This window comes from Glandiceps talaboti, chromosome 6 (assembly GCF_964340395.1).
Source record: "Glandiceps talaboti chromosome 6, keGlaTala1.1, whole genome shotgun sequence".
Taxonomy (NCBI): domain Eukaryota; kingdom Metazoa; phylum Hemichordata; class Enteropneusta; family Spengelidae; genus Glandiceps; species Glandiceps talaboti.
In genome coordinates, this window is record NC_135554.1 from 13,058,251 (window position 1) to 13,128,250 (window position 70,000).

Sequence of the window (70,000 nt, forward strand, 5' to 3'; positions counted from 1 at the left end):
ATTCTTAGTATAATAGTTTTAATCAAATCTGGACAACATCTTGATGAACGATAGAATAAACAGATATATGTAAGGTTCTATCAAGTGATCAATGCATGCAGAACAATCTCCATGTCTCCGTGTCACTTGTAATTTGTTACTCACAAAACAGCTTTACATATAGACCCAATTTAGAGCTTGGAAGCCATTATCACTAAGATAAATTGTACCTTAACGTTATCTTTTCATGCTTTTATCCTCTTAGACATTTGATTCCGGAGACAAAAAAGTCAATGAAAATGTATGTTCTCTTTTATCACTATTCAAGAAAGTGCAAAACAATAAAGGCTGATCCCTACGTATTAAGCAGCAATGGATGCATTTATCCAATACTCTTTACGGAGACAACGTATTATTAGAGACAGCAGGAATATGAAGATAAATTATGTCTTACATACTTTTCAAAGTTATATTCAAAACATGGTAATGTTTTTTTCGGTATTCGATAAAACGTATAGTCACATATATTTGCAAATTTGTGACCTTTCTTCAAGGCAATTAATGTCTTGTATACCTAGATAAGATCAGAGTACTTTCTTTGTGCATACGAAATATTGGTTGTATAATATCAACAAGTGGTGTGTTTCTCTTCTCTATGTATGTATGTATGTATGTATGTATGTATGTATGTATGTATGTATGCATGCATGCGTGTATACATACATACATACATACATACATACATACATACATACATACATACATACATACATAGAATATATGTATAATAAATTATGATCTATACAGTTGTATATACATATATTCTCTGTAGACATTGGTAAGGAAAGGTGTTTGTTTTAGTGATTTCATACGCCCCTAGATTTGAAATCTTTGGCAGATAGTTCAACAAGACATTCTCGAAACGATGCTTCCCATCCTTCATAATGCCTGTCGCATGTATATTATTGGTTTACTGTCAAGCGCAATCTTTTTTATAGACACTAATACATTTACGACATTGAAATATAACAAGGGGAATATACAAACATTATCCCCGGGGTACCTTTAATTCCAAGGGTTCCTTTTGAGATAAGTAATTGAAAGCTATACATTATGTTACGAGGTATAACGTGGTAACATGGCGTAACTTCTATTTCCAAGTTTGCACTAGGTGGCCGTGGGACGAACCTTTAATTTTTTTTCTGACAGATGCTCAAGAATGTATTATTAAAGTAAAGCTGAATTGATATGACTCGAGTATCGGTCGTGAAGTTGTCAGCAGACAATATAGAGGTTTAGATACACGTTAGAAGGCGTATATTTGCGGCAGGATCATCGTGCATGCGTACACGTATTTGACGTGTACAATGTTGTGTCTAGTTACGCGTTCAGAACACAAACGTCAAACGTGAAAGACACTTGAATGTGCACGCACGCGTTGAGATCGTCTGTCTAGAAGGCCAAACACATGACATTGTTTTCGGTATTTGTCGGTCATTTTTCCTGCAACTACCAAAACGAAAAACCGAACAAATAGTTTACAGGTATACGTTGATGTAAGAAATATGACATTTTAATAACAGAAGAAAAGTGACAAAAACTTAACACATTTGTACAGCTACGTGTAAACCGCCATTTTGACGTAGCATCGTCTGAATGATTATATTGATATCGTACGCCTGGGTTGATTCGAATCTCATGACTGTGACGATACGCTTATAGTACACATGTAAATACGCGCATCTAAACTTGTCTACTGTACGGCACTGTTACAGATACGTCCTTTCAATATATGCGTAAAGTATAGGGACCAAATTACGACTGACAGTGACTATATTGTACAGTCACATGAAAGATATACCGGAGTTTTCCGAAAACTAGCCCTGGGCTATTCGGAAAATCAGCAAATTCGGAACCACAACAGAGGAACTAAATAGAAGCTCAGGGCGATTATTTGGCAGTCAACACTCAACAGCCATGTGGCTATATCATTGCTAATGGGGACATACCAGTTTAGGGACACAACAATTAGGAAGACAAGAATAATAATTTCATTTTATAATAATTCAAATATATCAAATGAAACATTTCATTTGCTATCATTCTATCAGCATTGATTGTATTGTTGCGTCGATGCCTCAAAAATAACCATTACAAATAGAATAGAATTGTCAATTGACTGAAACCAAGCATGTCAACTTTATATTTATCATCATAAAGTGGATATTGTTCAACTAAAAATAGTGTACGTCTGAATATACAGATTCAAAGGCATGATTCAATGTTTCACATTAGCGGGACTTGGGACCACAAATTCTTTTAGCAGGACCACTGCATTTTTTTCATCACTGGTCCGGGGACCACCAGTTCACAAAATGATTTGTTCACCCTGGATAAACTTTACATTAGCTTTGTAACGATCGTTAAATCTCCATGAACTCATTTATACATGACATTACACATTACTTCAACTCTCACTCGATGTAATTCACTTTGTGTGCACACTCACCATGAAAATTACCCTGACCTATTTTTAGACCCAGTGTGTCGCATTGACAGTGACGTCTGCGGGTCTCCATGAGTCATCTGCCGACTTGTTGATCGATCTCAGCAGAAAGGTGTATGTACCTACCTTCACGATCACATTCTCCTCGTGTAAAAAAACATCCATTTTTTATTGGCACTCTAAGTTTATGATTTTTTTTTCAACGGAACATTCGAACTAAATAAAAACTAACGTTACCAATATAACAAGGCAAAATTCTTGCCGTAGTGAATCTGAAAAACCCATAAGACGCCCACCCGCCAAATGATCGCCAATGGGCAACTTTTCGGATGTGCTTGTTTTCGGAAAACTCCGGTATAACTATATTGTCCTAGGTGTCCATAGGGGTACCATTAGTTCATTATATATGTCAAGGCCTGGGGATATCCAGCAAGGTCAGATCTGCCAAGGTACATCCGTACATTAGGTCGGAAGAAATTGATTTCAACAACTCCAAGAAACGACAATGACCGATGTCCCTCTAGAATTTCAAAACAGGAAAGAATTTGCTATTGAAAAGCAAACACTATTTGATTGTATACAATATTGAATATTCTCTGATTATCACAGAGCAATATTTTTTTATTTTTTTAACATAAAATATATTTCAGAGAATATATATATATATATATATATATATATATATATATATATATATATATATATCATCTGAGGATTAATGAAGTAATTAAAAAATTAAAACATCGCAATCATGTACGGTACAGTGCCACTGATGCACGCATGGGCCGTTATGTCTGCTTGAAACAGTAACTTGAAGACGCAATGCTTTTACGTTCGAATATTCCACACTATTTACAGTAAGTGATGGCACATTTTGGTCAATACAACTTGCGATGTAGATACGTCATAGTCGATAACGTTCTTAGCACATACCTTTTTCATCTTTAGCGATAAATAACACTTATAATCAGGAAGTGACAGATTTTAACTGGTCGGTTTTTATATAACATTTGTGAATTATTTTAAATGAGTCGGTTTTTATGATTAGTGTTGGTTATGTTTTTCCTGTGTTTGTGTGTTGTTATTTTCTTTCCTTATTTATTTACTTTTGTAGTTTTTAACTTCAATCTGTAGAATGCGCTGAGACGGACGTGTATCTCATTTTTCACAACAAATAAATAACAATAATAAATAACTAATCATGGCCAATCAAAAGCTATGGTGCACCTTTGTGCTCAGAAAGGATTACTCCAGGGTGGCTCATAGACCGCATATCTTCCAGGGTTGAACACATGTTGTTGGTTTCATTTATTGCTGTCCCCGTTTTTCCCCATCCGTCTAATGCGTATTAAGTATTCATGCGTCATATGGCCAATCCGTCACATTTAGCCATACAGAATAGCCATTCATTTGTAAACGTCTGTTGTCATGCTTATATTGGTGTTTGATAAGTGTATTGTTTACAATGAAAGCTTGTTTGACTCTCGCTTTGTCACATGTAAAGCTTTTAACACACGTAGAGCTTTGATCTTACCGAATGCAATATGCTTACGATATTGTACATCAGTTGTATAAATTGTCATATCAACTTATGCAGCTAATAGATTCATCCCCTGATCACACACGTACCATACTCACCACAAGTAATACAGGAAGCTTCATAAGAAATGTTCGACACTATCTAAACGTTCCCTGATGTAGAAAAATGCGCGGCAAATATATTGGTCTTACCCTGTTTACGTGCTATTTTGTGAGATTTGGTGCATTTAGTTACCTGTTGGTCGCAAAATTTCGAGCTATCTGCTACACGACAAATTATATGCATACAATTTGACGCTGACATAAAAACCCTTGAGTGTATATTAATGAACGGGTGAGGCAAAACATGATGAAATATTCAAATTAATTTCCAGTTTGGTTTGGTTTGGGATCATTTGCATTTCATAAGTAATGGCTGACTTGAGATGATTTATACTCTGTGTATAGTATTGCCATTAGTTCTGCATGATCAAGAATATTGTAGTAATAGAGGTCTCACTGTCTGAACAATATACAACATTGGGAAAAGAAGACTTGGTTTAATTCACATTATATTCACTTTTACGAAACAAACAAATAAGGAATAGGAACAAAGGCGACTGAGAAAATTTGGATATGAAGATCAACATATTGAATAATGAATTCTTTGTTACGGTTGGTTGGTACTTTTGCCGGTTGGTTGATTAGATGGCTAGTAGATAGATTGTTAGGTAGGTTGGTTGGTTGGTTGGTTGGTTGGTTAGTTGGTCGGTCGGTTATTTGTTTGTGTGGTTTGTTGGTTTGTTGGTTGGTTAGCTGGTTCGTTCGTTGGTTGGTTGATTTTGTTTGTTTGTTTGCTTGATTGATTGATTGATTGATTGATTGATTGATTGATTGATTGATTGATTGATTGATTGATTGATTGATTGATTGATTGATTGATTGCTTGCTTGCTTGCTTGCTTGCTTGTTTGCTTGGTTGGTTGGTTGGTTGGTTGGTTGGTTGGTTGATTGATTGATTGATTGATTGATTGATTGATTGATTGATTGATTGATTGATTGATTGATTGATTGATTGATTGATTGATTGATTGATTGATTGATTGATTGATTGATTGATTGATTGATTGATTGATTGATTGATTGATTGATTGATTGATTGATCGATTGATCGATCGATCGATTAGAACTTTGGTCGATGGGTTGGTTGGTTAGTGGTTGGTTTCTTGATTGGAACGTTGGTGATTGGTTAGTCAGTGTGGTAGGTAATTTGTTTAAAGGTGATTCAAAATGCTCACATTCACTATTGCTAATTTGCTAGACGACATGTTTGTGAAATACATTCTGGTTTTAAAACTTTTCAAAAGCGTCTGCAAACACCTTAAAATGACCTTTTTTCAGTCACTTCCCTTCGGATTTACTTCGAGAGTTTTCGGGTATTTCCGGTCCCACCTAGACCACGGGATTTTATGACGTATAAAGGGAAAAAAGGGAACTTGGTAACATGGGAGAAATGCGTTCCCAAAGATAATTGCAGGGTTGATGGACAGATGGCCATAAGATATAGTCACTGTACATGTACGGTATGTGTCAATGTAACATTTATTAAAACTATAGAAACAATTATGACTAATCGAAAATGGGTTTACTGTTTTTTTTTGTCCCTTGTGTTTGACAATATAATCGTACAATATGATATGTGGTTACTTTGAAACGTAAAAGTTGTATGAAAAATGTAGAGGCATGCATGTGTTATGCGAGGTTACAATTATACGTTGTCGGCACCAAGATCACAACTTAACAGCATTCGTGAAAAATATACACATTCAACAGTCGTCATCTTGAGTCGTATCCGGTACAGAGCGTGGTTGTTAGTTTTAACTCACTGAAGACGAGTAGACAAATGCCATGTCCCATAGGGGTAATGCCAGAATGATAACCTCCCCTTGTAAATAGATATAGACGTGCGTCACTCACGTGGCATTAACCATGTAACGGTGTTAATGCATTCTATATCTCTTTATCAGAGAAAGGCATTTATGTATATATGTCTTATGACTTGGGCGTTTATTAACCAGCCGCTTTAAGCGCCTTATTACCCAGTTTAATCGCTCCTGTATAATTGTTATCAATTTATTCTAATTAGTCTATCATCATTTATAAATAACTTTTTTTTTCTTTCATTGTAGTAATAGGTTCTCTGTAGATACCATCCACTAAATAATAAACACCAGATGTACATTGCATTTGTGTGTTATTGATGTTGAAGGTCAATTGATTATTCCCAACCATTCGCCATGGTCAAGAGTGTTGACACCGATACGAAAGGTCATACATCACGGATAACATTGCTCTGGCCTGGGAGGAGAGGAATTGCTGAAGTTGTTTTGGCATATCATTGAATTATTAAAGTTATTTTTTCAATCGCTCATAACGTAGTCAGTCTTAGTGGATACTGTTGCGGTCAAGGAACTTTAGCTAAGTTCTGTTGGCTATGAAGTACTAGACCATGTTGGTTGATATCGATGTATCTATACAGTATAGATTTTTCTATGGGTTGCCGTGTATGCCATTGCTTACGTAGGTTTGGTATAACGTGTAATCGTTTATTAGTTAAATATGTAGAACGCAGCTCGAATCTTCGACTAAGTTTATATTTAAGCGAGCTGGTTTTTTTAACAGACAAAAACTGTATTATATCAGAAGTTATTAGCAACTTCCACATTACCAGGTTGTGTGTTTCAACGTACGACTGAATACAGATTGTCCGTGGCATTAACCATGTAACGGTGTTAATGCATTCTATATCTCTTTATCAGAGAAAGGAATTTATGTATATATGTCTTATGACTTGGGCGTTTATTAACCAGCCGTTTAATATTAAGCGTCTTATTACCCAGTTTAATCGACAGATGTGTAACAACACAATATCGCTCCTGTATAATTGTTATCAACTTATTCTAATTAGTCTATCATCATTTATAAATAACTTTTTTTTCTTTCATTGTAGTAATAGGTTCTCTGTAGATACCATCCACTAAATAATAAACACCAGATGTACATTGCATTTGTGTGTTATTGATGTTGAAGGTCAATTGATTATTCCCAACCATTCGTCATGGTCAAGAGTATTGACACCGATACGAAAGGTCATACATCACGGATAACATTGCTCTGGCCTGGGAGGAGAGGAATTGCTAAAGTTGTTTTGGCATATCATTGAATTATTAAAGTTATTTTTTTCAATCGCTCATAACGTAGTCAGTCTTAGTGGATACTGCTGCGGTCAACGAACTTTAGCGAAGTTCTGTTGGCTATGAAATTCAAAGTACTAGACCATGTTGATCGATATCGATGTATCCATAGTATATATTTTTCTATGGATTGCCGTGTATGCCATTGCTTACGTAGGTTTTATATTGATTATCTCTAAAACGTGTAATCGTTTATTAGTTAAATATGTAGAACGCAGCTCGAATCTTCGACTAGGTTTATATTTAAGCGAGCGGGGTTTTTTTTAACAGACAAAAATTGTGTTATATCAGAAGTCATTATCAACTTCCACATTACCAGGCTCTGGGTTTCAACGTACGACTGAATACAGATTGTCCGATTTAATAACTATGGTAAGATGTTAAACATTTTCTTTTTACGATATAAGTACATGTTGTCGGCCGTTGACATGAGCCTCACGGCAATGTTTCCATGTTGTATTATACAAATGTGTATTATACAAACGCCTCAAATTTTTTTTGTATGAATAACACTTCTTGTTTTGAGGATTTCTATCGCCTACACTGACTTTCACAAACATATTAGCTTTCATCCGCAAAGGAGGGCTGTTGCAACTATTCAACCAGATCACGAACAGCAGGATGTGGAAAGCAGGACTTGTATGCCAGGAACTCAACTGTGTATGTTGTTCAACTCGAAGACAACGGCCCCTAAGTGATTGCGTTAATATAATGATATATGTAGGATATGATGTCTGCGTTCTTTAAATTGTTTCCTCAAATTTTCTTTTTCTTCTCCTCGACACACACGGACAGCTTTACTCTAACCTAAAGGTTAATGTTTCGATGACGAAGTATGTTAAAAGCATTTTTGTATGACTGACGCGCCGAACACATTGATTATGCATTAAGCTATTCATATCAAACTGCTTTCAGCTAGTTTTTTTTTTTTAAATTTTGCAAATATAACTATTTCTAAACTGTACGATTTGTATTTTATGATTGATCAGGGTTTGGAAATGGGGATGAGCGTCTAGGGAAGCAAGGTACATGCATTAGGCTATTCCAATCAAACTGCTTTCAGCCATTTCTAGTTTGTTTAAATTTTGCAAATATAGCTATTTCTAAACTGTACGATTTGTATTTTATGATTGAGTTTGGAAATGGAGATTAGCGTCTAGGGAAGCAAGGTATCTGACGTTGCCAGTGGACCGCTCCTACTACGAAATATTAATGTGAGCAATTAAAAATAAACATTCCCCAATGGGAAACTTTTTAAATTCAAGTCTCGAATGGTGCGTATATGTATTTATACAATATACAATTTATATTTCTGTAATATTGAATGTAATTGCATTGAATAGATTCAATGCTATTTTAACTGGATTTATATATATATATATATATATATATATATATATATATATATATATATATATATATATATATATATATATATATATATATATATATAGTTTTGGTAGTACTGGAACTCTTTCTTGGGTGTAGTTTATAGTTTATTCCATGGCTGTAGTTTTTAAAAAAAACACTAGGTAGGTAGGTAGGTAGGTAGGTAGGTAGGTAGGTAGATACATATAAAGGTGAAAATGACAAATCACGACATACATACATACATACATACATACATACATACATACGAAAAAGTGCTTATTCATACTAGTAGAAGCATATCTGGCTGAAAACAGGCTTAATATTAAGGTCGATGAAAGTCGTATATACATTTGAGAGGGTAAGCTTTGGCGTACATTTAAGATTCCCTTAGGTTTCTAACCGTGAGAAAAAAAGCGTAAAGCGCAATGCGTATTCTCATTTATGTAATCAGACCACCCAAACTGACAAATGTCAGGCTTTGCATTTCTTAACACCATTCGAATGTGCTGATCATTGAACCTCAAAGAAAGAAGTATTTTATGTCAGAATTATTTTGTGGAAATAGCCATTACATATGCAGGATACCGTAAAAGTATGATGTCACTTGTATGATGTTATACGTCGGCTCATTTTTCACATCCTTAACAAATACCCAATCTAGCTGCACAATCTTACAGCGAGAAAGTCAAATAACTTAAACAAGATAAAATGTACCAACATTATTAGTCAACACATATTTTCTATATTTGTCATGAAGTTTTGACCCTGGTTAAATTAAAAAATGATTCAAGAACAACTTCGACAATTTGTACTTGAAGTTGTCATCATCATTATTATCATTATTGGGAAAGCCTTCATATCACCCTTAATGACGGTTACTGTAACTCTATGTAATTACATCCTAGTAGGGTATCGGGCTTTGAAGGGTTAATCCATATCCGATGTCAAATATTCTTTCCAAGACATCAATTTTTGATAAAACACTCGTAGAAGCCATCAGTCAGTAGAATGTGGCATTTATATATGTTTGAAAGGTCGCTACAACACAATTTAATGAAAAATTAATTGAAAAAAATATAAATATATTCAAGCGGAAGATACGATTAACACTTTGGTGTAATCTTTGTGTGTTGTTCAAGTCATATGATGTGTGCTTTATCTGCACAGATTTTATCACACGAAAGGTTATGCTTGGTGGATTGTTAGCTGAGGTCCCCTTTTATCAAGAAAACTTGTTAACCATTTGGACTCAAGGCGATATACTGCTACTGGCGGTACATATATATTCTAGGATTAAATTGGTGCAGATTTGCAATATTCATGTTATAGCGTATAGTTGCATCCGTAGAGGAAAGTCCATACGGATGACTTCACAACGAGGTTTTCGAAATATTAATTCGTTTCATTGAATTGTCTTATCATTTCGGTTAATTTCGTTTATCGTTATTATACTGTTCTACTTCACTGTTCATAATTTGTCTCGCCTGTAAATCCCATCATTCACATTGTAGAAAGCAAGCCTGGATGATTTCCCCACAATGCATCGCTCATCGTTCGACTCGAAGGTTGGTATAGTTAGGTTGGTAGCGTGACAATTCATTGACCGAATCACTTCGCCCAGTTTAACTCCCTCATCGGCAGTGTTTCGGGGAAAGAAGACATCGTCCACCCGTAGATACAACGGAAAGCATCGCTTCTAAAACCACATCAGATTTGTTTTACACGCCTTGTATTGTATATATGTGAAGATGGGGTTTATAGAATCGTCAAATACGACTCTGATAGCATCAGCATCTGTGGATCAGGTTTTTGACAATTCCACTAATCCGAACAATGACACATCTATTGAAGCACCACCCGTGCAGACTTGGTTACCTGTTGTGCTCGCTTACAGCATTACGTTCGTTGTAGGACTTGTTGGGAACGTCCTTGTAATATATTCCATACAGAAATGTAGGCGACTCCAGAACGTAACAAACACCTTCCTCGCAAGCCTAGCTGCTGCAGATCTCATTATAATCGCCATCGTTATACCGATTCAAACGCCGGCCTATTTTAGCCGCAAATGGATAATGGGCGAATTCCTGTGTAAACTGCTGCCATACCTTACCCTTCTCTCGAGCTCGTGTTCAGTTTTCATGTTGACTGCCCTGAGTGTTGAACGGTAGGTTTGCGTTAATTTTCCATATTGCCCACATTCTCTAGACAGTGCATACACTGTACAGTGTTTTACCTATGCGGTCGTTAATGCCACTTATAATGACATGATTTCTGTATTTGCCATGCCCTGATAACTTGCGTTTTAATTGCATACTTATGATACACTAGACACAAAAATGAAAAGAAACCAAAGTTTGATTTAAATCGCTTTACCTCGTATCTGTGGTGTACAAACAGATAAAATTATATATATATATATATATATATATATATATATATATATATATATATATATATATATATATACAATACAAGGAGTCAGTTGTCTGACGATCGCACTATGCGTGAGACTCCGTGTTACAACCAAGAAAGAGTTCCAGAACCACCAAAACTATTGCGCTCTACCACTGCGGTATAGAGCACTGTCTTAGCAGATTGATACTCACCGAGTTATATATATATATATATATATATATATATATATATATATATATATATATATATATATATATATATATATATCAATTAGACATGCTTCCATACAAACTTCGTTCATGTGACGGCGTTGCCGATACGTCAAAAATTTGATAGCGCCTTCAGGATAATCTTTTTAGTAGAGTTCGAAACAAGGATTAATCCACCACAGGCATAGAAGATTTACAACTAGGCCTAGCGTAAGCAATAAATCCCACCAGTTTGCATCTGACGCACGATTCGAAACATGATATGAACGTCGGTAAAACCTTTATGTGACGTTCTATGTCGTTAACAAAGCATTTAATTATCTGAGAATAATTAGCAATTTCAAAAAAAAGACTCAAAAAATAACTAAGGGTTTTACACTGGTACTTTTGTTTTAAAGAGATGCCTACGATATATAACTCTTACAAATTGGTGTGTAATTCAATCAACTAAAGACGGTACAAACATATATGAAATTGAGAATTTAAGGTTCACGGCGAAGTGACCTCCGTTGTGTCTTCTCTGTGCATGTCTGTCATCAATTTTACAACTCTAATCTACTTTGGGATTAACTGGTCTGTAACTTCCGTAATTTCTTATTCATTACATAGAAATAGCTACAGTGTTGATAAATTCTTAGGCTAGTATATTCAGGAGAGATCAAATACGACAACGTGATGAAACAAAAGTCAATTAATTTTCGAAAAGTGGAGGTAATCTTGATTCAATTACTGACAATGTTTAGGTATAAGATGTTGATGTGGAGGTTCATGTTTCGGCTTGATACTGTCCGATTGGCCTTTTGTCGGCGACGTGACTCTAACGCCTGTAGGACTAATAAAATGATCTCTTGGAATGTATTAAGGAAATTGCGTGTGGACTGATCGGAAATGAGCACGAGATACAAACCGACTTTGTGACTTAGTGCCATGTGAAGACTTATTGGTACGACATTTTCAACTACCGATTCACGTCCTGTTATATATTATATAAACCTCTTTAATCAACGGAACATTGAACATGGTACATTCGTTATAGTCTCCAATGCCTCATCTCTAATTGGTCCACCTCGCTTGGTGCCCACATATTTTGCTGTATATCTACAGAACTTAAACTTCGCCTGCAGTTTTACCTTATCTATTCTCTTTAAAAACTCCCACAGTCTGTAAGCCGACCCATGTGTCTAGGCGTTTCAATAGACACACACACACTCTCTCTCTTACACACACTCTCTCTCTCTCTCTCTCTCTCTCTCTCTCTCTCTCTCTCTCTCTCTCTCTCTCTCTCTCTCTCTCTCTCTCTCTCTCTCTCTCTCTCTCTCTCTCTCTCTCTCTCTCTCGCTCTGCGACATTTAGTACACGTTAAGGTTTTTTTTAATAATCTACTCTATAAGGACTGCAACATTTTTATGAGACCAATAGGTCAACTGAGTAGTGTGTCATGTCAGCTCCGAGTGACAGTGGCTATTCATAGTTAGATATACAAATGATAAATACGTTTCCTGTGTGGAAACAGCTACACGTTTGTGTATCGCATACTTTGTATGTCCCTTTACCGACAAAAATCAAATATTTTTAACATTTTCTACTGTACTCCTCGTAGTTTCGAGAGTCACAAATACAAACAACAAGGCTAACAAACCAAAGGCGAGGCAAAATAAATCATTGAACGCCATATTTATCATTAATTCGACAGTAAATTCCCAACATTATATTTATTTATAATCTAACGTCATTCTGTTTTACTCAAATACACTCAACTAGACAACACATCTGACATACCGTGTGCTGGCAATAGTGACGGACATTTAAGTATTTTGTCAAATGTTAATAAATTCAACCGCCAAGGGTGATTAGTACATGATTCATCGATGTCGTTGATATTGAATATTTAACATGCGTATTACGTAATTGTGGAACAACCATGCCATAGTGTTGTTGGGTATCCTAGTAAATTGATCTTAAACGACAGTGACACTAAGTCTTACGTGATGTGTATTATATCAACGAACAACCCGCTCTGTCTGTCTGCCCCTTCCTCTCTCTCTCTCTCTCTCTCTCTCTCTCTCTCTCTCTCTCTCTCTCTCTCTCTCTCTCTCTCTCTCTCTCTCTCTCTCTCTCTCTCTCTCTCTCTCTCTCTCTCTCTTTTTCTCTCTCTCACAGGGTTGCCATGGAGACCCTGTATTTCGAAAGTATTGCGAGGCAAATATAATATTAATCGCATAGTACTTTTAATCACGATCTGATTAAGATAGTTGTTAGTGTCACAGCCCGTAAAGATAAGAAAATGTGTAATCAGTTCACGTTATGAGACGAACCTATGAGACGAATTAATTAAAAAAAGTCAAGGTAAACTCATGCTAAAATCAATTAAAGACAATGTTAACAGTACTCACATCCCCACATTAACCAATAAAATGACGGAACAGGATTAAATAGTAAATGTCACAATATAGAAAATCTCAATGCTCATGGGTAATATTGTTTGATTATCCCATCGTACTAGCCTTGAGATTGTGCAGAGTTCGTCTTTTTTAAGTAACTTATATTTTGAAATTCTCACGAAGCTTCTCACAAAGATACTCAGGTTAAGTGTATATAAAGAAATATATATTACGAGAATAACTTCATAGCAATTATTTTTTGTACCTGGAGTGATTGTAGAAATGTAAATGCTGTGTTTTGACAGAGATCGTAACCTTCATGGGCTTTTGAATATAGATTTTAAAAAAAGGCCTCGTTGCTATAGTCTGTTTGGGTTGGATTCTTCTGCAGTGATGTAAACGCGTAAAATGATATGACGTATTTCTATTTCCACAATATAACTTGTTCAACAATCAGAGACAACAGTGTTGAGTGAGAGAGAAAAAATGCAATGATGGATGTAATTACAGCCGATGTGACTCAACTACGAGAAGTGCAACCAAGTCGTTGGCATAACAGCTCCGATTTACCACCGCATATACCAAGTGGCGTAAAGAAACATGTTAAATAGTGACACGTATACTGCTAGAGTATTAATTGAGTTGAAAGAAAGGCGATATGTAATCTGAGTTTCAAGGGTTCTCAGTTATGCTTTGCTGTAAGCCACACACTGTAGCTTCAACAATCTCGCTAATTGGCATAACGAAGTGGAGCATTCAACACGTTGTCATGGAAATGAATTCTTTTTAGGACACAATTAAGAGTTATATAGTCAGTAATGTTTGAATATATATATTTGCGCCCTTGTCGCTTTCAGAAGCGAATACTCAGTGTTTTAAATGATACAGTATTATTTCTGCCAAATAATGTTACATTTTATTTTGTTTTAACCTTTACAATATCAATTGATATTTTTTGAACTGGTTTGTACGTTTATACTGACAGTTTTGTTGAACACGTGACTTTAGTACTAATTTAGATATATATTAGTGTTTTAATTTGTTTGCTACATTAATTAACGTCCGATTAAATGTACGTATTAGAATGTCAAAATGTGCTATTCAGATTAGGTCAACCCAAAGCTGACGATAAAGATGACAGTAGTAGTAGTAGTAGTAGTAGTAGTAGTAGTAGTAGTAGTAGTAGTGGTGGTGGTGGTGGTGGTGGTGGTGGTGGTGGTGGTGGTGGTGGTGATCATGATCATGATGATCGAAATGCAACATGGTGACTCGAGTGTTTAAGTAAAGATGATGTTATTACGTGGATCGAAGCCTCGAATAATATGCATGTCATAATGCAATAAATGGATACTAATCAGCACACTTACAAACAAACAAACAAGGTGGCCGAGTACAATATAATAATTCTGATTGTACAAACATTATCCAGTTTCAATTTTAAAACTATGTCGACTGCCTGAATAGCACACACGCCTGCATAATCCAACGTGTACTCGAGACGAGCTTATGTAACGTGTTCTGTATGTTTTCACTATCGACCCTCCACCAAGGTCTATGGATTTCACATGTGTTTCTGTGTGCCTCAAAGCTCTCTGATTACATGCATTGTTTATATAGTATCCAGGTTGATATGATCCCACTATATACCAACTACAGTAGTAATACACCCCTGAAATTTAGGTTTAAAACTGCAGGTTATAGTGTTACGCAACGAGTACTTTGCTGTGGCAAAACGATTATTTGCTGAAACGAAAATGTGTAGACATGTACACAATTTGAAAAACCTTTGACCATGAAATTCGGTTACCATCTTTTCAATCAAGGAGAGATAATGAATTACTACTAGTGTCGAAGATAGAGTTTGAAATCCATTTTACATTTTATAGATATATGCTGATGGAGAAAACCCTCAGATAAACAAACTATACAAACAAGTGGGAAAGACTTTCTTTATTAACAACCAACCAATCAAACAAGGGCATGAGTATACATATTATTTTCATGAAGTATTGCACGACATTGCTATATCAATAATTAGCATGAAATTTACTTTATTACAAGCTAGACACACCACATTACCTCAAATGTATAATAACCATACGGAAAATAATAAAATAAATGCATTTTTTTCGGGATTTCAAACTTCAATAAACGAACTAGTCAAGTGAAATAATCTATATTTTAAATATCTAAAAGTTGTTCGTGCGTGTTCCACATTCCATGTGTTTTCAGTTGTACGTAAGCAGACCTTGTTTTTTTTACTCCTGACATTTTCAGAGGCTAGATGGAGAATGTGGTGAAATATTAACAGGCCTTCCCATTTCTTCAGAAAAGAATGTTGTTAAGTCTATTAAATTTCACCGAGATTATGTTAAAATCGTTGATACTGAAAACGTCTGCATTTTTTGACTGCAAGAGCATTGGTTGTCAATTGAGTTCGTAGATCCAGAGGTTCCACTATGTAAAATATTGACGATCCCCCATCAGTGCCATCTCTTTTCTTCAGGAAATAACGACCTTTTAAGTCTATCAAATTTCACTGAGATTATGAAAATACTGAAAATATATTTTTGAAGGTGGGTCCATCAATGTAGTTCTCACTCAACTTTGAAGATTTAGCAGTATTTCGAATGCTTCAGTTTTTAAAAGTAGTAATTATACTTATGGTTAACTTCCGTTTTATATATGATGTAAATACCATATCTATCAAATATCACTTTGAAATTAAAAAAAAAAAATATTAACATATTTTGTTACCATTTCACTGAAATTTGATGACAATAAACCCATATGCATGAATGTTTGACCATTAGTTCCCAATTTAGTTCAAAGACGTAATGGTGACTTGAATATTCTTTAAAATAGTAATGATCGGGCTCATTACCTTCTCTTTATTTCCAATATAACGATGTTATGTCATCTAGCCAGGTAAACGTAGCATGTGACTAGGCAATCCAAATGTTAAACTTTTGTTCTGAGAACAGTATTGTCTTTTATTATCTAAACAGACAAGCAAACCTTCATATCGCAAAACATCGACATACTTCTAGTTCGAAGATATTATGGGAGGTATGTTCGTCGCACCATATAAACACGTGCCAAACTGCATCTATGGAAGTCATGTACGTGAAAGACCCCTACATATTTCTTAAATATACCGAAACGAAATGTTTACACCCATTCCAATCTGTGTATATATAGTATATAAATACATATATATTGTGGTAAACATTGTTAGATTTAAATGTAGAAGAAGAGGCTTAAAACTAGCTAGCTTCTTTATGGAAATTGTGGATCTTAAATGAGCGTTGTGTATGAGCAGATTCCAGCACCTCAATACTAGTCGGCCCACCTCGTGCATTTGTGACATCGTCCATACGCTGGGGCATGCTGTTTATAATTTTCGAATATCATTAATAGTGATATTGCTGGATCAGAGCCTGGCTAATGCTTGATGGTATAGACATTATCAGGCTGCATGACGCTGACTTTCCTGCTAAGCAATGTCACCCATGTTCTGCAGGGTAGCAATTAGAGCTCTCGATAAGAAATCCAATTCATGTTACACCATGTTAACACATAATCGTGCTCTTTGGAGGCCTGACATTATCATCCAGAAATGTTCTGTAGGCCTTTATTGAAAATATGAAATGGCAGCTGGTTGCAATCATCTCTGTTTATACGTGTTGTGAAGTATATGTATATATGAACAATATATATACACATTTAGGGGGGGGGGGTGCTTGTATGTGATTTATATTGTTCAGTATTCTCATAGGATCCCCGACGTGCTTCTGAACCAAAGCGTGTCAGAATCAACAGACAACGAGTTCCCATGAGTGAGTTGATCAAAGGTAATGAAATAAGATAAGTGGATCATTTAGTCCACATTAACCGTCGCAGAGTAGTACACTCTATAAAATGATATGACACTAGACTAGCTAATTAGTTTGATGTTGCCGACAGTTACCAGCAGAACCAGTTAGACGTAGCAAGCAAGTAAGATGCAATACATTAACATATGTTCTGTAATTACGTTGCAAGTAAGAAAAGTACCATATATTGGCACATTAGCCATACCCCTCTCAAAAACAACTAAAATCAAGCATTTTAGAAGTCTACATTTCAAACTTTCTTTTATGAACGATTTACGTTCGAGTTCAAATCACGGCATACCTCATTCTGACATACACATTGTATAACCTTAGCTTGCATTTAGGAAAGACATGTATTATTGATCACAATTGATTATTCTCTGTCTCCTCCACTATTAAGATTAAATGCACTTACCTGCAGCCCCTAGTGATTACATAACCTTATGAACTGTAGACATAATAGACGTTGCATACATTACTTACTAATAGATTACCATTGGAGCAGCCATGAAAATAACACGTTAATGGACGCTGGCATGCCAAATGATTTCTGAAAAAAGTCAAACTTTCAGAAGTTTCCTAGTAAGAAACTTATAGTACCTATATAATTTAAGTAATACCAGAATCAAATCCCAACAACAAGTACAGAAAATAACAATACATATACGATATTGGCTTAGTGTGTTATTATTGTCGAACAAGAATGTTTTATTACAGATAAATTAAAACATTGTACTGCACCAATGTACCTGGAGAATTCCTAGCTTTCAAGCTAAGTCCTCAGGTCTTCTACTTTACGATACCCTTTCTTTGATAACTCGTGCACTCAAACGGACTAACGATAGACCAATTGCAGTCCATAGTTTAACTTAATTTAACTCGGATAACTGTACTATTCCCTGAGTCATTACACTCCATTGCTTCTGTAACTTGCATCTAATTAAGGGCTATGCAACGTACTTTATGGTTCATTCATCCAAATGTTATATGTTGCCTTATTCTTCTTCCCGTGTAAATTGATACAGATAATTTGAGTCCCCAGTTGGCTCCCATAGATTATTATTATGTATGTTTGCAGTACAGAGTGAAGCAGACAGAGAGACAGACAGAGAGACAGACAGACGGACGGACGGACGGACGGACGGACGGACGGACGGACGGACAGACAGACAGACAGACAGACAGACAGACAGACAGACAGACAGACAGACAGACAGACAGACAGACAGACAGACAGACAGACAGACAGACAGACAGACAGACAGACATTGGAAATGGGAGAATGGGATGTTTATTCTACCATGGAATATAGTGATATAGCATAATTAAGGTATACCTATGTGTGGGGGTTGCTTGGCTTTATTTAAAAAAAAAAAATTACTGCATTTCCAGGCAACCAGTGACATTGATGTTTCACTTACCATACAAGTATAATCAACACGTCAGAAACTACGTCAATTAATTCACACGAAATAAATATGAATTATGAGCACAGTGGGGCACTTATAAAAGTAAGGACATTTTCACTCGGTTAACTATGAAAATAGAAGTGCAAGATATGGTGTACCATATTTCAGTTTCAGCTGCACTAGTAATATATTCACTGCTATTAAAATACCAATAGTGGGAGTTTGTACATGCTAATCAGGGATCTATTTGATCCGTAAATAGTACAGTAACATGTTGTAATTGTGATCGTGTTGGGCAACTGATTTTAGGTTTGGTACCCAAAAGTCTGTTTTGATTGGATTTCTTTAATACCTATTATGTGTACACCTAGACAAATGTATTTACCCGAATACTGTTAAGGGTCTACGGTATTATGAGTTATAATATCTAGCAACCAGACTTCACCATCGACCTCGCTGTATTATAATATAGCCTTAATTCCCTATTTTATCCATAAATAGCACAGTAACAGGTTGACATTGTGATCGTGCTGGACAGCTGATTGTGGGTTGCGGACCCAAAAATCAATTTGATAGGCTTTCTTTACCACCTATTATGTATACAGCTAGACAAATATGTTTACCCAAATGTAATCTAATACTGTTCAGTGTGTATGATATTATGAGTAAGTCATTATATCTAGCAAACCAGACTTCACCATCGACCTTGTAGTATTATAATATAGATTTTCCTTCAATTCATGGTGTATCGATAAAAAGCAAGGCGATAACGCTCTACTAATAAATGTACAGCGCATATAGCACTGTTAGGGATATATAGAATAATACTTTGTGAGTTATCTTGCTGCCACTTTAAACATATTATAGTAAGCATATTTCACCAATCGACATTGCTGTATTATAGTATAGCCTTCCCTTGAATTCGTGGTGTATTCATACAAAGGTCGCTCGACTAATAACTACGCAGCGCATATAGCACTGTTAGTATTAATTAAACGTTGTAAGTTATCTTGCCCCGAAGATTGTGTAGTATTACACAATAGATGCTCTTGAACAGTGTTGACATGTTGCATCTTTTTCTTTTTACAAACCCTTGAAAAGTTTTTTTAGTACTCCGCATGTACAGTTTGGTACAGTGGCTAAAGTACTAAATGAATGATGTAAATTGTTACACGTAATCCATGCTTGATATAACAATGTACCGTTGATTATAGTTCTTATGGCCATGAAAGTAACAATATGAATAGCAAATTAGATATTTTTTTCCGATTTCTTTTCAATTTATAAAACCCCTTAACCATGGTTTCCTACTTGAAAAAAAACAATATGAAATAATATACACGAAGTCGGTGTTTGTAACTCGATAGATTGTAAGAAACTAAGCATGTGAGAAATCAACAATGTGAAACAACTATTTCTTTCTGAATTGCTGACGGTTTCGCCAGTGTAATGACTTTGACCTTGTCAAGAATTATAAATACCTCGTTTACGAATATACTTCAATGTGATAAACAAAATCCGTAACACATATACGTACTACTGTAATGTTTAATAAATCTTGTTCATTGGGTTAGAGGACTTATTGAGTTAACGACCGCTGTTGCCATTTATTCAAATACTGGAAACGAAACTGCACTGATTCAGAATAAAACTGTACACTATAAAACTAGCTCAGAGGATTAACACTAAGACTTTTTGTGGGTCATTGGTAAGATGATATGCATGTGTTGAAAGTAGTAATCGTGTGCTATTGCAAGCTTATTGAGTACATGTCTGAACAGCTTTAGATTCTACATTGTTCTCGTGAGATGCACCAACCTCCACTGGGAATGTATCAATAATAGTTTACGCAGCTTTTTTATGTAATTGAGTACAAAATTGTGTTACCTTTCATGATGTAAAAATCGCCTACATGTCTGACAAGACCCGCCGCGAAATTAACGGTCCCCATGGATGGTATAAAGCGCATTTAAAAGTTGACTGAAGTTTTGAAGCACTTGCCGCCAATAATAATTTATCTTACAAAGTTGTTGACACGGAATACAGCCCTTCTATTTCGCTATAAGCGAAATGTGCAACATATCACAGTACCTGGCACCCAGGCAAATGACTTTGGTTGTGTGTAACAAATTGATGTGTGTGTGCAAAAGGGCAGAAAGATATCAGAATAACATCATGCACATAAGATAGTTTGATATAGTTATATTAATACTGTAATTCATTTTCCAAAAAGAAAAAACAAATACCCAAAATGGCGTATGCCTACTCGGAGATGATGGATTGACAGGGTGCATTTTGGCCAGATTGTACATTGAATAATTAATTGATAAATGGATTATCGGATGGTGAGATAGAAGAGCTGGATAACAAGAAGAGCCATTAAGATTGATTGATACTATTAATCCACCAGTGTTGTATATACACTGTATGATGTAGTAGTCATTTCCATAGATAGGTTTGGTCGATCACGTTGACAGATTTATGCAAAATACGACTAGAATCGTACGAACCATTCTGGGATTTCCTGCAAAGATTGATGGGAAAACCTTGCAGGAAACGTCCCAATGCTTACCACAATCACTACGTCTTGACAAATATAAAGAGTGTCAGCACAAAGAGATTGTTATATTATGTGATGCAATCACCAGATCTAGAGGTAGACCTAGAAACCCTAACCTTGCAGGAAATACCCAAAATGGCGCAGCATATGTAAGGTGGTTTCTTAGCATGCGATGTTATCATCCTGACTTATACACGAAGTATCAGGGAGTCAGTCCAAATGTACTATAGTCAAAGAATAAGTCTCGCTGGACTTTTTCTTTAACTTACTGCATGATGTGACTCAACCGTACCGTCATATATCTATGCTCTGATCATCGTTCATGATGATGGTAACCGACATGGAAATGTTGATAAAAATATCCTTACCAAATTGCTCGTACCATGTTTATTTACGAGAATCATTTCTATATTAAATTACAAATTCACAACCAAACTGCACAGGTACATCCATCTCGTTTGCAGTATCTCCGACACGACAGTAGGCCATCTAATCCACAAATGTAGTAGAGTGCACACTTAGCCTAGCCTATCAAACGTAGTAGTAAGTTATAATCTTTGTCGACCATTCCGTATCATCAAAGCATTTTCTGAAACAATTAGAGGACCTATTATAATACAAAATTTGTATTTCGAAATAATTATGAAAATTTACACCGAAATCCCATTAAATGTGACGATTTTAAACATTTCATCCAAACTATGTGAATGTCATCTGACAACAGAGTCGCGTTACTTACGAAGCGCAAATAAGGCCGTGCTCTTTTCTTTTTGTGTGTATTCTCTTCGGATTCCCTGGCATAGGTATGCTTAATCGGTCATAATACCCGATATCACCTCTTCGTTCCTTCGTTTCACATGTCTTACGATTTGTGTCACTATGCAGAAATACCACTCACAGTGCTATGAATGGTCCTGTTGCTAGGCATATTTGCATACATTTGTTGATTGTTTATTCACTTGCCTATCCATTCATGATGTTATCTTTGCAATATATCATTGCACTGTTGCTGTTGGCATGGTCTCTTTGTTATGCATATTTACATACAGTTTCTGAATTTTTAAGCACTTATCTATCCACCCCTTTGTTACCTTTGCAAAATACATCACCATTTGGCTGTTGCACACGAAATACCGACCACTGGTTTTGGCGAAGTTGGAACTAACTATTATTAACCCATAATACTTATTAAAAATATCTCGTATCAACATGACATGAACAATCTGAATATCCTTCCTGGATTATGGGCCATAATGGAGAATCAACCCAAACCTTAAGCTAATAGTGGAGCTGAAAAGCTGTTCAAAGCTACAGACACCTAAACGTTGGAATTTGTGTATCGAAATATATCTTACCTTTACACATAAGAAGAGACGTAAAGGGCAACAGTGCATATGAAAATATATAACTTTTAGTCTCAAATTGCAGCTGGTTTTAGTAGCATTATACTGAATAATACCTGACGTTAATATATTGTGCATTCATCCGAATAAATAAATACATACCAAGTGCGTTATGGTATATGATCTGATTTTATAATATGCTGAAGCGAGACAGCTAAATCCATGAAATGTGTCCCCTACTGTGAATGGAATGAGTATTTCCATGGATATTGTAAAGTTAACGTGACAACTAATGGGGTTCTTAACGGCATGATGTGATATTGTTTACACAATGAGATTGTATTTAGTCAAACGTGTTAATAGTCAACGGACTGATCCTAATAAATCTGAGTATACCACTATATTTAGCTTCCAATTTGATGGTCGTGAAAATGGGTCATGTCGAAGAAGAATGATGTGTAAGGTAATAGTAATTTTTTAGACGTAATGGGTCAACTGACACGTTAAATAATATAATGTATGTTCAATAAGAAATGGGGCATGATGCATCGTGATGGATGCAATCATGGTTCATAGCCATAAGAAGATCGACTAAGGACAAAGGGTGAATTTACAGGAAGAAAAACTTTCTTATTAATCCATTTTTGTATTCAGCGATAGTGTTTTCTATCCTCAGGAAAAAATGGTTCTTTAATAATATGTTGTTTATATTGTATATCAAGCACTGCTCGTTCACCATGTCAACCATTTTTGCCTCTCTATACCGATGTGTGATTTTGAACGCACTTTAGCGATAGGTATTGTTCATACACACAAAGATAACATCATGTAGGATTCATACATCCCTTTATAATTTCTATTCATCAGCGCTATTGTGGCACGTAATTGTCACCGTAACGGCTGTAGCAAACAATTTACAAGAAGTTGTCACCATACGTTCTCGTGGTTATTACTTTTGATATTTTCAACATGAGTTGAATAGAAGCACTCTTCGTTCTACTTCAGATACGACAGCTTGTATTATCATTTCTATTCAAGTTGTGTAAGCGATCGGATTACCCTAAGCTGCAAATACATACTTCTGTGGAGCCCTTTGTCATCATACCTGGCCTATAGTTTACAATCTACAGACGGATATCTTCTATCTGTCTAACCAAATACGAGCTTGTTTGTCAGACCGAAATCGGTGATACACAAAATAGATTAGAAAATGAAGATGTATTTCATAACAACAAAAAGACGTGTAGGCCACAATGTTTTGATTGATAGAACATGCTTAATCGAATTATGTATACGAATATACATTCTTTCTGTCTGTCTGTGGTTGTCGATTTTGACATCGCATTAGTTTCGAATGGTATGAATACCAAACTGTATTTGAGTGCTGAATTATTATTGCGTGATACAATTTCAGTATGCAAAGACATGATTGGTTCAAATGATCTCATACCATGATGTATATATATGATTATACAGTTTGACCTTCACTACGGTCTAAGAAATCCCTGAGTATGAAACATGATGCACCTAAAGGCGTTGTCTAACGAAACAAATAAAACAAAATCAGTTCAGTGCATACATGTGTCTGATAATGTTCCTATATATTCATCCATAACACGTAACAGTGCGATGCAGACTTAAATAATTATTACGCTTTTGGTGGTACTTGCATTGATTCAGGTTTACATTCATATTGGTATTGGATTCAAAGGTCCATATTTCATTTTGGACAGCACTAGAAATTCGCTGCAGGCTAGTAAAGAACAACAAAACATTTTCAAACTGTCTTCCTTTGTAAATTTATCAAGTGTCATTTTTACACCTTCTTCTCCTCACCCCAATAGATGAATGGGTAGCCTGGTTCTTTTTACAGTTTTGGCAGCAAGGCGAGTTGGAAACTTCCATCTGGCACAAAGCGTTGTTGTTGTATACATAAGTAGCAGCTGATTGGTGTCAGGCAGTTAATCTGCCTTAATTACATCAATGTATTGGTACATACGGACATGTAATTGAGTATTTCAATACAATTGTTATGACAATAGAAGAACACTAGGTGGGTTATACAAATCGGCCATATTAATCCTCTATGTTTAGACAACATTACAGATGCTTTGAAACAGTTGTATAAATATACATGGGAGATGCATATGACATTGATACGATAACAGTATATTCATAGACGATATCGATGACGATTTCATGCACGCAGTCTGTTATGATTTAGATAATCAAGAATATGCGTTATTATTCATTGAAGTTCAATTTTATATAGTATACTTTTTTAATTTTTAATATGGGACCATTGCAAACCAACTTACTGGAGTTTATGTTGTTTTGAATGGCAAGTTTCACGTCCTACCCTGGACACTTCATTAAAACGACTAATGATCTAATGGCAGGTGGTTTGTAACAAACGACACACGTATATTGTCGTATGGGAATGCCACTCAGAACAACAGCAAGACTAAACGTGATAGAATGTGATTGTTCTACATAAATGTATACCAACTGAAAATATTCATGAAAATGTAAGCACTGATCATGAATACATTTAAAACAGTAATTTTACAGTTTTATAGTGTTACACATCATAAAAGCTTACTATATATTCGGTTATTTCTTTAAACAAATTATATCGAGTTAAACTTTGTCATTCGATGTTTTAAACCTGAACTCTTTGCAAACTGGACATTTGTTTTCATAAACTAACCAAAGATATATTCACTAAACTAATGTCAATTACTTATTGTATATGTTAATTTGTGATCAATGTTATATGTGGGTAGTGCAGTGACAAGTTAATCCTTGAGCGAAAGCTAGGTTTTGAACCTGTCACAATGTTAAAACTGTATTAGTTGTAATTGGAGTATCGTATTTCGATCAGACAACCACAATATATACTCACCGCCAACTGTTCAAATACCAATATTTAGACCACACATACATGTTATTCAGTGGCCGATTTTATCCATAAAGCAGTAACAGAAACTGCTTGACATCCTGATCACCGTTGAGGAAGCTGATTTTTGGGTGTGGACCCAAAAATCTCTTCAATTTGATTTATCGTGTATGCAGCTACAAAAAATGCGTTTACTTACAATTGATGCAATGCTATTTATAGAGTATGATATAACGAGTAAGTTATCGTACCTAAAAACATAATTTTTTTTAAATCCTCCCAGTTTCAGCTTTAAGGTGTGAGCACAATTCAAAGTACAAAGTGCAAAATGTTCTAGTTGATTCTCATCTGAAACAGCATTGGTACATTCTTAAATTAGTTAATTCAATAAAGAATAGTTACATCTATTAGGTGCTTATCGCGTCTGTTTGAATTAGACACACGGCATAACCCAATGTTACGTACGAGAGAAAGAATATAGTTTTTGAATTTGTTTGGTAACATAATATTGTGAAATTTAATAGTTCGCTATGTCTAACTGCAATTACGTACGTTAGAAAGCTAGCTTGCATGAAAAATTAATTTTAACCCAGTAGTACGGATTACGTTTAGTCCCGATCTTTGTCTATTATTCATGACAATATGTGAAGCTTATATCTGCGATGTATATTGCGTTGGGCCAGCATAACGTCTAGAAAGTTATACATTTCCCTTCTAGTTTTATTTACACCCTCCTGATAATGCAAAACTTGAAATGAACTTTTAACTCCAAATTGTTAAAATGCGCTTATGCATTCATTTCACAACCCAAGATTGTACACAGATTTATCATCAATTACGCTTAAAGTAAGACGGATACCAACGCTGTAGAATAGTTGAGATGGATGACTAAATCATAAAAAGGTCATATTTAATGGACGAGATGAAAGAGATGGAGATGCATGGATGATGGCAAACCTTTTCTGGGATAACAACATACCACGTCAAGTTAACTAGATATTATCACTTCCAGATCTAGAGTCATGGTTTGGTTATCTGTGTATTTGATTATGTATATGTGTATGCATATGTATATGCACATTGTACATATATATGTGTATGTGTATTTGTGTGTGTGTATATATATATATATATATATATATATATATATATATATATATATATATATATATATATATATATATATATATATATATATATATATATATATATATATATATATATATATATATGCACGTGTACATGTACATATAAATGTATACGTACGAATATCACCGTATTAATAAACATAAGGCTTAATCCATCACTTTTTTGGCACATGTCTTTTTAATAAGAAAGTACGGGCAATTGCTTATCATGTTTATATTATTGCGTTTAAACAATTACAATGGATACTGTTAATTGCACAGGATGTGCATACCGACAATGTTTCCTTAATTTTGAATCCAAAGAGTATCATACTTGGCGTACACAGAAACACAGCTATGCAGGCGTCTTCTTCATCTTTTTCCTCGAAATAGTCTTAAGTAATATCCAACTATAGTAGTCATACATGCACAGAGGTAAGTTTATAAATAACGAACCCAGGACACAACAGCTGATTTACATGAATTTATACTTAGGCAGGACGGAGCAAAAGTTTGCAGTGTTACTGACAAGCGGCGATTGATCAATTAATCAGCGAGTGAGGAATAGTTTTGCATAGCCGAAAGGTTCCGAGTAAATGTAAGGCGTAACCACTAAAGTGGTACAAAGTTTAGCTTGTGGAATGAGACAACAATGAGAGGTTGTTATTAATAAATAAATTTAAGATATTGTGTTGAAAAGAAAGCCTGTGAGTGTAAGACATAAATGGAAACAGGGGGAGTACAATATAGTAGGACGTACAGGGAACATAGTCATGATGAAATGAAAGGAGAATGACCCGCATAATTTATAAGTAGACACAATGTTGGAACTTTGTTCTGTTCCCAAAGCAAGTAGTGTCTAGATTGTATAAAGTTGCAGTATCTTTTTGTGAAACAGACTCAAGTGAATCTAATAGAATATCGTTATCCGATTGTTGTTTGTTACCTGAGCTGGACTGGATTGTGTTTGTTTGACAATTGTTCCAGATATGTGTAGTGAAAAAAAAGGTTTAGCTGTTCGTAGTCCTGAAAATCAGAGCTCATCAGGATGGTGTTTTGTTAATTGTTTGCATTTCTAGAAGTTGCATTCTTTTACAAAGTATAACTATATTTGCAGTACATTTGAAAGTTGTACACGTATATTACTTGTCACTATCTATCGGCAGCGTTCTATAACAGATTTCTACAATTGTATCATTTCCGTTTGAGTATTTGACGTTATATGAAGAAATTGTTTTCAAGATACAACTTGTGCCATACATACTATCATACTATCAGATATATTATATTTACTCTTATTGAATCGTATCATACAGGATAAGGACTAAAGATGATTCAACATTACTAGCATTATTTTGATGCCAGCCAGATAAAGTGAAATAAAAAGAATTAAATCAACCTTAGATATGACGTAACCATGGAAATCAAACACTTTAAGGTCCAGTTAGGAATACTATAATGGTCAGGTAAATCATTCAAATATCACCGACGATGTGCTCTCAAAAAATTAGGGTATTCTCAGGAACGGTTTGGATAGAATTCTAGAGGAAATAAATGAAGCGTGAACTAACAGAGAACTTATGATGGCAGCTTAAAACCTAAAGTAATATACGGATACGATTATATGTGCCTAATGATGCTGAGATGCGTATTTGCCCTGCATACTGGCAGCAGTTACCATCAAACAGTGTCTTGAAATTCCAAATGACTACTTTCATTCGGACAGCTTGTGAAGTCATAAATTATGTCATAAGTGAAGTATATTCCTTACATATAATTGTCCCACCTGTTGTGCATAGCCTGAATGTCACTACACTTTTACCTTAGGCCCCTTAAACTTGCCCATCTAGCAAAGGATAACCAATGGTTACGAAATTATGCCTACTCTTGTGTTAACGTTTTGCCTTGTTAATTTAAGAGATTTTGGGTTGTAAAATATATGAGCTGGAAAGTTAATTTCTCTCCCTAAGAACATATCTACTTTGCTGACGGATGAGCAGTTAAGCATAAAGGTAGGGCGAATGTTAAATTTTATGTGGGAATAGCTTATAAATCGTACTAAATCATTGTGAAGTATTTTTAAATCTTAAGACAAAGATGCAAATGTTGATCGAAAACTCATTCACTTCCGTCCATGGTTAGAATTATAGCATTCATCAGCAATGATCGGATCTTTACAGTTAACAGCATTTGAGTCAAATTGTGAAGTGTTTGTTAGAATAATTGGCATCATGCTGAAACTTAGTTTACTATTCCCTGCGGATGCCCAGGTCGCTATTGCACACTCTATGCAAATAACCACATAGGTTGACCTCATTTGCGTATAGACGTTATGATATTACTTTTTGACTCAGATTCCAAGTTTGGCGCCAACTCCGCAAACAAATATCGTCGTGTCCGAACTAAGAGATCAAAGAACGTCATCGTTCGATAATTTTTATTTACCGTATCATTACTGTTGATCGATGGCAAAGTTAAATGTACGTGCCACGATTCCTCAATCACCAAATACATACATCATTCTATGCATATATATTGATAGCAAGATGGCGGATGAAACAAGATACACTCTTGATAAGATGATGATATTGTATGTTCACTTAAACACAATCGGTTAAGTAGTCAATATTTCTACTTAAGCAATACCTATCTTTTCTACTTATAAAACGAATACTGATCAGTCAAGTAGATTGACTTAAAAGTCGATAGATTACACTTTAGACACGCCGGCCCAGTACTAATGAAAACGGATATACAGGTACAGAAATGTTCAAACGAAAACTTATGGTCTCAACAAAACTCAAACCAAAGCGCTTCGAACAGTTCTGACTAGATTTCGCTCTGTTAACAGAGCAATATCAAAATACAAATAATTGTGATACACTGTTACAGCCGAGCCCATCGCAGTAGATTACATAGAATGTAAGATGCGTAAATTCTTCGAAGACTCCAAGGACTTCTAATAATGGGTTAGAATTATTTGCATTTTGTTTTCATTTCACAAAATGTCAGCGTGTCTAAAGTGTGGGTGTCATTATTTAAACAATAATGTACGTCCTCCCAGCCCATAATGGACGAAATGGATTTTACGAACAGAAAATATAATTTTAGTAATAATAATATCAAGATAGATAACCCGTGAATAAATATTATTTTATATGTTTTCAAGCGTATTTCATTATAGTCTCGGTTTAGGTTCTTTTAAATCACAAATGCCATTGTCACCCCACTTCTTTCTCGCATCAATTGTGTCTTAGTCTACCATAGTACTTGTTGCAGTTATGCCATTGTGGTGCATTTTCTACAACATGCTATCGTCAGTATTTCGTTTCCTCCGAGCAGATCAGATTAAATGTGCCTTTAATATATTTGTTATACTTAAATTTACATATTTACTATTTTCATTTTGCATCAGTTAAATGTTATTCAACCAATTGCAATTTTCTAACCGGGTATCCCTTCAATGAATAATGAATTAACAAAGTCTGTCATGATGGATTCCAATCAAAATTATAATTCCTAGATGCATCTTATGGTTAAATATATAATGATTTATGAACTTTACGAAAAAAACTAGAACAAACCCCATGGCTCTTTTTATGTCGAAGAATATTACTACTGTAAACTACCTATAGGCAAGTTATGGTATTATTATTAACCTTGACAAATATATCATTCTCACAGTGTTATTAAGTAAATGAGTCCAAAACCATATTAAAATTTCCTGAATTTTGATTTTTGTTGTTACACTTTTGACAATAGTGAACAGCCTGCTGACCTTTCATTACATCGAACCTCATATGAGTGCGTTTGAATAATTGAGAGGTTTATCCTCAGGTTAAGATACACCCTTTCTTTATAATACACTTTTTCTGATGACAAATACATGTGTGACTGTTGTCGTTACTGAAAATACATGTATGTATGTATGTATGTATGTATGTATGTATGTATGTATGTATACATAGAATATATGTGTAATAAATTATGATCTATACAGTTGTATGAGATGAATACGTGGACATTTTATTTAGTTTACAGTAGCAGTTACTTAAATTTGACCATTCTCTATTTAAGTACATTTTTTTCATTTGTAGATGATACGCTAGTAAGTGTCACAGCTAGATATCTTAGTGATATACTTAATATTTTCAAGACATTGTAAACACCAGTGTTTCTTTTGGTATATTTCCTTGCCAATGTCTTCTCTTGTGTACACGGCTTAATAAATAAAACAAAAAAAATAAAAATGTATGTATGTATGTATGTATGTATGTATGTATGTATGTATGTATGTATGCCTGACTGCCTATATGCCTGTATGCATGTATGCATGTATGTATGTATGTATGTATGTATGTGTGTGTATGTATGTGTGTATGCATGTATGTATGTATGCATGTATGTATGTATGTATGTATGTATGTATGTATGTATGTATGTATGTAAGGTAACTGGTGACTGATGTACCGCCCATTTTTTTAAAGTAGGCAATAACATGAAAGCCCTTCAAAATGAAGACCAATTAGCCTTCTATTGTGGTTAGCAAATGTTTAAGAGCTATATAGCAAAATGTATTAATATTAGTCATAAAACCCCTACTTTATAAGTAAGCATACGCAAATGTTTATCGGTAGTAATGTGGAATTAAGCCCTGCAGGAATACAAGTAAACATCACCTTCTAATTTATAAAATATAGTTTTCATCAAAATGCAAGGGTCAAATATCACTAAGACAAAAACGTTCAAGCATTCTATTACACAGATGCAACATGACATCTTAGTTGCTAATGATTAATGCTGGGAATAGGTTAGATTCGCATTGACCTCAAAGCTGGGCTGGCTGCAACTGAAATGTGTTTTGTTTGATACAACGAAGTATTCGTAATATTGTACACCCTAAATAGTATTGAATCACCTGAGGGTAAATATATTTTGTGTACCTGTATACATAATTTACTACAACAAATCAAACCAAATTGAAACTGGGTTCACAACCTAAAATCAGCCCCATCAACGGTGATTACGTGTTCAACATGTTACTGTATCACTTATAGATAAGACAATTTAGCATTTAAAGTGTATATTTGTTAGTATTATAGCTAAACTGCTGTAGGCTTGCTGTTTCCCTCACTGACATTACGTTTTTGACACAAAGATAAACATATTTCGATTCTAGACTAGCAATAACAAAGACACCACAAACATATCAAGATCTTTTGTTCAATCACATTGAACAGTGATAAGCATTTGCTATTCTTTCACAGTACAGTAAAAACAGGCTTCTAATGAATTAAACATTACATGTGGATTTAATGATTTTAATGGCTTCAGTTGTTTATTTTCTAACTGATAATCAACATTTCAACTTCATTACTTCTACATCTCCACTGTACACGACACCTGTAAAACACAAGCCTAAATCATTTTAGCTGTAATAATTGTCAGTTACTATACTGTGGTTGTCTGATCGAAAATGATTTTTCATTTACAACTATTGCAGTTTTCACATAGCGATAGAATAAAAACCATGCTTTCACACAAGATTTAACCATGTTACTAAACTAACTAAGGCAAATATTTAACAGATACAGTGTCTTTTTTTTACCAATATTTAGTGAATATGTACTTGATTACTTGACCCGGTTGCAGCTTCTGCAAATTTAAGACATTAAATGAAACAATTCTTCACTTTTTATAAAAATCATTTTATTTATATTTCTATGACACATCACGTCACTTTTATGCAATCTTCCTATGTCTTTCCATGACAATTTAAGTCAGTTGCACTTCAATTCATGTTCGATGATGTTTTAATACGAAACCATTAATTTGCTGTCAATTACACTCATAAACAAAACTGTAAATGTAATTTAAAATAAAACATTGGATAGTAAATCAATCCCTCAGGCGTAGATTGAATAGAAAACTGTTATGAATAAATATGATAGTAGTGCTGTCATAATAAATTATTTTGAGAGGTCAAAGATGAATCCCAGGTCTGCAAAAGCATAAAGGTATAAATAATTTATTTTTTCATCTTCTTTATGGTCAAATTTCTTATCATTGTCATTTCTTACCCTTACATGTAAAGTGCATTCAATTTGCTTTCTTTCTATCTTATATGAATTTTTGGGTATGCTAAATAATAGATACATTACCAATTATCGCAAGAGACTTAGAATGTATGTGTAATCATCAGATTATATATCCGACTTTCAGTATTAACTTGCAGAATTTTGAAATCTTAATGAATATATTTTTTGAATTGCAGGGTTCTTACAAGAGTGCATGTATGCTGTGAGTATATTAAATGTATGCAACTTGTCACATCGCCATACACACTCACCAAATAATACCATATGGCACTGGTATTCCTACTCACATGATAGAAAAGTCAGTGTCTTAATCCGACTCACCCGATATATCAAAATGTGATGACTCGAATCTCGACTAAAGTATGAATTTCAGACTAAATAATTATACCATATTTTGTGGTGAGATATAACGAATCAATAACTTGAGACTGATAAACCAGTCGCTGCTCAATATCCGTTGCCCATGGCATCAAAGCACAGATGTGGGTGATAAATCATTTGCAATATTTCAGTGGTATGCATTATCAAATTTGACAAAATAGGTCATGAAAGAAAACATATCAACTTTCTATGATCAAATCCAAATATTTTCTAATATTTTCAAATGTGTGAAACTGAATTGTTAATGTATCGGCTACACCATTATGCAGGTAGCCGGACAATGAAACTGTCTATGTGTGCCCTTAAGAATCAAATTTGGAGCAAAAATAGATTAATTTATCATCGTGGTCGAATATTTATTTTTCGCCTAAAAATAATCATACTGGGTTAGGTACGTACATCTCCGTTGACCATAGACAATGTAAGGAAAATTTCCCTTCACCGATATGTATGGCTTACCGTGATATTATATATTATTCCTCGATATTTTTCTTCATTAAGCCAAAGAAACTATGAGTTACTTGTCACTACGAGTCGGAAGGTTAGTTGAGACAAAACCCTATAGCTCATGAGAATTTATGCCCGAACAACGAGCAAATATTAGGGGATGGTAGAATTATACCCACAAGCATAATTTTTTTGAAATACCATGAAAATGAATGGCGATTTGAACGTTCAATGGGTATTTTGAGCACCTTGTATCGAAGATCTAGAGCGGCAAAGGCATAAACTCCTTGTTTTTATGTATGAATACGTATAACCTGGCGTGCGCGGGGTTTAAGTATTGTTGCATTTCTGACCTGACGTCGATCATGAGTAATTGCTCACACAGAGCTAGAGCCTCACACAGGAGACAACGTAATGACATCTCATAATTTGTACAGGCTCCACTGACCATAACACTTGTGCTAATGTTATCAAACTATATTTACACAACTCAACTGATGTTTACGATGAAATCGGAAAAGGGGAACGTATTCTTCACGCATGGTAAAAGCTTCTTGACACATCTTCACTTCACTGGGCTTGAGTTCTTGCTCAAGCGCACAGCATTAATTGATTGCAGACGTCACTGTATGTCAGTGATGTATGCACTCAGATTGTCGACGTCGTATGTGGCCATTATCTAGTTTGGCATAGCAACCTGATCTTTACGTGTCCAGGCCTGAACTATATCGATATATATATACATACTGAAATTGAACTTTGAAATGTGCATAACTAATGTGCGAGATAGGGACGTCATTGGCGCGGGGGGGGGGTGGAGAGGAGAGGGTCAATGCGTACTTTATTTGTACTGTACATTGACATAATAACAAGTTGTTGCACGATGATTTGTTATACAATAGTGACTTTGGCTATGTATATCTATATTTATATGTATGTATATGTATATGTGTATGTATATATATATATATATGTACAGTTTGTAATAACTTCTAATTTTACAACAGGAAATGGCAGAACGTGTGAATTGTAGTGCATTTTTCAGTTCACATCAGTGGGAATTCATCATAACAGTATGAATTACATTAACACAAATGCTGAATCGTGTGTTCGCATTCATTAAAATGCTGGAAAGATAACTTCACCACTGCACTGATGTATATTGTCATTGAATACATCATGGCTTCGTCTTTTATCAGAGAATGCTTAGGTCTAACACAATTTATCGACTCCCTCGAGACCACTCAACTTGACTTTGAAAAATACTCGGGATCAGATAATAACGTTTCAAGAATTGTGATTAAAATAATGTTAGGACCAGTGATCGAAATCACCATAAAAGGTGGATACGATATTGATACTATCGTAGCATGCATATCTAGGCTGATAGCAGACATGCGTCGTTGGTTCGGGGAATCAGTCGGCATAAGCTATGAATAACTAGCGAGTGATATTTTTTTTAGCATGATATTCAATAATTAATCATTGAGTGTACACTCTTGTTGTACCGCAAGGACTCGCGGTCATTTTCTACTGCGTGTGTAAGGGAGTCATGTGATCAAAGGAATTGTATTCCAATCATAGACTCCCATATGCTTGTTAATTCATGGCTGGATTGGGAAAACCAATCATGTTTGATAAAAAAAGCCCACAAAAGTTATATTTATTCAGGGAGAAAAAACAACTGTACCAAAACCGGCCTGTCTAATGATCGATCTACGGATTGGTTCCGCTTTATACAGACTGACTGACAATTTGATTTATGAGACTTCAGACGAGAATGGATTGCATGGGACCTATTGTCTTCCTCAGTTTACATTTAATTTCCATGTTAATAATCGAATATATTTGTTCGGATTAAAGTTGAAACTTGGAGCCTGGAGGTTACGAGAGATGATGGTGTAATTAAGCTTAGCCGAGCGCCACTCTTTGATCATTACAGTCAAACATCCCCGTATTTATTTGTCATCGCAGTTTTCCTAATACCGCGTTATTGTTATGACACAGGTGAATGGTTTTTGAAATGAGATGGTTTCCAAAAGGTCAAATATGATTACCGATATATTGCACGATATTTCATGTTTAGGATAATAAACTCAGTAGTGTAGCTATCGGGTGATAATCGTCACAGGTTGTAAAAAACACAACGCATTGTTTTATGACTTCTACAGTCACCCCCTTTATACAGAGACACTTTTAATAATGCGAGGGGTAAAATTTCAGCACATTCTGTAATCCATTCCGAACCGACCAAGAACACGACAGAGGTACAAAGCTGAGCGTAATAAATATGCGAAATACTAACTTTCTTATCTAATAAACGAATGGATAGAAAATTCACTCAATGTTCAAATTGCTGAATGACACTTAAAGTAATTATGGCGATGCATCAACCGTTTTTGCTTCTGAGATAAAAAGGCCGACAGTCAATTTTATGAATTCGAGCTCGACTTGACAAGTATATGCTTTCAAACTTCAATTCTCCTGCGTCACTATTAGTCTTAACAACCTCTCGACGCATTAGTGGAATGTTTTCTACCATGGCATGTATTATACTTACAAAATTGAGATCGTGCTGTTACGTGACAGAGTTGAATCAGAGACATAGATCCCGGGTGTAAACCAGCGATGCGTAAATCCTATGACGAAAAGTTCAGAAATTATGTCCTATATAATGTGTTATTTGCTCAGGTGTAACTTATGATAAGTCGTGGTTCGATTGTACACATTGTATCAATATATATTCCATTTGTAGTGGCATTAATAGTGTATCACCTTACAATAATGGTAACAACGTACATAGTAACAAGTCATGCACGGAATACTTATTGCAACACTTCAATATTAACCTTCACCATTAAATGTTGCTCAACTATATAGCATATAGAAGCGAGATTGGTTCATTTTATCCCCTTCACTGGATCTAATGAACTTTCCAAGTGTGATCCACATATTAAGAGAACTTCGTTCAATGCTAGTGAACTATTTGTCCCTATCGTAAAGCTTACCAATTACTGATAATATGAATTAGTACAAAGGAGATGGCTGTAGTTTTGTTCACATTTAAAATAGAATGCAGTGTTCTATATCATGTGAGATAACATATGTCTAGAGTGTATATTTAATATTTCACTATTTAATATATAATATTTTCACTGTTTCTGAAATTTACTTTGCAAAATTTAGGAGATTTCAATTACAAGGTGCTAAAAACATAGATAAGTACTCCTCGGTCCATCGCATGGTTCATATTTAATAAACGCTTTTTATACGATATCAACACCACCATATTCTTCTTGCATATACCAAGTCAAAACATGTAATTAAAGATAAATTTGTACGTAGGGATGGCGTTGATGACTTCACATCTTCCCTATCAATGATAAGTGACAAGACGCTATATAGTAACTTAAAGGCTGGGGATTCGATCCCACGTTCACAAATTACTGAGAAAAACATAGGCATTACAAATATGATTATTATTTTGGGCTCAAACAAATATAATGCTCTGCAAAACCCATGTGAACATTTAACAGTCAGATCCACGACAGGTTCGTTTAAGTGAATAGCGGTATATATTTTTGTGTATCTCCCAGTCTTCCCATTGTGTCTGTGGGCCCATGGGGAAAGATGAACATATTAATCCTTAGATTCTTAATATTTGTCTTGCTTTTTTGATGGTGGTTCTAGTGATGCGGATTGTTATTCTTGAATGATGATATTCTCCCCACACTTTGACGGGTACTTTATATAATCTTTCCTCTGCAACTCACATATTTATCAAGAATCTTCACTCGTGATAATTATGTCAGTATAATGGAACCTGTTGTCATAAGTAGTGCTGCAATAATGTCAACTACTTCCTCTGAGAAAAGGAATGTGTTGTTCGTCGGTTTGACCCCCTAATCTCAAGAGCATTATTTCCAATTACTTTCTGGCACTATTTGTTTTAGCCGCTGTTGGTTGCCATGGTAAAGGGCACACGAAGATCAGCTTATATATGTAATATAAAAAGCACATCACTTTTATCAGATCGGATTCATCTCCAATTATTGTTGAACATGTCACTTTAGCTTTCTACTAACCATCATGAAACTTAGGACAGAATCACGTGAAATTAAATTTAGTAGATTGAGGAAGGGACAGCAATATAATGACACCTCAGCCACCTGATATCAAAATATCAAATCAAGAGAAGTATGAGAGCACACATTTTGTTTAAGTGAATGCAATGTTTTGCTGGTGTGTGTTTAAATCGAATTACATGTTCGACATAAGGGGTTAGCCTTCGTAGTGCGAAAGTCAGTTCAGTGCAACACCTTGCGATATTTCAGACCAAATCAAAAGCTTCGAAGCTGTCAGCGTGGACATTTTTTTGACAATTTTGCTTATTAATTTACTTCAAAGGAAAATATGCAAACCAATTTGTCACCTAAACTATCTTTCTGTCTGTGAAGGCTGTTGTACCTTTTAGATTATATGTTATTAACATGTCAAGTGCTTCTCTCTCTGTGTCAAGCCCCAAAATCCTTAATAGCAAGGTTTATATCTCTCAAATCTAAATTAAAGTTTTGTGTAATCGTATTGTGTTTCATCTAGAGCCGGAAAGCTTGATATAAGTATCTTGTCTTTTCATGCATGCAATCTGCAATCTTTCAGTATAGTTTGACAAATGAACCTATAGGCGTAGTTCAAATCTTCAATATGAATAGATCTACATGTTCACATATACGCACGAATGCATATACCTTTCGCCAGGTGGTATATTTATCATCTACTACCTCGTCGTTGTCTTCGTCTCTGTCGTCGTCGTCGTCGTCGTCGCCGTTGTTGTTGTTGTCTTCTCCCTGCATTTCAAGGCTTTGAGATTACAGCGACATGGTTTACAGCATGGATTAAGAGAGATGTCTTATTTTTCTTTTGATGCTAAAGAAATGTCTTGTGAATTCTGTCTGTCTTGAAAGGGTAGCCATATGTATGAGGATTAGGTATTTATTTAGGATTTTTTTTAATTTATAAAACCCTTTTATCATTTTCCTGGGTGAAATATCTGTGTGAAACAACATCGACAAAGTCTGTGTCTGAAATTGCAAAACATTGCAAAACGCCATAAAAAAATGTAAAAAAGGGTGTTTTATTGTACTTACAATGACAACAATATTACACATAAATTTATTAATCTTTTGCAATTGAATTAAAAACAAGGACTTAGCCTATCTTGTTGATCGTTTCAAGTAGGAACACATTGTTTTTTCAATTTTAAAAATCCACCATAAATACCAAATCATCATCCATGTGCCATATAGCCACTTTACGGTGAAAATATAAGTCATAAAACATCTAGTCATTTCACCACCAAGTAAACTACTAGTACTTGGAAAAAAAACGTATCCACAATACACACTATATAATAAGAAATAAGGTAAGAATGCAGACAGAAAAAAATCATTGCCATGTAAAATGAGCATATATAAACCCTTCACAAAAATTAAAGTAAATGACTTAAGTTTAATTCATCCGCTCTCCAAATGACTGTCAAATTCTCCTCGTATTCACTTAGTTCGATACAAGAATTGCAAAGAGATTAATGTCAACACGAATCAGCGGTCTCACATTTTACGATTACATAAATGTCATGAATAAATTACTTGCATGGCACGGTTAATACATTTATGTAATTATTGGTTGCATACAGAATTTCCAGGACATTAGCGTGTTCTATCCATTAATGTGTCAAGTCATTAATTGAGAAAACGTGTACCTTTGTAGAAACATTAACTCAAAGCCAGCTGTAATGTCATGACCTTTAATGACGCACTTTGTCATAATTTGAAATTTTTAGTAATATAAATATTGAATTTCTTGTATTCATTCGATTCAAAGCTTCCCCGGGGCTGCTTTATATGTTTTAATGTGCTGAAACGCAATAAATGTACATTTTAATGATTGCTCATTGTTTTTTATGACAACGCACTTCGGGAAATTACTCGAAGTCTGCAATACATTTATATTAATGTGAAGACTGTGTCTGTGTAATAATGTAATTACTCCCTAAAAGTGATCCACACGTTTCAGCGCCAGCTACTTCATTTTGGTTATTTCTTCTGTTCATCATATGATGATATAGTTATGCTATGCTATACTATGCTATGCTATGCTATGCTGCACAAAGCTTTGCTATATATTAAGTAAACATACTATTCTACGCTACACACCATCTCAAACCATACTATAACGTGCTATACTATGTACTTTTTGTATGCCGTGTCATGCGATCTATGATACATGTATGTGATATGACTCGCTATACTATACTACTACTATAATACAAACTACAAGCTAAAAGTGTTTTCAGAGTAAAATTGAACATGAAACTGATAATCGGAGTTATCGCCACTTTATCGAAAGTTTTTACGACATAAAAGAATGCACATACCATGGGAGTAAATCAACTACGCAAATCGCTCTTGGGTTGAGACATACTCGGTCGGTGCTACTCAGTCATAGACATGTAGACAGCTGGACACTGAATGCCAACTTCATGTGTTTTTCGAACTTTTATACTTTATAGCAAAATGGCACGGCATCGTTTGATTTTATAGTTGTGAAAATCTGGCAGTTCCGACACGCTTCTACTGCCAAGTCGACGTTGCGGATATGCCGCCGGGTTTTGCCTTTGATTTACCGAAAGCTTGTACCGTAGTACTAGTGTGAATCACATAACCATTAGCGGGTTTACGCATTTTATTCCTATCGAAAACAATACTGACGTCAGACTTCATTGAAATCTGTCTGGCAGAGGGTTGAAGAGTCTTTTGAACTAATCAGAAACTCTTTAGTTTCACTTGTCGCCTTGTGTGAAGGATCAATACAAACGTTGCGAGTATACATTGAAAACAACAAAGGCGTCAGCTGACAGAGTGACATAGATGAACAAATGTCAACGTGCAATTTACCAAACTCCAAACAATCTGATTGCGTATCGGGACAACTGATGCTATGCTATGCTATGATATGATATGATATGCTATGCTATGTTCTGCTATACTATGCTATACTATGCTCTGCTCTGCTCTGCTCTGCTGTCCTGCCCTGTTCTTTTCTATACTATCTTATCCTATGTTATGCTATGTGTTATAACTAACTGCGGGGGAATTCTCCACACTGTCATCATAAGGCCACATGAACCAACGTTGCCTTTAAATGTTGACAAGCGTGACATTTATCCAACTACTAAATGTATAGTATTTGCAATATAACATTCACTTCATAAATCATTTTTTATCTTTATAACAGATACTTTGTGATTGTTCACCCACTATTGGCCAAGTCTGTTGTTACACCTGGTCGAGCACGTAGAGTTATTATATCACTATGGTTACTTGCAATCCTGTATAGTTTCCCACCTCTCTATTTCAGGGTATGTTGACTTCAACTTTTTCTTGTCAAATTACCAAGTAAATGATTATTCCGATAGAAGAAGTTTTATATTCTCCTTGTTAATAAAGTAGACTAACTCTCTCATAAAACACTGAAAATATGATGATTGGGTGTTCTTTCATGTCAATCTAGATTTACCTTACAAAACATTTATCATGCTATGTACTGCTGTTTTTATTAACTTTTGAGCTGCTCAGAAACAATTTCTTTTTCCAAGGACTCTAAAATATATATATTACTTTAATTTCAAATATTAGTATGATATTACATGTTGGATTACATCGATTTCAAATACGAGCGATGCGACCTATATATGTTGTGAAACACCCGGGTGATAACATTAATCTTAAATTGACTCCGTTAGGTGATCAGTTTTGTAGTGATATTGTCAATCAATCAACATTCAAAATACTGACCTGGTTCGGAATACCATACACTGTAGCTATTACTGTTTTGGTATTTGAGTGTCATCTGTCCTAAGGCTTATATATTACTTTATTTAAAATTACCGACTGTAACAATTTCCACTTGATTGACGATAATGGCGTGATTTCCGTGGACAAAAAACGATTACTTGGTCATTATGATAAGAGATTGTAAGGATAATGGTCTACCATGCTAGCTTAGAGGTCAAATAAGATTTGGCCTGTTACTGCAATTTTACTTAAGTGGAAAGAATAAACTAGGTTGAATGACTTCAGATTGTGATTTTTTTGCTACTCATGAATACTCGCTGTCACGTCATTTTACGTCACATGAGAAATGTTGGTTTAGGTTAAATCATTAGTAGATTATGAATGACTTGAAGAAAGATAAGTAAACTCACTAGTATAATATGTTCAAGTATTATTGAATGAAAGTGAGGAACATTTTCCGCTATCATCGGCATCACAGTACACATGCATAATATATATTTTTAAAAAGGCATTTAGAAGCGAATCTGCGTCCATTAAGAGTAATGGGTTGATTAATTACATACAAAAAAGGGCCTGCCAGCCAGAAGCGTGGTTTATTCGAATATTTGCTATAGCATTTGAATATTTGATCATGTTTTTTTTTGCTTTTAATTATACCACTTGTAAAATAAAATAAGTCAAGTATACCTTTCAGATGTCCGACATTAAATGAAAAAAAATGCTTGGTAGAGTACAACTTAGGCAATTCAAAATTTGTATTTAGATGGTGGAATGTATAATCATTAAAGATGTACACTAATAATATCAGTTTTTTATCGATTTTGATATATTTATACTGTCTATTTCTGTCTTGAACACAGACACATAGGAAATGGGCATTCGAGGGCATTCCTGTTTACTACACTTGCAATACAGAATGGCCAAATGCACATTTGGGTAAAGCCTACTCCCTCTACCTGTTACTTGGGATGTACATGATACCTCTGTTTATCATGACGTTTTGTTACTCTCGTATAATATACGAATTGTGGATAAGCACCAAAAGATGTAGACAAATGCAGATCATACAAAGGCGAACCTACCAAAGCAGTCCAATGCCATCTCGATGTAACAGTCAAGCAAATGGAATCGACGTGCCTGTCAATGTTACCGTCAATGGCATGGCAGAAACAGATGAATCGACCGCAGAGATGGAATATGAAGATCCCCAGTATACGAAAAAGAAAGTTGACATTGACCAGGGTCGGAAGCAGGTAAATAAAGGTTGCTGTTATTATTGTTGATGTTGTTTTTGTTGTTGTTATTGTTATTGTTGTTGTTGCTGTTGTTGTTGTTGTTGTTGTTGTTTCTGATGATGATGATGATGATGATGATGATGATGATGATGATGATGCTGTTGCTGCTGCTGCTGCTCTTGTTGTTGTTGTTGTTGTTGTTGTTGTTGGCTGTTGTTGTTGTTGTTTTGGTAGAGGATAACGGATTGTTTTAAATACACACAGACCAAAAGATACCTTATTAAAATGTGGTATATGCATGAATCCAATCCACAGTTATGGCCAATTTGATGTCGAATGTATATTTTGAACGACGTTCAGTTTTTGCAGGATGTAAAGCTCCTTGGTTCAATCTCAGATGTATACGGTAATATTGTATCATAAGGGGAGACATTTGGATTAGAAATGACCAAATTCTTGTTGATGTGCCACACAACTATTGTTCTTACCGATCACTTTAATCCTAATTCGACATGGTCGTTTAAGCCACATTTTTAGTACATTACAACAATCAAATTAAGGTATAATTCTTTAAACTTGGACGTCTAACAAAGTTAAATATATTTTAAGGTACAATAATGTATTGCTAACTATTTATGTTTACGTTAGTATTCACAATCGCCTTGTATTTTCATTAATTATATTAATGCTAATTGCATGAACTGAGGTCAAGTGATAAATGAAACAGTATCAAACAAGACGTACATAATGATAAACCATTTTCTGGTTATTTTTCTCACTGTCGATGAGGTTTTCAGATTCTATGAAAGGCTAATAAGTCATTACATAAAGGGTATGGGCTTAATTTATTTCCTACATTCTGTCCATGTTTTGAGAATAATGAATTATTATTACACATGTACCAGAGATTTCTTGCATTGGTGCGTGCGTTTACTAATGGTATTTCCACAGCAGTACACCCGGGGCAATACAGAAAACATTATTGCATACCTATGCAAATAATATGCAAATGAGACGCGATCGTCTGCTGCACTTGAAATCGCGTTATCGCGCTGCATGACTTTTATGTTCCTGTTTCATATAAACATGTGTAGTAATAAAAGAACCCCATGCCACACGAGTTCCAGTATGTGGGTACTCGGGGGTATTTGCACGAGTGGCTTGCAGTGTTTTCTGCTACACTTTCACAAGTTACGCTCATGAAAGTACGGTCGCAGAGAACACTGCAAGCACTTCTACAAATACCCCGAGCACGCCACACTTGCAATCATGTGTCATTGGGGGTTCTGTCATATTATTTTCACAATTTCAAGATAGTCTAACATTAATGTAGTGCACTAACGCTGCACTAGCTGTTTAAAAGATGTTTACTCGTTACATCGTACACTGTGAATAGTACTACATCACCTAAGGGTAAAGTATTTCACGTAGATCAAACCAAATAATTGATTTTAGGGCCCGCAACCAAAAATCAGCGCCCTCAACGGCCATCACGTTTTCAAACTATTCATGTACTTATGGATAATATCAACCACTGATTAGCATGTGCAGTGTCTAAATATTTGTGTTTTAACAGTTTTAGTGAATATATTGTGGTACGTTGTCTAGTCGACAAATGATACGTTACAATTAGTACAGATTCAAAACTGAGCTTCGGCTAAAGATTTAAACTGTGCCACTACACTACCTACACATAATATTGATCACTAACTAACAGAAACAGTATCGTTTTATAAAATAAGTAAGTGACAATTTTAGTGTATATATATATTTGGTTATTTGATGACAAAATGTCCCAGTTGCATCTAACTTCAACTACTATATAGTTAATAATGTGGCGTCGGAAAGATCAGCTGTTGTTTCCAAATGCTTTGGGGAACAAAGTACAAATGTACTAATACTGACATACTAATATAAGCCTGTATGAACCACATAGTTGACGCCAGACATTTAAAACTCTAGAATGTTGCCTTGGTCGACAAAAATAATACTAACGCTAAATACATATCATCGTCTGGTTCGAAAACATTTTAACACTGACTCGGCCTACATTTTCTATATGCTCGAGCAATCATTACCTTAGCAGATTTTTATTCCATTACTGTCAGTGTAACTACGTAATCTTGCTATATTACAAGCAACAATGCCATTGGAAAAAATCATTTACAATAATAATCTAACGGTAGACGCTCAAATAAAATGTAGCAATTTCACAAAGATTATTTGTACAGCTTGATAATGAATGTGGCAAAGTTGCCAGTAATGATGTTTTGAGTCAGACGACGGAATGTTGCATTATTAAAGGATTCTGCCTAGCCAGACGATGAAAAGTAGCAATTTGTATAGTACACGTTTGCTTCCGACGGGGTTCTGTTTTACATTTACTTGTATCAATTGTAGCTTGACCAATTTGATCACCACATACTCAATTCTATACCTAAAACTTTCCAATCTGTTCTCTCTCCAGGTAATCATTATGTTAGCTGTTGCTGTCACCTTGTTTATGGTCTGTTGGGGTCCTGTGCTTTGGCTCGTCGTTCTTATTGAGTTTGGTCACGTCTCCAAGTACAGTCCGATCAAAACCTACCTGGCTATCGCATTCAATCTGCTCTCCTACCTCAACAGTTGCATGAATCCGATCTGTTATGCGTTCATCTCACGTACCTTCAGGGAGTGTTTTTATTGGGCTTTATCATCGGGTTGCCAGGGAACAGGACCGGGTGGCATGGCAACCAGTACCTACGTTACCAAGAGTGCCGTCACGTCGTTATATTTGCAAAGATTAAAAAACTCCGACTACACGGTTACTCCTGACGCGAGTCCAATGCTTCAAAGACGGGAATCACCGAATCCCAGCCCGTACCTGGGTGGACGCCCCATGCACGGTCGCAATGAAATAAGACCTTTAGGATCGCAGAGCCCAGCAAGCTCTAGACGATCCCCAAATCCTAGTCCATTTCTTGGACGACGCGAGTGAGCATGAACCCATTTATAAATAACAAACGCATGGCCTAATATATCGGCTTAAATTGTGCTGTGCGAAACGTTGAACTTGGAAAAGGAATTGTTGACTCCATATATTGAGGCAACATATTGGAATGATATATATATATATATATATATATATATATATATATATATATATATATATATATATATATATATATATATATTGGGGGTTATTCGTTACGTACACACACACACACACATATATATATATATATAGTAAGGACATAAACTAAAGCGTAACGTCGAAAGGTAACCTGGACAATGTGTAATTAAAGGTTTCGAACACAATGCAGCTAGAAAATTATAATATTACCTGACAGTTCGTCATGTTCGTTAGATACTCTTACTAGATTTACAAAATCTACTCAATCTACATGTACTATACAAACGTTATTTAAATTGTAAAATTGTATTTATAATTACTTGGTGTGTTTTTTTATTATTTGAGATTACATCTTTTCAGAACAGCTCTATCCCCCCTGTGCAACAACAAAATAATTTATTAACCACCGAATTTATAGTTACGTTACACATTTTGCGTGTCCGATTTATTATGTTTTCATCGCCGTATGTCAACATGTGATATGTATTGAATATTATGTATGAGATTAAATAAATGTCAAAAAATCATATCACATTCTGGTAAGGATTGTGTTGCAGGTCTTCATATGGACTAGTGGTCGCTGGTCGCTTATTCTATTTACGAAGTCCGGTATAGTTTAGCGCGGAAACTGATATTGACGCATACTTCGATGAATAATACGTTGATAAAAGGTCACATCTGACTAGTTACATTCCGTTCATGGATAATAGCTATTCTAGTCAGTGGTTTGTCTTGTCCTGATGAACTGTGCAGAAGCAAACGTGCATACACTTGTCGTACGCATACATGAAGTGCGCCCCCGCATGGTAGCATATTTTGGGGGAAATCTGCGCTTGGTTTTTTATTTTGCTGGAAACATGCATATGTTCACATGTTGTGGTTATTGTATCAATGTCCATTCTAACAAAACAGGTAATATTGGTGAAAGGGGTATTTTTTTATTTCCTCACAGCGAAACTTCAAATAATAACAGATTTGCTCAATATACCACTGCCATTAAAATGAACTATCAATATTAATTAGTATTGTTGCCAGACTTTGTGACATGCATTAGTCTAGTATCTGGTAAGGCCGGCGTACATAAGCGACTCGAGCGTCGAAGCTGCGAGAAGAAATAAGTGCCTTGTCACAAACGAACTCGCGATCATTTCTCATGGTTTTACCACTCGGGCGCACTTCGTGCACCTTGCAGAAATAGACATATCACGGCGTATGTGACTAATTAAAAAGCCGAAGTTTCAATCCCTGTCTCGAAATAGTGTCATCTTCTCAATGGAGCAATGCGGCATTGAAGAGCATTTTTAACTTTCCGTTAGCAAAATAAATATCATCATATTGGACCAGGTTTGGGTTGTGCAGTTTTGATTTCCCCTTTTTTTAATAACTTGCATATTTTGTTTATATGGATATAACTCCAGGAAATAAAATTAAAATTGATATCTGGAGAGTCATTGCATGTTTTCCATATCACATAATTAAGAAATACCAATTGGAAATCTTGTCCACCCCTCTTTCAGTGATACACCTTAGCATTATATGGGTATTAACAGACGTGAATATTTATCAGATGCACACTGAATATTCATAACTATTTACCTACAGGAAATAAGATCTTAGGAGCAATCATTGCAGAATTAACAACCACACGGACTATACACGTGAACAAAATGAAGAAAATCATTTTTTTACTATACTTTGCTATGTGATGAGTGTGCACGTTTGTAAACTCTGTTTATCACAGTATCTATCGGTAACCATGGTAACTTTTCAACGAGAGGTTCATGGAAACGGTCAGATAGTTACAAATAGCTTGATTACTCAAAATGTGTCAATATGTCTTTATCACCAGTCTTCCAAATATAACTACAGGGGATTTTTTGCAAATGTCTTATTGCATAAATTAATGAAATTTGACACGTTGATTGATATCCAAACTTAGTAGCTGGCTTTCAGAAACTATGCTGTTATTACTAATAAAATAGTATTTAATCTGCGAGACATTCTGATTAACACTATAAAAAAGAATTTTGTTCTGCTGGTCTGGTTACATATCCATCTTCATTAATTGTTAATATGTAAGTGTCGTTTACATTGGCTTTAATAGTGAATTCATGAATACCTGATATCGTGTGGTTGATGTTAAATCATGTCTCACGATATACAGTTTGTCTGTATTAGGCCTAAAAAAAAATAATTGTTTGATTCCGGATACCCGACCCCACCTAGTTTTTCACTTTTTTTACGTATTCGAAAAAAATAATAAAATCGCAAACTTGTTTGAAGTCTCGCGAGAAATATAATAGTGGATGCCGAAACGGACATCAACTTAATATAACCTGTTCTGTACATCTGATAATAACACACAGGCTATTTGGAAAATAATAGAAAACATGAACTAGACACTCATACATGAAAAACAATAAAATACAATACAATAAAAAAAAATCTACCTACCCCACCTATTCAAAAATTGAGCGTAATCGGAACCACATTCATTTTTTATAAGGCCTTACATGCATCATTAGGTGGGGTTCATGTTCCATGCATATACACCTGCGTTTCTCCTTGAGTAAAGCAATCGATACACGTTGAGACAGTAAAGTCAAGGTTAACTGTGATTTCTACCAAACTATGACTGATCACATCTTATACTGTTAAACATATATCTATACCCTAGCCATGTTATACAACTGAGAATAGAAGTTGCCCTGATACAACATTTTGATCCCTCTCACCGTGTACATGACGCCCCCATGAGGTGACGCGCACTATTAACTCATTGACTTCGTTTTAGAAGTATTCTCCTAAGATCACAACTCCCTCCCTTGCTGTCAAGCATTTAAGGCTTTGCACGGATTTCTAATCGTGCTGTGAGAATATCACACTAGAGAGACTAGAATACATACACTTGTCAGCTCCTGAACTTTGGAACTCTCTACCCCTGGACATTAAAACCTCTCCCAATGTTAACATTTTCAAAAGACGCTTGAAAACCCACATATTTCAGAGAGCTTGTTCATCTCCTTTCTAACTCTAAGCGCCACTGAACATTGTTTTCTTTGGATATTTGGCGCTATATAAATTTATTAGATAGATAGATAGATAGATAGATAGATAGATAGATAGATAGGTAGATAAAAATTCCTTATTGAATGGCACAGCCATGCTAAGGGCGCTCATGAAAGACCCACGAAAATACACGTTAATGAAAAACATATGACCATATCCTATTACCGGTAGTATCATGTGTCTTTCAGTTAAATTTAATATCAAATTATTTACGACCTTGTCAAATGAAGTAGGTCGAACGTTTAATGATAGGGGTTGCTAGCTATCTACAATAAGGTCAACAACTACTGACTACCTATACTTTTATCTCTGTAATGGTCGACTTACATTTGTATCATCTTTACATTTGACAAGTATTCGAGCTGTTATCATCCCGAACTACACAGCAGCTCTCTCTCCTCCCTCCCTCCCCCCCCCTCTCTCTCTCTCTCTCTCTCTCTCTCTCTCTCTCTCTCTCTCTCTCTCTCTCTCTCTCTCTCTCTGACCGTTTTGCAGAAACCTTGATCACTTTTATGACTCTAGTTAGATTGACTGTATGGCCTTTAAAGTCATAATGCCTTATATGCCTTTATAATGCCTTTGCACTTATTTTCATGTTGATTATCCAACTCATTTGCCAGATCACTTTATGATTTCTGTGGCTTTTAGGCTACCACATACTCAGAATAATCAATGTACATAATATATGTAGTTGTAATCTGAATGAATCACACGAATATTTTTTTGTGGACAGATCCTAACCATTTTGTCAAGGGTTTAAATGATCCAGTAGTCAAATGTAACCTCTATAATTTAGTCAGTAAGAATTATGAATCTGATATGACTGGTATTAATTCATTAGTTAGTGAATTTATTTATACGCTTCACCCTGCTTGTAAACATCTCAGAAAGAAATCACGGAATAATAAGAGGGAAACTAGTAAGCATTGATATAATAACAGTTCCTGCTATCTTTCGAAGAAAGAGATCATTAGGACTGGAGAATTACTGCATAAATCTACAAATGATCTAGTTTTATGGGGGACACACACAAAGCAATAGGGAACTTGCAATCCAGACTTAGCATGCTCAAACGCAAATGACTATGGGATTATCTGTGGTTATCGTAATACCTAATCTGGAGCTACTCCCACAATTGTCAGGGTAATTATGAATTGATTATTTGTGGTTACAAACAATGTATCAACATTGTTTACAATACTAATTGATTAGTATTTATTATCACATTTCCCATGCTGCAACATTCAACATGGCGGATTTGCAAGTTCCCTGTTGCGCTACAGCACAAGGAATATTAGAGAGATTATTGCAAATGCTGGAAAACATTTTCCTAATTTGAGTACTTGGTTAACATACTGAATGATCCTGAACAAATAAAAGCTTAATAAACTAAACAAACTTAAAAATAAAAAAGAAAGATTATTTAAATGACAATAACACCATTGCTCATGTAGGATTGGATCAGTGTAAATCGCTTACTCAAAATGGCTTTATATGTTCAAAAATATTTAGATGCTGATTTTGAAACGAAAGTCAATAGTTAGCTTCAGCTCAATAGTGGTTTTGCTTTCTCCTCTGTTGAGATACTTGATTCTTCCATAATTGTTACCGACGTTTCTGCTGCAATCAAAACACTTCAATCAGGTAAAGCGTGTGATGTTGATTGAATATTAAATGAAATGTCGAAATATGGTTCAGCCGTACTAATACCTACTTTACTTAATACAATTATGAAAAGTGAAATATTTCCATCTAATAGTCTTTGGAGTAAAGGTTACATTGTCCCTATTCAAAAGTCTGATTAGAAAGATGACACTTAATATTATATACAAATTACTATAAGCGTTGTTAAGCTTTTTTTACGAGTTCGGGTTTAAATTAATTATAATTCAGAAGAACAATTTGTTAAATGATGAGATATTTCAATGATATAATAGATATTTTCAAAATCTTTGGTAGTAATACCTTTAATTCAATTGAACATCAATGCTTTTCTTTTGCAATGTCACTTCTTGTGCACACTGCTTAATAAATAAATAAACATGTATGTATGTATGTATATGTATGTACACATAACACGATTTTATGGTCTTCATTTCATTCAGTTCCATCTGCCTAACCCCCTCCCCATTCATCACTATAAACGTGACGTCGCAAATTTCAGTAAGTACACTATGAGCATTCACGCGTTACCTGCCAATCGCAATATTTCATGAAAAAAGGCAATGTACTTCCTACAGACTAATCCTAACTCTGACAAATTAAATGGCTCTGGTGATTTATGGTCTGTGTTTCGGTTAATCTAACCGACGACAATGATAAGTTGAAAACAAAGTATGTATGTACTTCTCACAGGCACAAATCCGATTTGAAGATCACACAAAACCATTAGGAGTTGATCCTATTACTCACCAGAGCCAATGCTCTGTGTACAATAGCTTACAATACGTTAAAACCCCAGAGATAAATCTCATAAATCCATTACCTTATTTTTTTTTAAAGTAGTGAATATCATGAGATGGATTTACAATGTAAAGTCATTGTTTTTAAAGTGTCCCATTGTAATATATCAGATATCGATAACATAAGACAGTTATTATTGCATGGTAAAATATTTAATAATTACAATCATATCTTCCAATATCGATACATCATTTGTAAATTGCTCATATTTCGTTGATAAGATCAGTGTGCATGTATATATTAATCGATAAAAAGACTATTAAGCTACGGCGCTCTCTCTCTCTCTCTCTCTCTCTCTCTCTCTCTCTCTCTCTCTCTCTCTCTCTCTCTCTCTCTCTCTCTCTCTCTCTCTCTCTCTCTCTCTCTCTCTCTATCTATCTATCTATCTCTCTCTCTCTCTCTCTCTCTCTGTATCTATATGTATATATATATATATATATATATATATATATATATATATATATATATATATCTTGAGGGATATGTAATTTGGTATATATATATATATATATATATATATATATATATATATATAATGCATGAGTGCTTAGCTAATGATGTCTATACTAAAGTTCATAAGTCACGAATGCTGAGTATTCAAACCAGCTAATGGTACAGTTATTAATCTCTCTATTTTCTCTTCTTAGACAATGGAGTGCACATGAAAAGTTCATGAAGTCACGAATGAACCCCAATGAGTATTACAAACCAGCTAATGGTACAGGTTTATTGAAATTCCTCTCATTTTCTCTTCTTAGACTAAAGCTATAAAAACCGCCTTTGAGAAGTAAAATGGGATAATTGAATTACAGTTTTCTCCTGAGGGTTCTTACACGCACATGCAAGACAGCCATCTGCTTGATGGTTTAATAAATTATAAGGGGGAACACGTACTACGTACACCTTGATCGTATTCTGGTTATTTTCTTCAGCTGTGATTTGAGTATATGATTGATCAATGACCTTCTGAGAATAATCTCATGTTAATCTTTCCACTGCAGTTGCACTTTTGCAATTATAATTCAATTACTTTACTTCGAGAACAGTAATAAGAATAAACCTCCTAATATCTGTGACGTAGAATTGAGTTGCTAGATTCATAGTCACATTTTTGCTTGTATTAGTCCTCCGTGGCAGGGACTATTAGAGTGGATTCCGCCAGTCCCTATGGAATACGTCATATCTCAGGATGCAATATCAAACCTGGCACAAATTAAAGGTGACATATCATATGGCACATATGCATGTCACCTGATATTATCGACAGGTGCAAATTTCACCGAATGGCGGCCATATCTGTAGATAAATATCTATTTTCACTCCATAAGTAAAAAACTTACAGACATTGACCTTTGACCGTGAAATTTAAATATCAAAATTATTCCTTGCTTGCATATCACATTTAGTATACAATGCGAATGCCCTTGAGTGTAATTTGTGATTCTTTTATTATATGGTGGTCATATTTGTAGTACAAAATCATAACTTACTGCATATTCTCAAAATTCAAAAACTTAGTGAACAGTGTCTATGAAGTCAGGTGTCTGTCCCCATATTATCAGGTGTAAGCTTTCCTTTAAAACCTTAACTTTTAACCTTGACCTTGATTCTCATAATCAAGTTCTTTCTTACATACATACACACATACATACATACATACATACATACATACATACATACATACATACATACATACATACACCAACAACAAGCTATGTTTTGTAATTTGAATGTCGAAAAACAATTGCCTCGGAATTGTGTACACGTGTACAGATACCTGGTCTCATCATATCCGTGCATTTGCGTGTCTCATTTGTGGATATGCCAATTTCAATAGCTCTGATTTATAGAGAACATACGATTGCTTGATACTCGATAGAAATGACTTCACTGTGTGTTCCCATGCAGTATAAGAATAGAAAGTAGCTGTGGTGGAATGTGTCTCACGTGTTTTCCCCTTCTAATTGGTGTGGTATTACAATTTAAGTCATGGCGTCACATGGTGAGTTTGAAATATTTGCTGATGAAATTGTGATCGGTGGATTCCACTTGCGGTACTTGGTTTTGTAGTAGTAATTAGAGTAAACATCGTGCCTCGGTAGGATGTGACCTCGCCTATTAAAAAGTCATAGTGTTTTTAAAAGCCTATCCATCATTGTATAATTAGCATTTGGAGAAATAGTTTAATTTGAGTAATTGCCACTCTGTTATGGCGAACCACGAGACGCTGCATCTATCTATCTATTTATATGTCTGTCTGTCTGTCTGTCTGTCTGTCTGTCTGTCTGTCTGTCTGTCTGTCTGTCTATCCATCCATCTATCTATCTATCTATCTGCCTAGCTAGCTTGCTTGCAATCTAGCTATCCATCTATCCATCTATCCATCTATCGATCGATTTATTTATCTATCTGTCGGTCCAGCCATCTATCTATCTCTGTCTATCTATATATCTATATATCTATCTATCTATTTATTTATCCATCTATCCATCCAGCCATTCCAGCCATCAATCCATCCATCCGTCAAGAGAGAGAGAGAGAGGGAGGGAGAGAGAGAGAGAGAGAGAGAGAGAGAGAGAGAGAGAGAGAGAGAGAGAGAGAGAGAGAGAGAGAGAGAGAGAGAGAGAGAGAGAGAGAGAGAGAGAGAGAGAGAGGGGGGGTCATTCTTCTTTCGTAAAGTAAAGTGCTCTGTCAGCTTGGAGAGGAATACTGAAACACTTCACTGACTGTACACACACCGTCACACTATACACACAGTCTGCGAGTTCACCCGCTCAACCATACACCTGGTGATCCTTTTGGTGAAAAGGACCGTAGTGTAAATTCAACGAACTCGATCGTCTTCTTTCATTTGTATGTATGTATGTATGTATGTATGTATGTATGTATGTGTACATCTGTTCGTATGTTTGTCTATCTGTCTTGCCATCTTGTGCATATATCGTTTTGGGAGCCATATCGGATGAATCTTACAATCTTTTTACATACATGTATTTACAGCCCAATGAGAGCGCTGTTGTATTCCCTTGAAACAAGTACAAGAATTACTGTAGATATATTCAACTGAGCACAGTTTTATGGGGATTCAAGTTGAAGAATGATCTTAGTGAATAATAATTCATTTATTTTTCAGAATTTATAAAATCAATTTTATATTAAGTTAAGCTGCACGATATAACGCTGTCAACACACTTTATTCAGCAATTGTTAAAATCTGTCCAGTGACGCAAATCAATAGTGACTACGCACCTACAAAATCTAAAACAATTTTACACGACCATAGTCAGATATCAACTCGGCTGCCCAGCTCGGATGAAACATTTAATTGTCAATCCACTATACATACTTAGTAATTTATTCACACATCAAGAATAATTTTTTTTCAAAAATAACGTAATAGCAAAAGCAAATGGACCGATGACGTAATCACTCGTAATCGACATTCATCATTACAGGCAAAATGTACGGCGTGACACAAATTTTAATGTTCAATGCCTTTCAGTGGCAAAGTAAACTACTTAGTTTCCATGGAAACACAGCATTAAATTGCCATTGATTTTTTGTTTCTTCTTCAGTGCACTCAATGTGCGTACGTCTTGCAATAAAACTGTTATCACTTTAACTTAGCAGGAAACATAATTTGCGTTATCGATCGGTTGTAACGACGTCCAGACAAAACATACTGAGGCCACTTCATCGACTCCTGACCTACATTCTACCTTAATGATCGTTGCCTTCAAGTATACATCACTGCGCTTCTGGTGACATTTAATATAATAATGCACGTATTGAAGCGCGTTTCCTGTAATTTGATATTTTGTAAGTGTTCAACAGTATAATTGTCACTTGACGCACGTCTAACGGTACCACTCGTTATGTATCCTCGATCCCCATTCCACGGGAAACATATATACTCCTTTTAGCCATGCTAATATGTTCTTGGTTGTCTTTCCTTTTGAAATAATATCTTGCCTGTGTAACTTGTTAGTTAATCATGTTTTTTTCCCAACTGTGGTAGACGTATGTTGGTCACATCTTGCCATCTAGGGTTCACTGGTAGAACAGAGTAATTCAATAAAATCCTACTTCGTGTATGAGAAATGAATGAATGATCGTGTATGAACACACAAATAAACAAACAAACAAACAAACAAACAAACAAAAAATAAATAAATAAATAAATAAATAAATAAATAAATAAATAAATAAATAAATAAATAAATAAATAAATAAATAAATAAATAGAAATGTGTCAACAATCTTCATCTTGGCAGATTCCTGTTTATTTGGGAAGAACGATAGTCGAAAACCATTAACTATATTAGAACCCCTACCATTATGTAGTCAAGTTTGTCAGAAATCTCGCATTTCGATTGGTCGACAGACCTGTTAGCGAATCCTATATATTTCCTTAAAGGCCTATTTTGCTTGTTAAATCTCGAAAGCACTGGGAAGGACAGTGATATGTATAATATACAGAGCTACATAGTCTAGGAGCGGGGAAGTAAGGACACGAGTTGCAACTGGGTTTCACCCTATTACGATCATCAGGCAACTAAAAAAACATACTTCCATACTTACAAACCAATTGCAACCTCCCGGTTACCTATCTATTTTGCAAAGCAGGGTTCAGGCTCATGCAATCGTAATCACACTAGTACTGTAACACCGGATTTCCAAAATACCGTTCAGTGGCTCTGCTGGATAGAACAACACAGAAATCAATAACAAACTGGACATGCTACACTTTAATAGCAAGATCGCAATGTATTGCTACATTTACTAAAAGTCTGAATACCTTACACATTCACAACATCACACGCCAACACCACATCGAATGATATGTTTCATTTTGCATATACATGTAAATAAAATGCCTTCTTTGCGTAGCTGCTACTAAAATATTTACCGCGTGACTCTGTGTCTTCTCCTTGTTTTAATGACTAGGTTCTAAAATGTATAATTGACTAAATTCGTGCTAAATTTAATCTCTTTTTTTTTCTCTTTCTCTCTCTCTCTCTTTCTATCTATCTATCTATCTATCTATCTATCTATCTATCTATCTATCTATCTATCTATCTGAATAGTCATAGCATATAAAGGTACAAATGCAACTCATTGGATCGTATATAACCACTGACTAAATACATATCCGTTTATCGTAGATTTGCTGTCAAGCATTTAAGGCTTTGCACGGATTTCTAATCGTACTGTGAGAATATCACACTAGAGAGACTAGAATACATAATTTACTGAATAAAAATTCCTTATTGAATGGCACAGCCATGCCAAGGGCGCTAATGAAAGACCCATGAAAATACACGTGAATGAAAAACGTATGACCATATCCTATTACCGGTAGTATCATATGTCTTTCATTTAAATTTAATATCAAATTATTTACGACCTTGTCAAATGAAGTAGGTCGAACGTTTAATGAGAGGGGTTGTATTCTCTGTTTACTTCACATCTTTTAAAAAGTCTAGCTTTCGAACAATAAGGTCAAAAACTACTGACTACCAATAATTTTATCTCTGTAATGATCGACTTACTTTTGTATTATCTTTACATTTGACAAGTATTCGAGCTGCTATCATCCCAATCTGCACATTGGTTTCAACGAACGTCAGATTGGTTTCATGTATGACCCACAGCAGCGTAAATATCCGAGGTGGGATCTGAATTCAAGTATGGTTCGTAAAATGTGTATGTACATAGTTACCCTTTATGTGAGTACCCCCCCCCCCACACACACACACACGCACACACACCGATGTGTCTGTGAATTCCAAAAGTTTCAAATACTGTTATCATTATAGTAACCAGGCGTATTTTACATGCGTTTGCTTTTTTTACTCTGAATTCTACAATTAAAAAAATGTCACCTAAAACAGAACGTGGTCTGCCTATCCTCAACAACAATCATAACATTGCTACATTTTATCGTCTAGTTTGATATAAATCTGATTGACATTGCTACACTCTATCTTCTGGTTCGACAAAATAAATCTTACTAACATAGCCACATTTTATTATCTTCCTAGACAGAAATCTTTCTAATACGAAAGCCATTATATCGTGCTCACGAGATTATGTTTTATTTTTTATTTTACAAAATGTCCCTTACTGGCTTTCATATTTCTAACATATACTTTGCTAAATTTTATTTTCTGGCTTCACAGAAAACTATTCGTACATTTTATCGTCTGGTTTGACAAACATCATACAACTTTGTTACATTTTATCGTCTGGCTACAAAATCTTACTAACATTGCTACATGGTATCAACTGACTCGACAAAATTCTTACTAACATTGGATACAGTTCATCAACATTGTTACATTTTACTGTTTGACGTCACAGAATTATGCAGCATTTAATCCTTTGAATCAACAAAAATGTTGATACATTTTCGTGAGAAAGTATTACAGCTAAAATGATGTAGGCTTGGTGTTTCACTCATGGGACATTTTAGTTGTTGACACAAAGATAGACACATTTCGAGTCAACCTAACAATAACAGAGACACAATAAACACAGCAGGATCCTTTGCCTAAACACATTGAACACTGATTAAGTATTGCTGTGCAGTATATAGAAACAGATTGCATGTGGACTTGATGATTTTAATGGCTGCAATTGTTTATTTTCTAATTGACATTTCAACTTGACTACTTCTACATCCCTAATGTGGACAGCACCTATGTAATTGTTTCTGTTGCATCAGAACTTGTCCGAGGGTCCGTAATAAATGTCATGTTGTATGAGTGAAACATCAACTTGAAGGCTACATCATTTTACCGTTATCGCGTCATTTTCTTTCTTTTCTTACCGGTCAGCGGTATGGCTTATATTTCACTGAAAGTTTGGTGTATGAGATTTATTTAGTGACTCCTGATTGGCTGATGCCCTCATTTGCGCATGTTTGTAACCCTGGCTACGCCTACCTTGGGTATAAGTAGCAATGCTCATAAGATTTACTTTTTAGCAAGACGATGAGCTGTAGCATTGTTTGTAAATACGACAGCCAGACAGCTGTTTCAGATGATGCGATTGTATTATAACTAAATTTAAATCTAACTCCGTGGGTAAATTAAACAATAACCCTACAAAATGTCAATGTGATTACAAAACTATAGGAATTCGTTCGTTGTGCTGTATGTAACTACATGTGTGTTCAAATAATGATCATGAGTGTTCCATATAGAGAATATAAACTACCTTGATCGTATAAAATAATGGTGTACAGGGAATGATTTTTTTTTTAATTGAAACTGGTTAGATATTTATGAAAGCCATTCAGGGACATTTTGTAAAATAAAAAATAAAAACTTATCTCGTGAGCACGACATAATATCTTGTGCGCACGACTTGCTAACTTGTGAGCACGACATACTGGATATTAACTGAGATGTTAGTAAACGAAATACATCAAAACCTTTACAATATATTTACTTTCCTTGCATACCCAGCCTCCCATTCATATTTATATTATAAAGCTAAAGATTCGTGAGGGGGTGGGGCACGTCATGGAATATTGTTGATGAAAATACGTTATCTGTCTACAATCTTAGAAAGTATATGTCCGTCAGTGTCTAAATCTGACAGGCCATAGATCTTGAAAGGTCTATGGACAGTCTCAGTCAGGAGCCGTTTGTTTACTTACAGGCCAAAGCATACACAATACATTTATTCAACATAAATTAAATATTTGATTCGACTCCATTAATTGCCTTTGATCGATTTACCGCAATACTTATAATGCCATGTCACCGCCATATGAATAACTTCACTTAATCCCGGTTCATTCGTTCAAAATATTGACAAGGTTTTCAATCCAAATGTCGTTCATTTTACACCTGTATAATAGTCTTTAGTATCCAGAATAGATTGACGTGTACATAGAAGGGGAAACGAAGGGTAATTCGTGACAGTGTTTAGGTATACTTACGTACATACGTTACGGCTGCCTCGTTCATGTAAATATTACTGCAGAATGCTATATTTATTTATGTACCTTCTTTTATGTCAACATAACATTAAAATCATATAAATAACTAATCAAATAACTCAGGTTTAATGGAAATGGCACGTGAGTACCATATTCCAGACTTTCCGCTCAGTAAAATAGTTTATATCCGGGTGTAAAAAATCGACAGCATAATTGCGCGTTCAGTCTTTCGAGATAACGAAGATGATGATGGCACCATTAGTAAATGGCACAATGCAATATTGGACAATGACTCTGTTTAGTTGGTTGCTAAAGTAGGTACTGCATTCAAGTGGCCTATTTGATTAAGTAGTCCCTCAGAAGACTGGTGCCACCCCTATGAAAAAAGTGCTATGTTCAAACCTCGGCCAGGCGAGGCAGCTGTTACGACAGATACCGAGTGAGAGGAGAGACGACAAAAGGTGATCAGCGCGTGAATGTGTTGATAACGTACTCGGAGAGTCATGTATAATGTAAAATCACCCGGAAAACGTGAAAATCGTTGACTTTATGGTTTTGCTATCCTTTATCCATAGCTAACGGCAATACGAAGACTTACTAGATAAGAAACGGTAGGTGTGTAGTATTATTCATCGTATAGTTCGTTGTACTGGGTGCTTTTAACATCATATTTCATAACATGCGGTATATTATAAACTGCATACAGCCGCCTGTGTTAAATTTTCTTGAACGCCAATTGTGTATAACCAAATGTTTGATCAGGTCATGACCAATGTATCTACACCGCACGATTCGCTCTATGTAGAACTTAATACATGCTACATGTACGCTGTCGTGCGGTTATGGTCAACAACGGAGCCACACAGAGAAAGAATATGTCCAATATTATTAATAGTATGGGTGGTCACAGGGGTTATTTATACACACTGAATACTCGAATGTTGTCGCTACAATTTATCTCCGTCTGTATTGTATTCCCTTTTTATGACCTGTAAACACCCTAATCCTTCGACGGCGAGGTCAAATTTGTATACATCTTTCTGAAAAGGTCAAAGTTGTCATAGGTCTTTTATTATCTGCCCCGAGACATTTAAAACCAGAGTGTTGTTGTTTTTCTTTCAGTTATCGTATGTAGACGGGGTTATCGGTGGTGGTCGACTCAGCTAGCCCTCCGAGGCTAAAAGCAATCAGTCATCAAACGCTACAGGACTAAAGTAATCGTACCAGTATTATCAGCTTCTTGACTTTATCGCAACGGCTGTCTTCGCCTGATTGAATATAGGAATAACTAAGTGATACCAATTTATACGCTGTTCGCAGCTACTTTCGCCTTTGATGGAAATTGTGTGCTCAGCTTTGTACACCATACCTATAGTGGGGGAAGAACACTTAACGTGTGAAGTGAAGTAACTGGACAAGTGAACGAACATATCCGAAGCAGGAAGATACTCTTAGTAAGGCCTACCACCTTACCAAACTACGAACTACCTTTTTTTTAATCTCCCCGTTCGACGTCTGTTCGACCTTCCAAAATCTGGCTCCAGGATATGCTATACATCTTATAACGATCGTACGTATCCGTTGTCATAGCAATTTTAAAAGCAATAGCCATGGCATACAGACTGCTTAACGACTCTTTACGAACGACGTTTGCGCCTGAATTTACACAGGAACTGGAGGGGAACTTTACAGTAAATGTAACGTTGCTGCCAAACAGAACTTCTACTATTACCACGCAGCCGAACGCTGAAACCGACGAAGCTTTGTTGTATATAGTAGCGGTGCTGTTATTCTATGCGTTCAGTTTGACATTGTTATTGATCAAGTACATCAAAAGTGAAAACGAAGACATGAAATTATCATATTTGTACGAAGCATTTGTCAAGAGGGAGGACTTTGAAGTTGCTGCTCGTAAAGTCGTTGTCCCACCACCACCACCACCACCAGCAGCACCACCACCAGCAGTAGCAGCAGAAGCAGCAGCAGCAGCGTCGGCACCGCGGAAGAAACCAGGCGCAGTGACATTTGTGTGAATTAGAAGGAAAGTATTAAATTTAATAGCTGTTAAAGAAAGAAGTGCAATGGTGTGTTATGAATACCATGTCAAGGCCAGGCCTTGGTTTAGCGTTTGAGTACGCTCAATCGCGCAACATACAGTGACAAACAATCATCTCACTGTAGCTACGCCGATGGAAAATATACCCTTTACGTTGTCTTGGCCAGCGAGGCCATGCTACCACGGGTTTCCAACTCATCACAGCATGTTTATATTGCATTTGATTTGCCGCGCAGTCCGATCAACGCCTGAATTGTTTAACAACGATAAAAAACGACGCACCCGATATATAGAAGAGATTCTTATATTTCGAAAATGATGGATTTTTAATGACACGCGAGGTGGTGCGTTGATACAACTCGCAAAACGCAACAGAGATATTGATTGTTGTTATAGCAACACTCAGTATGACGATACTTTAGTATACCATCGATTTCGCCGTAAAATTATAGTAAATTCAACAAACATTATGTTTTCTCCCTGTGGAGAGACCTGGTGGATTGCCACTAGCAACGAGTCGTGTATGTCAATTCAATGTGTGTGCAATCGGGTCAATCACCTGCCTAGCTGACTTTTTAGCAGACACATTTTTCAATTATTATTGTAATATGGATTCCATTTATTCGTTATATATTTTAATACAATTCAGGATGACATGTGAACACACGATCAAACTCAATTCAGTTCATCATGTTGTAGTCATCATAACCAAAAAAAACAAAAACTTTTATTTACATTTTATTCGAATTTATAAATTCAATCTTTAAAGCTGCACTAACTGTAACCATGGCAACTTGAGTATTATTTCTCCGATCAGCAAACAAGCAATATATTCACTGAAAATTGTTAAAATACCAATTAATAGAGACTGCACATGCTAATTAGATATTGGTTTTATCCATAAATACTACTGTAACAGGCTTGTCAGTTGATTTTAGTGTGCGGACTCAAAAATCAATTTGATTGGATTCATTGGTACCATATTATATTTAGAGTTACACAGAATACTTTTACCCATGGGTAATTTAATATTGTTCAGGGTGTACGATATTTCGAGTATGTCATATCTAGCAAAACTGGGTTTTAAAAAAGAAAACATTCCAGTTGCAGCTAGTACAGCTTTCCAGTTCGTAAATTATCCCATGTCATCTACATTGTATATCACAGTTTATTTCCATGTCTATAATATGACGACTGGTTGTCATCCGACAAACAATATGTCGAACATTTATATCCCTAAAACCATTTATTTATAGAGAATTATATATTTCCTTTGTTATAATTATAAAACAGGACAGCACTTTTCAAAGCCATTTGATACTGTTGCTAAGGGGCAATATGGAAAGCTATGCTAGAACTATAGGACTAATTAGTTATAATCAGGATACCGTAGAACTGGATTGTATAGATTCCACGCTTTACTGTAGGACAGGACAGCATGAATTCCATATGGACTAATTGAGTATAAACAGGATACTGTAGAACAGGACAGTATAGATTTTGGGCTGTACTGTAGAACAGGACAATATGATTCCAGGATTTGCATAATCCATATACTGTATAGGCCACGATAGCATGGATTCCAAGCTATAAGAAAGAACTATACAGCGGATTTCAGGCTTTCACACTATATACTGTAGAACAGGTCAGCATGGATCACGACGGCATGGTTGTGAATTCCATGCTATACTGTGTATGGCATAGAGCAGAGGCAATTCCACTGAGGTTAAACATGATAGCACGTACGTGTTCAAACCATCCTGTAGAACAGGACTGTTTGAATTCCAGGCTATGCTATACTATACTGTAAAACAGGGGACAGCGTGAATTTAAGGCTACACACTGTAGAATTAATCCAGCGATGGCATGGTTTACTTCATGTGACATGAGACAATATTTGCGCTTGAAAATTGAAGATCGGTCTAAATATATTCATATACGAGCTGGCAAAACCATCCGTCAAAAGGTTTTTTTTTTAGAGGGCTTTGGTTGGGGGAGGGGGATTTTCTGATAAGCAACCTTTTGATCACTAATTCAATGATGGCATATCTTGTAGAACATGACACATGCCTCTATTCCAAACTATTTGAGAGCGAAAAAATATGGTCTAACTAAGAGCGTTGCTAAGGAAAAAAGGTAGAAAAATAATCATGTAACTTTCTCTGCTCGTTATACCGTTATCTTACATAAGTAAGAGCAGTAAAGCTAGACTATCCGTGTCGATAACTATACATCTTGTAAAAAATACTAGATGTTGACATTCGGGTTCTCAGATTTGGCGATAAAGATTTGTTATCAATTTGAGTCCGGATTTTGGTCATCTGATCTATAGGGAATAAGTTGAGACTGATGAGAAATAATCCACGTTTATAGTAAATCAAGCTTAAGGTCGTATTCGTATAAAGGTATTAACAACCTGTACACGGTATGATTTCATATTTGTAAGGTGTTTTTTACATGATGCAACCGCAATATTTGACAAACCATCGTGTCAGTTTGTATACCGTCATGTTTTAGTGCATGTTTACTTATACTACGTTGTATGTTTAGCGTGTCGTGAGTCACCATAATGGAAGAACGCATCCATTGTTTGCATCAAAAGATGTTCGGATCGGGATCTAACAATAACGTACGTACATCTTTGTTGCATCGCACGTCGCGGAAGATAGATCAGTTCGGAGTGGATATAATACTGTTATTCTTACGAAAGGTTAAAAAGATCGTGTGAGCGTGATGATTGTATGTGTGAATGTGAAATTAGAATTTATCTAACTATGCATAATATCTCAAATAGATCACGTGTTATGGTCATCCATAAACAATTATATTCGTCTTTGCAATCGCTCTGCTTGTCGCACGACATCATTGATGTGATTATTTTTTAATTCAGCTAACAATTCTCATCAGAACCAGCATACGTAAATTCAATCGTGACCCTAAGCAGAGTACAACGTAAAAGCTATCGAAAATAAGTTAGAATTGTTTATTTGTTGTATATAAATGGCACACACACCAGCATTCCAAAAATGCCTTCAGCATATGAAACACTAAACGTCGTAAACACAGTGAAATGAGAGCTTTGCACCAGCGACTAATCGAAACAGATGGCTTTGTGCCGTGGTGAGTAATATAACATCAATGTGTTCACAAGCTGCTAATGCTGGCATACAATTGTGAAGCATGGCAAAGGTGGAAATTATTTAAGCGTCGATAGAGACATTCAGTCATGCGGTAACACGGCATGCAATCTGCAGCCATTATAAAATGCCCAGTCACGAAGTCCTGAAATGTCATTGTTGAACCGCAACACTGATGAGATACATTTGCAAAAGATCAGACTTGAATACTAACGTTTTTGTCAACGTTGTAGGCCCATGCTTGTACGTCGTTGGGTATCCCGCACTGGATCTAATTGACTACCTATATATAGAAAATATTTGAATAATTCATACATTGAAAACCATGTCATCCGAGACTGTCGAAAATCCTTTTACTATGATTGCTATATTTCATCGTCTGTGTCTAATGATGTCTTATTAATATTGTTACATTTTCTTGAAATTGTCTTGGCAGATCTACGTCAAATAATCTGGAATGTAACAAATAATGGGATTACATTATGATATCTCATTCACACAAAGAAAATGTAGCAATTGTAGTACTACTTGGATTTTATGTGACCACGGATAATGGCATGTAATTATGTCTACAACAATTTTTGTCGAGCCGAACAAATGAATTGAAATTATGTTAATGTGATTTTTGACAAGCCAGACGATGAAATATAGCAATATTAGTCAGACTGTTATGGAACCAGACAATAAAATGCAGCAATGTTAGTGCAGTATTATGTCGAGCCAGACATTGCAATGTTAGTAAGAATTTTTAGGCCAGGTGATAATCTGTATCATGAGTAGGCGACATGGTTGTCATTGCATTCCCATTGTCGCAAGCCAGAGCACATATTGCGACTGAAGTGGTGGGTACGTTTTGGACGGTGCCGTAAAGAGGCACGTGGTTTACGACGATGTGTAGAGTATCTCTAATAAAAACAAATATCAAATTACGGCGACAAGTTAATAATATAAACCCCATGTTGTTCAACTGATATGTAACATTTACAAAACTGACATCGTCAAAATTAAGTATTGTATTTGCATATGTAGTATGACCGATGAACAAGAGGGGTCAACCGAGTCATGTAGAAGTTGTAGTCGTTATGGCATGGCACGGATGCTAAACAACTATATCGCCTTCCTATTCTACCAATATTCTATAACTGTTACACTTCACACTTTTCGCGACCTTGAAAATAGCTCACGCAAGTTGCATAATTAAGTTCGTTTATTACCTACCGTTTAAAATTACAAATTTTATTACACACGAACATGTACACGTTCACGTAATAGGCTTGTATTTTTGATAAATTTAGAAAATAATCATATTTTTATTTATAGAGGCATGTGCAATTTTACAAGTTACATGAAGTGATGTAATTATTCAAGTTCAAAGATATTTTTTTATTATTTGCATTGTTTTTACTGAAAGATTGTTCATCAACTGCGCTGATCTTTCATTCAATAAAGCATTTGCTTTTACAGAAATTGCACCGTTTAGGATGTTCTCAATTGTGTTATGTTAATTTTATGTTAATTTTATGTTAATATCTGATGACATCTTTTATGTTCATCAGGAATGTCATTATTGTAAGATTAATGATATCAATTGTATTAATTATATTCCAAATTATTAATGAAATTTCCAGTGGTGGTATATTGTCATTTTAATTTGATCTCACCATTGTAATAATGAGACTGGGATCCAGCAGTGTAGATCAGTTACAATGGTGTGAATATATGGAATGCACAACCTATAAATGTGTTTTATGAATTCGACCTGAGAGCTGGCTTAATTAGGAACACCAGAGAACTGTTATAGTTTATTGCTCCTAAATCACACCGTCCGATACATTATACGAGTTGTCCGACTTATTAAAAACACTAGTGTAATTATTACGTTTAGAATTATAAACAATATGGATATAGAGGCATATATTTACAAACTTATGGTTGACAAAGCACACTTTCGCCTACAATCTTAAATAAATAGAACACTGATGATGTATATTGTTCTTGTGAGTCAAATATTGCCATAAATGAGGATGCTTGTAACAGTGAGCCATAAACCGGTCTGATGGCCAATCAATCATTGACGCACACACGTCACGAAAATGAACTTACAGGCTTAAAATGGTCTTCTATAATATTACGCCTCGTGACAAGAACACATCTCAAGGTCATCAGCTTTTTAGCTGGTTATCAATTCTTTTCTTATTTATAGCCCACATTTAAAATACTGTATATCTAGGATAATTTCCATAAAATTTACTGTTTTAATAGCGTTATCTAAAGTGGTCATACGAAATCGTCTTCTTTATTTTAACCATTTCGATCTTTAAATTGTATACAGATAAAATTAAAATGTACCAATGGGGCTGTATGCATGGACTTTAATATATGTGTTTACAGTGATGGCTTTTATACATTTCGATAATATTGTTCATTATCACAAAGGGTCCATTTAAAGCTCCTTAGTACAATGATCAAGAATCCAATTTTTGACAGGCGTATTCAGGTAGATCTGTATGAATGCATAGGAAAGCACGTTCCTCTTGAAAGCAGTCACTTTAAACGTTACAGGCGAGTTTTTCTAGTCAAAATCACGTATTCACCCGACGTTAGCGTGTTTCCAGTAGGCAGTGTAAATACAAATATTGGTGTAATATATGCCAAGATAGCTAACCCAGTCATGTTAACAAACTTAATTTGATATACAATATTCTATAATACACATAGACCTGACTTTACCTACAGTTACGGCAATCGTATGTGTGAACAGTACAAACAGGGTTGCTTTGTATTGTGTTTCACTCTTGAGACATGACATTTTGACATGTTACTCGGACAACTTCAAACTCAAAATAAAACAAGTGTCGCGTATAGTGCAATTTTGGATGTAGACAGAGCATCGTTTCTATTGTGATGCGATCTGTGTGTAAACGAGACGGTGGGGTTAGATATTATGAAAACATACTTAGCTTAATCTCCCCCTCCCCCTCCACCACCTTGTGACTACTGAATGCTCCATAACCTACCAAACCAAACCGTTTCTTAGGAAGCGCGACGCCTAGTCTATTTACTCGCCATTTTGCAATGAATTTTACTTTAGAAAAAACAGTATGTTTTGCACAGAAAGGAATGTATGGCATGGTTTGTACATGTATATGTCACTGTACAGTAAAGATTAACGAGGTCGTATTCATTCTTACATTCACTTTTTACACTCAGTACTTTTATGGCAACAGATGAGAAATACATTACAATATAAGTTAAAGCAATAATAAAATGTTAGTTTAATAAATCAAGTGAAAATTTATCTCGTTTTTTTTTCAGTTTGTATGTCTGCCTCACTTAACATTACTGTCAGTGGTTCTTGTGCTCGTCTTGCAGGCTCTCAGCTGTTTTCACAGAGGGTTTATGGACCCGGTGAATGACCTTCATTCTAAGACTCCGTTATTTATAACTTATTCCATTCATTTTCGTGGCTGTGCCATTTGACACCTACATGTAAATGCAGCATAAGTTTGACATTGTTTAAGAGGCAGAAATGCTGATTCCCCGATATGTGCAGTGCATATACTTTACAAACAAGATTGTTTTAATTTGTTCCCATTACTTTTTTTCCTTCTGAGTGCGACCTATAGATACCCCATTCATTGCACCATACTTGTATTTCAATCTCATGTTTTGCTTTTGGATAAAGAAAATAAAACCATTAAATAGAAGAAAAGACATTTATTTATTTATTTATTTATTCGCATCAGTTTATAGACTGGAAAACGTTCAACCATCCCAAATTGTCATTAGTAATTTTGGTGCGTATTTCTAAGTGAGATGTAATGACCTCTTCAACCCCCACCCCCCGATAGGGTGATTTCTTGCAGTGATATATGACGGGGTTAACGAGACGTCATATGAGTTTGTCTTGTCTGATATGGTTTACGAGATTTCATGACAGGACGATATGAAAAGTATACGTTACGATTATGTGTGTTGGAGCGACCTTTACTTGTAGCCATGGCAACATGTTACATTTGCTTATGGATCATGCGTTATATAGAACGTAAAACTAGTCGTTCACTGCCCGACAATATCACTTGTCATATTTTTAGACTGGCAAATACGTCTTCTTGTTTTTTTTAGCTGATCGATGCAAAGTGCATCACGACACACGCCATATATCTTACTGACTAACTACCGTCCCTTCGTCAAAGTTTACTCGGAGATAAAATAATGTTTCTATGTTCTCGCTAAATATGTTTATACATACCTCGTACCTAAAGGTAAGTGGCATTTAGCGAAAAAGCCTATGAATGCATGTAATTAAAATGGGAGGAACTCAATAACTCAGCATTTTTTTCAAACTCGATAGCTACTTACTGATGAGCGACATCTGGATATACAATTACGTATACATCCATTACTTGGTTTGCAATTGTTTTACACACAATGGGGACTTTTTTAGCACAACTGAACTTGTTCAGTAGTGCTATAGGGATCGCCCGGCGTCTGTCTGTCTGTGTGTGTGTGTGGATGTGTGTGTGTGTGTAAACAACTTAAAGTCAAAAACTGCTGAACCGATTGCCATGATATTTGGTGGGTCCATAACCTTGGGTGTCTAGTTGGGAAATTGTTCAAATCAAAATGATCGCATCACAGGTCTGTGATTTGGGTAAAAAAATGTGATTTTTGGTCAAAAAACTTAAACTCAGAAACTACTGGGCAGATTGGTGCGAAATTTGGTGGGAACATTCTGAAGGGGGTGTAAAGTAAGATTTGTTCATGACATGATGATTCCATCAGCGATATGCAAATTAGGGCTAGAAATGTGTCTTTTTGGTTAAAAATCTATAATTCCAAAAGTGCTGAGCAGATGGGGCTGAAATTTAATGAGAATGTATCTAGGGATGTATGGATGAAGAGATATTAAGCATACAGTGAGTCCATGAGTGATATGCAAATTAGGTGTAAAAATGTTCATTTTTGGTCAAAAACTTATATCTCAAAAACTATTTGGTCACTGAGTCTGAAACTTGGTGAGATGTTTCTGAAAGTGTTATTCTGCAGATTTTCATCAAAACATTTTGACAAAATTGGCCCTAGCAACCATGACCACGCCCTTAGCAACGACCAAATGGCAGTATATTTTGGTCAAATGCCAACATCATCTGGTAGGCAAATGAGTAAACATTCAAAAAATGTATGCAAATACCGTAGCAACCATGACCACGCCCATAGCAACAGCGAAATGGTCGTGTATTTCACAAAGATAACAGGGATTAATAGACAATTGAATAAACATTCAAAATATGTATGTAAATTTGCCTAGCAACAAGACCACGCCCATAGCAACAGCCAAATGATCACA

At 35.4% G+C, this 70,000-nt stretch overlaps 2 protein-coding genes across 3 annotated transcripts; both read left to right on the forward strand.

The window, feature by feature from the left end:
• The first annotated feature begins 10,375 nt into the window (after positions 1 to 10,375).
• LOC144436862 (QRFP-like peptide receptor) lies at positions 10,376 to 45,839 on the forward strand. The gene is made up of 4 exons (XM_078125722.1): positions 10,376 to 10,791; positions 41,068 to 41,191; positions 42,488 to 42,880; positions 45,330 to 45,839. Exons 1-4 carry the CDS (start codon positions 10,376 to 10,378, stop codon positions 45,837 to 45,839), a joined length of 1,443 nt encoding a protein of 480 aa, XP_077981848.1.
• A 14,070-nt stretch (positions 45,840 to 59,909) lies between these two features.
• On the forward strand, positions 59,910 to 68,092 carry LOC144436537 (uncharacterized). 2 transcript variants are annotated; one of them, XM_078125348.1, is made up of 2 exons: positions 59,910 to 60,068; positions 60,580 to 68,092. In XM_078125348.1, the coding sequence occupies exon 2, from the start codon at positions 61,068 to 61,070 to the stop codon at positions 61,488 to 61,490; it is 423 nt and encodes a 140-aa protein (XP_077981474.1). In that variant the 5' UTR covers positions 59,910 to 60,068; positions 60,580 to 61,067; the 3' UTR covers positions 61,491 to 68,092. The 2 variants fall into 2 exon arrangements, with proteins under 2 accessions (XP_077981474.1, XP_077981475.1); XM_078125349.1 differs by having other exon boundaries at positions 60,061 to 60,072.
• Positions 68,093 to 70,000: the final 1,908 nt, after the last annotated feature.

Bases quoted from the DNA above. Each gene is read 5' to 3' on its own strand.
- LOC144436862 (XM_078125722.1), top strand. From the start codon at position 10,376: ATGGGGTTTATAGAATCGTCAAATACGACTCTGATAGCATCAGCATCT. The intron at 10,792-41,067 runs GTAGGTTTGCGT...TCTTTATAACAG, and splicing joins ACTGCCCTGAGTGTTGAACG to ATACTTTGTGATTGTTCACC. The intron at 42,881-45,329 runs GTAAATAAAGGT...TTCTCTCTCCAG, and splicing joins TTGACCAGGGTCGGAAGCAG to GTAATCATTATGTTAGCTGT.
- LOC144436537 (XM_078125348.1), top strand. From the start codon at position 61,068: ATGGCATACAGACTGCTTAACGACTCTTTACGAACGACGTTTGCGCCT.